This window comes from Glycine soja, chromosome 11 (assembly GCF_004193775.1).
Source record: "Glycine soja cultivar W05 chromosome 11, ASM419377v2, whole genome shotgun sequence".
NCBI classification, from domain to species: domain Eukaryota; kingdom Viridiplantae; phylum Streptophyta; class Magnoliopsida; order Fabales; family Fabaceae; genus Glycine; species Glycine soja.
In genome coordinates, this window is record NC_041012.1 from 33,334,840 (window position 1) to 33,406,928 (window position 72,089).

The 72,089-nt window shown below is 35.6% G+C and overlaps 1 protein-coding gene and 2 long non-coding RNA genes across 4 annotated transcripts; all 3 read left to right on the top strand.

Moving 5' to 3' along the window:
- The first annotated feature begins 9,382 nt into the window (after positions 1–9,382).
- On the top strand, positions 9,383–16,688 carry LOC114376049. 2 transcript variants are annotated; one of them, XR_003658885.1, is made up of 4 exons: positions 9,383–9,501; positions 11,751–11,901; positions 12,751–12,840; positions 16,384–16,688. It is a non-coding gene; the product is annotated as an uncharacterized LOC114376049 (long non-coding RNA). The 2 variants fall into 2 exon arrangements; XR_003658884.1 differs by having other exon boundaries at positions 11,766–11,901.
- Positions 16,689–16,962: 274 nt separating this feature from the next.
- Positions 16,963–17,990, top strand: LOC114373217. Its single transcript, XM_028330736.1, has 6 exons — positions 16,963–17,046; positions 17,197–17,409; positions 17,504–17,596; positions 17,668–17,769; positions 17,854–17,936; positions 17,975–17,990. Exons 1-6 carry the CDS (start codon positions 16,969–16,971, stop codon positions 17,988–17,990), a joined length of 585 nt encoding a protein of 194 aa, XP_028186537.1. The 5' UTR covers positions 16,963–16,968.
- Positions 17,991–18,004: 14 nt separating this feature from the next.
- Positions 18,005–18,826, top strand: LOC114374703. Its single transcript, XR_003658613.1, has 2 exons — positions 18,005–18,180; positions 18,628–18,826. It is a non-coding gene; the product is annotated as an uncharacterized LOC114374703 (long non-coding RNA).
- The last annotated feature ends 53,263 nt before the right edge of the window (positions 18,827–72,089 follow it).

Genomic DNA, 72,089 nt, shown 5'->3' on the forward strand with positions numbered 1-72,089 from the left:
CAATATTTACCTTGCTTTTAATCCATACAAATGTTTGGATACTGAATGTACATGGTCTGAGTGAAACAAATTCCCAGAGGATACGATACTCGGTCTTACCGTTTTATACTACTTGTGCGAATCGCTACACTTGCCGACCGTCCCAACAAGTTTTTGGCGCCGTTGCCGGGGAATTTCTTTCCACTTAGATAGTATAATTCAGTTTGGAAACATTTGTTCGTTATTCTTTGATTGATTTTGTGAATAGATAGTTAGAATTCAACTTTTTTCTCTTGACTTGGTTAACTGCTACTTTGTTTAGTTGCTTCTTGTATGCGAGGTAATTCTTTAGCAGGGGATTTAGCTCCACTGGATTTGGATATTGAAGGTACTTGCAGGAGAAACAATGTAGAAAGGAGGAGAAAAGCTTTATAAGAAAGGACAGCACAGCCAAGTTCCGAGGGAAATCGTTCATCCGAATCATCTTCAACATTTCTAGCAGACTTGAGGAAATTCGACGTTGGTGCATCTGAAGCACATATCATGGTAGACGAGCAACCACAAAGGGTTACTCTTTGAAGACTACTCCAGCTCTACCATACCGCAATTTTTCACAAGCATTGTGTGGCCGAAAGTCCAAGCTCACAATATCACATATCCACATTCCTTGATCCAGCTGATTCAAGGAAATCTGTTTCATGGTTTGCCCAATGAAGACCCTTATGCACACCTTGCGACATACATAGAAATCTACAATACAGTGAAAATTGTAGGGGTGCCGGAAGATGCAATGAGGCTCAGCTTGTTGTCATTCTTTTTGGCTGAAGAAGCAAAGAGGTGGCTGCATTCTTTCAAAGGGAACAACTTAAAGACATGGGAAGAAGTAGTAGAGAAATTTTTGAAGAAATACTTCCCTGAATCAAAGATAGCTGAAGGCAAGGCAGCAATTTCTTCATTCCATCAGTTTCCAGATGAATCCTTGAGTGAAGCACTTGAAAGATTCCATGGCTTGCTGCGGAAGACACCTACTCATGGATTCTCTGAGCCTATTCAGCTGAGTATTTTCATTGATGGTTTGAGACCGCAGTCCAAGCAATTGTTAGACACTTCTGTTGGGGGAAAAATTAAGTTGAAGACTCCTGAAGAAGTAATGGAGCTCATTGAAAATATGGCTACTAGTGATCATGCTATTTTGCGTGATAGAACTCATGTACCCACTAAGAGAATCCTATTAGAGCTTTCTTCATAAGGTGCATTGTTGGCACAGAACAAGCTGCTAGCTAAGCAGCTTAAATTGCTCACTAAGACACTTAGCAAGCTGCCAACACAGTTACAAGCGGCTTAGCCTTCCCATTCAGCAGTTATGCATGAATCTGGCTGTTGCATACTCATAGATGATGCGGTAAAAGAAGTAAATTACATGGGGAATCAACACAGACAAGGATTCCATTTAGGCGGTTTTTTTAGGTTACTAGCAATGAGGAAACTTCAATCAAAATCAAGGGCAAGGATGAAGGTCACAACCAAGGAATCAGTTCAATAAAGACCAAGGAGGACCATCCAACAGACCTTAGAATCAAGGGCCTAGCTTGTACGAGAGGACCACCAAGCTGGAAGAAACTTTGGCTCAATTCATGCAAGTTTCAATGTCTAACCATAAGAGCAATGATTCAGCTATCAAGAACTTGGAGATCCAAGTGGGACAGCTAGCTAAGCAAATAGCTGAGAATTTTTCTGGAGGTTTTGGAGCTAATACAGAGAAAAATCCCAAAGAAGAATGTAAGGTTGTCATGACTAGAAGCAAGAGGGAGATCATGATGGAGAATGAGAGTAGGACTAGTGAAGAGAAGGAGTTAGAAGCTAAGGGAGTAAAAGAAAATGAGGGAGATCAGATGAAGGAGAAAAAAATAAATGAAGAAGAGGAAGAAAAAAATGAAGAAAAGAGAGAGTGAGGAAGAGAAAAAGACTAAGAGTGAGTTGGCAAGAGAATAGAAGAAGGAGGATGTCCCATGTATAGGAAAGGAAGCACCATATCCCTTGGTGCCATCTAAAAAGGACAAGGAAAGACACTTTGCTCGTTTCCTTGATATCTTCAAGAAATTGGAGATCACTAGTCCATTCGGAGAAGCCTTGCAACAGATGCGACTCTACTCCAAGTTTCTCAAAGATTTGCTAACCAAGAAGGGTAAATATATCCATAGTGATAATATTGTGGTGGAGGGAAATTGTAGTGCTGTTATCCAGAGGATCCTTCCACCAAAATATAAAGATCCAGGGAGTGTACAATCCCTTGCTCAATTGGTGTTGTGTCAGTTGGGAAAACTCTTATTGATCTAGGGGCTAGCATTAATTTGATGCCTTTATCCATGTGCAGAAGGATTAGAGAGCTAGAAATCCTACCAACAAGAATGACATTGCAGCTAGTGGATCACTCAATCACAAGGCCATATGGTGTAGTAAAAGATGTGTTGGTCAAAGTGCGTCAATTCACTTTCCCTGCAGATTTTGTGATAATGCACATTGAAGAGGGTGCTGAAATCCCATTGATTTTAGGCCGTCCATTCATGTTGACAGCCAATTGTGTGGTTGATATGGGGAAACGTAATCTAGAAATGAGTGTAGATGACCAGAAGGTTGCCTTCAATTTGTTTGATGCAGTGAAGTACTCAAATGATTGAAATGTCTGTTCCAAGATGGATGAGATTGAGAATGAGATAGCTCAGATTGCAAGAGCTAAGGTTTCACAGGACCTTTAGAGGTAACATACGTCAAGCTAGCGACGTTAAAGAAGCGCTTACTGGGAGGCAACCCAGCTTTTTCTTTATTTTCTCCATCAATTTTCTGTTCATCATTGCATATAGTTAGGTTTTAACTTATTTGAGATTTCTATAATGAGATTTACGCACGTTTTGAATGATAGAGGGGTTGGCCAAAAGCTTTTCTGAAGCATTGGATGAGGAAAGAACTTAGAAAATTTTTCAGTCATCCACTCGCTCAGTGCATCCTATGTGCTAAGCGAGACATACCCCATGCGCTGAGCGAGTAGTATCTTTTTCTAAGCGCACCAACCCCCACCCATTGGCTGATGGGGTCTCGCTAAGCGAGACAGTTGCGCTAAGCCCAAAAAATCTCTTTGGAATTGCATTTAATGGAATAAGGGTAAGCAAGCTAGCTTGTTGAGTGTGACATATTCTCTCGCTAAGCACGTCTGTGCGCTAAGCGCAAAAGATTCTCTGCTTGGACCTCCATGTCAATTAGACTAAGCGGGTCATACCCGCTAAGCCCAAAACCTTCTCTAGAATGGCATAGCACTAAGTGAGACCATCTCGCTATGTGCGACCCCACTACTGTATCTTGAGGCATTTAATCCACTAAGCCAGCCATGTCCCGCTTAGCAGAAGTTACAGACCAATCAAAGCTACATAACTCGCTAAGCGCGCACCTATGCGCTGAGCTCAAAACCTTCTCGGGTTTTCTAATTTCTGAATTGGGCTAAGCGAGCCTGTCCCGCTAAGCGCATGAGTTTAAATCCTAAAAAATTCAAACATCACTGAGTGCTCGCTTAACGAGTGACGTGCGCTTAGCGAGTTAATCGAAACTGCCAAAAATAAAAAGTACTGCCTTAGGCAGTTACCATTTGCACAATCATATAACCTCTCTCTCACTCATTGGCAATTATTTGCATTTTGGACTGCACGTTTCTTGCTTCTCTACTTCTAGCCTCATATTCACTTCAAATTCTCTGTAATCCAAGTAAGTACTCTTTGCTTTCCTGTTATTTAAATTTTGAACCCTAGGGTAGAAGACAACTTTACTTTCTTTGTAATTTTGATTCTGTGTTACTGTTGCTTATTTGTTAGTAGTTGTTTGATTGTATGTTGTTAGGGCTTTAATTTAGCGTATAATGTAGGTTCATTGCAAGGGCTTTGCTTAGATTTCCTATGCCTGAAAGTGGCTAGGGAGTTGAGGCCTCGAAGCCCTAATTATTTCTGGAAATTTTGATGTACTCTTTAAGCGAGTGTGCTCGCTAAGTGAGTTCATGCATTTTGGATGAATTTCTGAGTTTTTTGATGAACACGCTAAGCGGGCCCTGTCCCGCTAAGCGAGTTCATCATTTCTGTTTGAATGTTTGCATCTTCGTATGAACTCGCTAAGCCATTGCACTATGGCTTAGCGAGCATTTAAATTTCAAGTTTTTAATTTTGGAATTCGTATGAACTCGCTAAGCCGGCTTGCCGCGCTTAGCGAGTTAGTTTAGTTAGGTCTAAGCATAGAGGCTTTTGGCATTCTAGTGGCGACTAAGCGAGCCATGCTCGCTATGCCACCATGCCTCTGAAGTTTGAATAAGCCTGGGCTAAGCGAGTCTGTCTCGCTAAGTCCAAGGCAATTTAGTTTTGGAGAATTTTGTTCATGCGCTAAGCGAGTCATGCTCGTTAAGCTCAATTTCTTCTCTATTTTTGAATAAGGCTTAGCGAGCCTGTTCGCTAAGCCATTTATGTTCCAGTAGTCTAGTCACGCTAAGCGCCCACTGGCGCTAAGCCTGTGTAGTGTGTCGCGCCAAGCGAGCCATGCTCGCTAATCGCAATTAGCTCTCTATTAGAGAATAAGGCTTAGGGAGCCATGCTCGCTTAGCCACTATGTTGTTTCATCTAAGCGAGGGTGTCTCGCTTAGCCAGAGTCTTCATTTTTCAGCAGTCGCACTAAGTGAATGATGTTATTTTCTGAAGGCACGCTAAGCGAGTCTGTCTCGCTAAGCGCCCAGTCCCTTTTTCTATTATCGGTCTTCAATAAAACTTGTCAAACTTTCTTCTTGTGATTCTTTTGATGCAGATGGCCTCCAGAAAGAGAAAAACATCTACCTCCAGACCTCAAGAACCATATGACACGACGAGATTCGTATCAGAGGTCGCCTGGGAGCGATATGAATAGAACGTGCACTCTAGAAAATCCTCCCAGAGAGAAATGTTGATTTGTACGTGACCCAATACAATGAGTTCTGCAAGGAGCTCGAGAGGCAGAGATGGCATAAGGCCTTGACTAGGCAGCTTGATAACTGCATAGATGTGGCCCTGGTCATGGAGTTTTATCCAAATTTGTATGATCTAGAGGATAAGTCCCCTCGACAGTGCAGAGTGAGGGGCAAACTGATTAAGTTTGATGCTGAGACGCTTAACACCTTTCTAGAGACCCCTGTGGTTTTGGAGCCAGGGGAGAGGTACTCAGCTTACTCCAGGTTCTGCCGCACGCTGAGGGAGCGCCCTAGAAGCTCCTGAGGAAGGATCTCACGACATTAGCTCAGACCTGGAGCGTCTTGTCTTATTCTAACCTCGCCCCCATCTCTCATACGTTCGATCTTAGCATGGACAGGGCTAGGTTAGTGTACGAGTTGGTGATGAAGATGGACATGGACTTGGGCTCCATCATCTCAGGCCAAATCTCACAGATGGCCCAGTCCAACTCCTCTCGGCTAGGATTCCTTGCACTTATTATAGCACTATGCATCGCCAGAGGAGTGGTCCTTGACTCACTTACTTTCGAGTCTTTAAGCCCTGCCATTAATTTGGCGTATATCCAGAAGAACTGCTAGAACCCGGATGATCCCACGATCACTTTTTTGAGGACCCATAAGACTAGGGATCAGGGACCTTCTGATGCCTCTACTTCTGCCCTTACTTCTACCTCAGCACTAGCACTAGCACCAGCTCCTCTCCAGCCCCTCCAGTAGCTACAGCGCCCTCCAGCCCCTTTGCTCAGAGCACAAACATTCTTGTGCCGATGCTGCAGAGCCTTCACCGCAGCTTATGCCTAGTGATGTATAGCATTCATGACCAGGCTCAGCATTGGTCCATCCTTAGCATAGAGGATTTCATGGTCTAGGGGGCCTGGCCAGGAGTCCAGCCTTTTCCTGCAAGGAGAGGTGAGGCTCCTACAACCCAAGAGCCGAAGGCGACACCGGAAGAAACTCCCGAGGTCATGCCTACCGCCACATCAATGGACGCCACTAAGGAGGGAGACGGTGCTGTAGACGCTGATTATGTTGCAGACATGACAGCAGCGTAGAGCACCTGGGATCCCTGGCCCTGGCCCACTCCAGCACAGGACGACACATCTTTGCCAGCCTAGGATGTCCCCTCATTACCTCAGGATGACCCGACACCAGCACAGGAGGATTGACGACAGGATTTTATTTATATTTCTGCTATTTAGATTTAGTTTCAGTTTTAGTTTTAGTTTATTTACTTAGCACATTTTACAGCTTTTTGGAACAGTTTATGGTTTTGAACTATGCACAGTGGTTTGGTTTTTGAAACATTTTTTGGTTTAAATCCTTGGTGTTTGTTGATTGGTTTGAATTTGATTGATTGCATGAATTGCGTTGCTATATCACATGCCTTGAATAAGTATGCTATAGTTAGAAGAGAAAGAACATGAATTAGGGGCATGAGTGAAAATGTTAGTTTGTTTGACAGGTAAATAGTGAAGGTAATCATTGGCTATAACCCGGTGAGATGTGTGAATCTAAAATATGAGAGAACGACTAGCATCAAATATCGATTTTTGCATGAATCTCTGAATACTGAATGAATGCATGATTTGGAAATGATGAAGGCCATGATTGATTGATTTAGCCACTTAGCCAAATAGCCTTACCCTGTTCATGAATGATGAAACCCTTGCACCCATATTGAGCTTGAATTTGATTGAATGAGTTGAACCCCAAGCCTAATTGAAATTATAATTTCTGTCTACCTTTCCTTACGTTGTAGGAGAGCATTACGGTTCAAGACAAGTCCCAAATTTGGGGGAGTGTATTGGGTGAGTTTGATTGGAGGAAGGAAAGCACAACACTACAAAAAAAAATATTAAATAATGGAAGTTATTTTGAGGAGGTTTTAGAAACCTCCTTAATTTATTAAAAACTACAATTTTTTGTACTTAATTTGCGGAGGTGTTATAACCTCTGCTAATTAAATATTATTTTTTCACTCTTTTCTCTTTAAAATAAAATAAAAATCATATTTTTCGCGGGCAAAAAAAAAATTCCCTCTAAAAAATTTACAAAATCCCAATATGTACTGGTTGTCCCCAACCTTCAATCCCTAATTCCACCCCTCACTTCCCCTCTCAACTCAGGTACATGATTCTCTCTTCACTCTTCTTCTTCTCCTTTCTCCACTCTTCAATTGTTTCGTTTTCTTCTTCGATTTTTCCTTTCGATAAGAGTATCTATTTTTTTTTCTTTTCCCTTTTCCGATTCCCTGAACAACCATCCTACGCTAGGGTTGCAACTATTCCTTGTTTTTTTTTTCTTTCTCGGTACCGCACATTTATACTCACATGTTCTGTTCTTTTCCCACCGGGTCTGTTGTTGCTGTCTCATTCTGTTCCTACGACTCAGATGCCGATCTTTGACACAAATGGGGTTGTGAGTTTTATGGGAAAGTTTCTACCTTGATTTTTGTTTTCTCTGTGGGGTTAAGGTAACCATGATGGGTATGATGAAAGTTAGCATCTTTGTGTTTTTAAACCTGATGATCACAATGGGTTGTTATGGTGTCACAAACCCGAATGATCTCAGAATTCTGAATGATTTCAGAAAAAGGTTGTTATGGTGTCACAAACCCTTGTGGCCCTCCTTCATGGTCTTATGTTTACTGTTCTGGAGGGAGAGTCACTCAGATTCAGACCAAGAATCTAGGTCTTGAAGGATCGCTGCATACTTTTTTCTAGGTTGGAGTTTTATCAAATATTAATGGCAAAATGTTTTTTTTCATTAATGCAGATTACAACTGCAATTCCACAATCTGTATGCACGGTTGTTTCCAGGGGAAATCAGTGTTACTTAATCACCTCCAGGTTAGGCTGAACATTTAATGCCTCCTTTTTCTGGACCTTTTTTTCAGTCCATCCTCCTTTTGCTAATTGAGTGCTAAAAATTAGATCATCTCGATACTCTCTTTTCCTAACTTCTTTTATTTGTATTGTGTTCAGTGTCACTGACGTTTTTCCTCAAGTCTGAACTTTGCTGGCGGTGCATGTATGATTTTAAGGCCACAGGACTACCTGATACAACAAAGTTCTATTGTAAGTATTCAAACTTCAATCTAGTCGTCCTAATAAAGCTTGGACAGAACTCAAATTACAAAATTTTGAGGGATAGAGTTAGGACCTAAGGCAATACACTAATAAGGGGTAGTGCTTTATGATTTGTATCACCTTGTAACCCATCACAATATACATAATCTATATTCTCTCATTTTTCTCCTTCAATACCTAAAATCCTATAATTTGATTAATTTCAACATTCCTAATTGCCTTTTAAATATGGGATTAATAGAAATATTGCTTTTTAAATTGTGGTTCATTGAAATATTGCTTTTTAAATCGGGGTTCATAGAAATTCTTCCAACGCAACAAAAAGAAAACCATTCAAAACATCTCTCATTCTCTTCCATTAAAAATTTGAGTGATAAACATACTCTAGAATTGCACACGGAGTTGGTAAGAATTTTGAAGCTAAATGAGGAAGTGGTGATGAATGTGAGAAATTTCTATACTTATGCAGAAAAAAAATCAGGAGCTGTTTCTTGTTCTTTGTATTGTGTGCAGGCTGTACATTGTCATTTGGTAGGAATAAAATTTTGATTCAACCAAAAAAAAGTCATCAAATTTAACTTGCCTTGTTTTTTGCTGCTCGTATTTCAATGTACTTTGCCCAGTGAGCAAACTTCAATGTATTATGTGTATGGAAACTGCAATGTAGCCTCCAATTCTTGATCTTCTATTTGATTCATAATTATGCAGTGATTGGAATCTAAAGAAGCTCTTGATCCTCTGTTTTGATTACAAAAAGATTGTATAATGTGTAGAGAGTAGTGTGATTGTGTGATACTCAAACTATAAATGTTCGACGGTTGTACATATTGGCTCATCAGCATGCATGTCCAAAAGGAAAGGATTTATACAAATGAAGTGATTTTTAGGGCATGGCTGGCATTGCATTATAACTATTTTTTGTATACCCAACAAAGCAATATGAAGGGTGTAAGCATATGAAACAAAATACTAAGCCAGTGTTTTATTACAAGCCCAAGTCCACTAATACAAGCACTAGTATATAACCAACCCTTAATAACTAAGGAAATAAACCAAGAAACAATTCCTTAGGTTGCTTCCTCATTTACATGACTAATTGATTTCACAGTATATTCTGAAGATATGCTAATATATTCTAACGTAATCTGAACTCTGAAGATATTCCTAATATTATGCTGTAATGGTTAACATAATACAATTTTTTTACCTCTTCTACACCACTTTCTATTTTCTTGGCATTCTAATTTTTGAGCTACATATATTATTGAAATTTATCACGTGGTTTCTTTTTGTGTTTAAGGAAAATCAAGGGCAAGAGATGCTGTATTAAATGCCACCCAGTCACCTTTACTGGATATTGGTATAGAGAGGGCTACTGGAATTGTTTGGGACATAACTGGTGGGACTGATCTGACCTTGTTTGAGGTGGCTACCTACCCTTTGGCACTTAAATATTTCTTTCCATTGTGCCCATAATTGTTTCCCTTCTCTTTATTATTATTATTATTGGCTTCCTTTTTTCCTCTGCTCCTTTATTATTTTGGACTTTCAAATCTCAAAATATGAATCACTAGATAATGTTAAGGGCATTGGATATTGAAGAACATGGATGCTGTCATGGTTGTAATTGTGGTTTGTTAGGTTCACCAATGTTGTGGCACTATTATTTATTAGGAAAAGATGTTGGATTTAATAGATGTAATATATCCAGACTTATAAAGACACTGATTGGGTCTGGTGGAACAGTATCCACCTTTTTGGGATCTATCAAAGGCACAACACTGATTCGCTTAGATACACTTTGCCTAATTGAAGGCTTCGTTTGTGAAAATTGAAATTGCTTAGATACACTGATTTGCTCAGATTAGTAGTGCCAGATCCAACTCTAAAATTGACTCAACACCTTACATTACACCCCCTTTATTGCTAGTAGAACAGATGTAAAAGCATTCAGCCTGGGCTTAGAACCATTGCATATAATAAAATATAACTGACTATTGATTTCATTAATAATGATTCACCTAATTTTGGAGTTAACTGAGCTGACATTTATAACCTTTTTAACAATTGATATAAAATCCTGACACTGAAATCAAAAGCTGCATAATTTGTTGATGTTACTTGTTTATCCTATTGCCTTTCTGGGATTATATTATGCATGAGATGGAAAATATCTTTGATGGTCAGATACTGGTATATCTAACTTTTTCTTTTGACAATGATCTAATTCAATTTAATTTTAAATTCCATCTTTTGTTTTATAGTTGGTAGCATTTGAATAATAAATTGTGCTAAAGAAACTCAATCGTGCATTATGTTTTTGCTTTTGAAAAAGAGTAATGCCCATCCATTAATTGTTATTATTATCCAATACAGATGCATATATATATGGCCGGGGCATAAAAATGTTAGGTTCATTTAAGCTTTATACATAAATGAATAATAAATTATGTTAGTTTGTTGCCAGAGAAATCTGATTTTCTTGAGTCTTCAATTAGATACATTAACAAGAACAGGTTCTAGTCAGTCATGAAGAAGTGATAATCACTGTTTATGTTATTAGTATTAGTCATTACCTTAGCTATCTAATTGTAACTTGGAATGAAGTTCTAGAATGTGTTTGGAGATTTTGGAGTTGTGTTCTGTTCAGAGCATGGAGTGACACATGTATGTATATATATATATATATATATATATATATATATATATATATATTCTTTTATCATTTTGGACTTTCAAATCTCAAAATATGAATCACTAGATAATGTTAAGGGCATTGGATATTGAAGAACATGGATGCTGTCATGGTTGTAATTGTGGTTTGTTAGGTTCACCAATGTTGTGGCACTATTATTTATTAGGAAAAGATGTTGGATTTAATAGATGTAATATATCCAGACTTATAAAGATTAGGTCTGGTGGAACAGTATCCACCTTTTGGGGATATATCAAAGGCACAACACTGATTTGCTTAGATACACTTTTGCCTAACTGAAGGCTTCGTTTGTGAAAATTGAAATTGCTTAGATACACTGATTTGCTCAGATTAGTAGTGCCAGATCCAACTCTAAAATTGACTCAACACCTTACATTACACCCCCTTTATTGCTAGTAGATCGACCCACTAGCCACTTCCAAACAAAACCACACTTCTGAACTTTAATTTGGAATTTTGGACCCATATCCACTAAAATCATGATTCATCTACTCCTAATAATGTACTGAAACAATTTTTTTGCATTACTTTTTTGTGTGTTTCTTTTCTTGCAATAATTTTTTCCTCCCTTCTCTCCACGAAGAAATATTCAAACTTTTGCATTCAAGGGGGAACTTTCGCTTTCTGGCCCTTGTAGAACCACGTAATTTCGTCTAGGGCACTTTATTTCTCACTTTCTTTTGTTTTTTCTTTATTATGTACGGTGGCAACAACTTTAACCATTTCGATTTCTAAAAAGTCAAAAAGAAAAAAAAATCATTTATCATCCCATCATTAAAAAAATACTATTAATAAAATTAAGATCCGATTACTTTCTTTTTCTCAATTTCTTCCACTCTTTGTTCATATATGGCATAGTATTTTGATTGCACCATGTACATATTTCATATTTATTTGCACATACACACACATAGACCTTAATATGTTACGTTGTTTATTGTTCTCTCATGAGCTACAGAACCAATGGGTGCAGGGAGGGTCTGAGCACAGTGAAGTGAGGAAGGAGTAAAATCACGAGGTTGATAAGGATAAAAGAGTATCCCACTAAGTTTCTGAGTTTCATCCCTCTTTTGTCGCCACATAGAACAACATCCACGTCCCAATTAATGGTATTTGTTTATTATAGACTTGATTCGTATTTGAACAAGGGGGGTTAGGAAGAACAGGGTTTTCTGATGGTTTTGGTTTTGGGGTGGGGCTGGCTTTTATGATTTTCTCATATCACCTGCACCTACATTACTCTTATTCTTGTCACTACCAATAACATTTAACATTGTATGTTCGTTTATGAGAGAGGGTGGGGAGTAGGGAGTTTTTTGGTGGGTGGAACGGGAATGATTTGGGTCAATTTTTCCGTCAACGTAGCCTTTTTTTTATTCTGTTTTATTTCATGGATTAGGTGCATTTTTTTTACAAGAGACAGTTCTATGAGTGTAGTAAATAAAATTAATCATTACGGGTGATAATATTTCTGTAAGTGTTATTGTATTTGAATATCCAAAATTCAAACCTATTATGGTTTGTTAGGTTCACCAATGTTGTGGCACTGTTATTTATTAGGAAAAGATGTTGGATTTAATAGATGTAATATATCCATACTTATAAAGACACTGATTGGGTCTGGTGGAACAGTATCCACCATTTTGGGATCTATCAAAGGCACAACACTGATTTTCTTAGATACACTTTGCTAAATTTTTGTGCATAGAGTAGATATATCATATATATATCCTATTTGAATATGTTAAGACAGATATATAAATAATTTGGCATTGATGCAAGCAATTTCGGCTTGGATTTGTAGCACACTTGCTCCAAAAAATAAGTGGTTAATTTGCCTTTTCTTTTTTTACTATTAAGGTCATATATATATATATATATATATATATATATATATATATATATAATACTAACTTGTCGTATATAATAATAACTTAATTTCCTTATTTTTTTTAAAGCTTGTAGCTGAAGTTCTTGAGAGGTGCTGAAATTGGTTAGGCAATAACAAAAAACACATTCCTCTGCTTTCATTTACTGGAAGTTCAAAGGTACTTCATCTCTCTCTTATTTTGATTAAACATTGTAATCTTTATTTTTATGTTTTTTCAACGTACATTACATTTTCATGATAGTATTTTTATGTTACGACCTCTACTAGTTAGCTAACAAGTGTAATTTATTATAATTTTTTGTAATTCATTTTTTTGTTGGTTCCATTGGTTTTTATTCTAAATACCTATTCTTATTTTATAACATATATGGTAGTAGCTGTAACATAAAAATTAGTATTGAATCTTAGGTTATGTTTCTTCCCCCACCAATTATTCTTTTTAGTTAGAATAATTATTATAGTTTTTCTTCTTAATTTATTTTATAATTTTGTGGGGGACTTACTTTTTTTTAATACATATTATACTATGTTATATTATCATAGTGTGATAAATTATTTTAATAAAATTGTTTAGGTATCTTTTGTAATGGATAAGTCATGGATTTCAAAGGCCAGAAACTCAATTGATTACTCCATTGGTTTGAGTAAATTCTTAGATTTTGCTTTTAAGAATGGAGCTGTAGGAGAAATGATTCGGTGTCCATGTCCAAAATGTGGATTTATGAAATGGCAAACTAGAGACATAGTTGAAGATCACTTGCTATATAAACCATTTCCTCAAAACTATGTTATATGGGATCTCCATGGTGAAAAGCAAGCATTAGAATCTTCTCAAGTGGAAGATGTTTTCCAAGATAGTGGCGTTCAACCTCAAAACCCAATGGAAATGATGATCAATGACACATTTGAACAATATAGGCAACATGACCCTAATGTAGGTGCATCACAACCATTAAATGAAGATGAAATAGTAAATGATGAACCAAGAGAAGATCATAATGGCTTTTATGAGCTTCTAAAGGACGGGAGCCAAACATTGTATGAAGGAAGCAAGTACACAAAACTAGAATTTATAATCAAATTATATCATATAAAAGTTTTGTGTGGATTAAGCGATAAGGCAATGACTATGATATTGGATTTGTTAAATGACGCATTTGAAAAAGCAAAGTTTCCTCCTTCTATTTATGAGGAAAAGAAAATTATTAACAAGCTTGGTCTTAATTATAAAAAGATAGATGCTTGTCCAAAACACTGCATGTTGTATTTGGGAGATGATGAAAAAAAGTTTGGATGCTTGTAAGCATTGTGGTACATCTAGATGGAAACCTAACAAGAAGAAGAAAATAGCTGCAAAGGTTTTACGTTACTTTCCATTGAAACCAAGATTGCAAAGATTGTTCACATGTCGTAAGACTGCAAAAGATATGAGATGGCATGTTTTGGAAGACAATAAAGATGGGTTGTTAAGGCATCCAAGAGATGGAGAGGCATGGAAGACATTTGATTTAATCCATCCTGAGTTTTCTTCAGATCCTCGAAATGTTCGTTTAGGCCTTGCTACTGATGGTTTTAATCCTGCTAGGACCTTGAGTTCTACCTATAGCATCTGGCCAGTTTTCTTAATTCCATATAATCTTCCACCTTGGATATGTATGAACCACACTTCCTTCATTCTATCAATGATCATTCCAGGCAAGCAATCTCCTAGAAATAACATAGATGTGTACCTAAAGCCCCTTGTAGAAGAGTTATGTGAGTTATGGAGTGGTGTGGACACCTATGACTCATCCTTAAATGAAAATTTTAGAATGCGAGCAGCTCTTATGTGGACAATTAGTGACTTTCCTGGCTTAGGCATCTTATCTGGTTGGAACATACACACAGGATTGGCTTGCCCAACTTGCAATTTAGATGCGGAACCTTGTCGCCTTCGAAATTGTAACAAGTGGTGTTTTATGGGGCATCATCGTTTTCTAAGTAGAAATCATAAATTTAGATTGAACCATGTTCACTTTGATGGAAGCATAGAAGAACGAAACCCACCATTAAAATTATCTGGATCTGAGATTTTTCGACAAGTGGAACATATTAATACTACATTTGGAACTGGAGCTATTCAAAATGGAACAAGAAAAAGATCTAGACAAGAAGTCACACAGTGGAATAAAAGAAGCATATTCTTTGAACTTCCATATTGGGAGTCTAACTTGTTACGACATAATCTAGATTTTACGCATATTGAAAAAAATGTATGCGACAATGTCATGTATACAATGCTCCATGAGAAGGATAAATCAAAAGACAACCTTAATGCTCGAAAAGACTTAAAAGAAATGGGCTTAAGGCCTGATCTTTGGCCAGATGATAATGGAAAGTATCACCTTGCTTTGTTTTCACTAACATGTGGTACCAAAAAGTTATTTTTGAAAACTTTGAAGACTATTACAGTACCAGATGGTTACTCAAGTAACATTTCCAGATGTATTGATGAGAAACTTAATAAAATATCTGGGTTAAAAAGTCACGATTGCCATATTATTATGGAACAATTGCTACTACTAGCAATTCGTAACTTGTTGCCAGACCATGTGACTTCTGTCTTAGTGGAGTTCTGTTCTTTTTTTAGAATACTTTGTGGTAAAACTTTAAATCTTCCAGAACTTCAGTTGCTCGAAGATCGCATTGTGGTTACACTATGCCACTTAGAAATGTTATTTCCTCCATCATTCTTCACAGTTATGGTTCATTTAACTGTTCATCTTATAGAGGAAGCAAAACTTGGAGGCCCAGTGCATTATCGATATATGTATCCAGTAGAGAGGTAAAGATTTAAATAATTTAAATTTATGATGTTATATTATAAATATCTTGCTTGTACACTCTTTAATTGTTAGTTATTTCTATAGGGAATTAGGTCACTTAAAATCCTTTGTGAGAAACAAGGCACAACCTGAAGGATCCATAGCTGAGGGGTATTTAGCTGAAGAGTCTCTTACCTTTTGTTCTCGATACATTGAAGATATCGAGACAAGGTTCAATAGACCTAAACGTGTTTGTGATAACCCAATTGATAATGAGACCTTTTTTGTGTCCTCTATCTTCCCACAGCTATCATTGAGATTAACTACTATGGTCGATTCTCTGTTATTCTTTTTAAATGTAAATGGGTTGATACTACACGAGATAGAGGGTATAAAAAGGATTGTTGGAATTTTAATTGTGTTAACTTTGATAGATTGATTCATATTGGTGATCGTGAAGAACATGAACCATACATTGAAGCATCTCAAGCACAAATGGTGTATTATGTAGATGATGTTGTCAATGAAGGATGGAGTGTTGTTGTACACATAAAGCCAAGAGATTTATATGACATGGGAGAAGAAGTAGAAGAAAATGCATATGAAAATGAGCCATACCAAGAGCAACAACTTGAACAATTTTCTAGGCTTGATGATCAATATGTACAATTGGCTACAAACCATCTAAATGATGATATAGTTGATTGAATTGTAACTCCTAAAATAGTAAGAAATTCACATTTGCCTAAATATGATATAGTTGATTGACTTATAAATGTTGTTATTATTTCATTTATTAATTATTTTAATCTTGTTTTAATTTTGATAGTATGTCATCTTAAATTTTATTATTCTTTATTTATTTTTCTCTTAATATTGTTGTCATGAATATGTAGTCATGCCAAAGGTGAAGCGTTTTAGAAATCCACAAAAATCAGCACCTCAACCACAATGTCCCTCACCATGTGATTCCACACAAGCTCCTGAAGTCCCAACTGGTAATGTCCCTCTTTCTCATGAATCAACATCTGAAGTTCCAGCAATGAATCCTGAAATTTCTTCCCCACCAAGTGATTCCACACAAGCTCCTGAAGTCCCAACTCGTAATGTCCCTCTTTCTCATGTATCAACATCTGAAGTTCCACAAGAAGATGAAACAACTAGACGTCATGTTGGGCGTGAGTCTACACACTGTTGGACTGTTGAGACAATAGGTATACAAGTATTGTATTTTATTTTTATTTTTGTAATTATCATCATATGAAGTATATTACATTTTCTTATTAAGAAATTCTTTTACTGTTAAAGACTTTGAAGAAACAATCAAGAAGATTAAGGTAAAAGTTAGGGGAGTCAATAGCTTACCTAGGGAGTTACGCATCATTGTGAATTTTGATGACCAAGGCCAAGCAATTGGTGAAGCACAAGCCTTGCTTGCAGGATTTCTTGGAACACTAGCAGCTGATTGAAAATTATTTCCTATGGATTATGATAGATGGTCTGGACCTTCAGGCGTACCTAAAGCTTATTTTGATGATTGCTTTGAAACAATTTTAAAGGTATGTCAATTAGTTATATATAACTTTTTATATCTACACCACTTAGAAACCTTATCTTTACTATTTTTCATATATATATATATATATATATATATATATATATATATATTATTTTGCATATGATATTTGATAAATTTGTCTTTTTTTTAGCCTCGATTTTATTTTAAGATTAATGAAGCTGGTGCAAAACGGTATTGCAAATTGAGTATGGGAAGAAAATGGGCTGCAAATAGGCAAAGCTTATGGAATGAATTCAACGATCCAACCAAAACAAGAGATGAAATCATAAAAAATGTGCCGATAGGCATAGATAAAGATCAATGGGCTTGTTTTGTTCATTATCGTCATAAACCATCCACATTGGTACAATTAGATTGTTTTAATTATTGAATTGTTTTTATAGCTAATTATATGATTACTATTACAAGTTGTAAACTTGAAATTGCTTTGCATATAGGAACTTTGTAGGAGAAATAAAGAAATTCGAAGCAAGCAAGTTATTCCACACACTGGTGGATCCAAAGCTAATCCTAGAAGAAGAAATGAGTTGGTAATGACACTAAATGTTAACTTTTACTAATTAAAAAAGTTCAATGTTTACTTACTCTTTATTTATCTTAGCTGTTAGAAACTGGGAAGCTACCAAGTCGTGGACAATTATATATTGAAACTCATAAAAGGAAAGATGGATCATTTGTAAATGAAGCAGCAAAGACTATAGCGGTATGTTTTTCTTTAGTAACATTGTTTTAAAGGATTGTGCTTAATCTTAAAACTTTTGTAATTCCTTTTATTACATGTTTGCAGGAACAAATTGAAGTAGGATTGACTCAAAGCATAGTTGATGAATCTGAAGTTTCTCTTCTTGATGTTGTTGGTAGAGTGTTAGGGTTAGAGCACTCTGGGAGAGTGCGATGCATGGGATTAGGAGCTGTTCCTTCTAATACATTTAGGAACACAAGACTTCGAGCTTCTAGTCTGAGCTCTTCTTCATCTGGTGTTGGCTTTCCATCTTCAAACCAATGGCAAGAGAAATACAACAATTTAGAATCAGCTTTTAAGGCCTACATGATAATGAAGGAAGGAAGGATCCCTGAAGAATTAGCTAGTTATTTCACTCCTGATCAAACACATGTAAGTAATTAATATGCATACATCATTATGTATATGTGAGGTATCCTAAAACTTGTTAGTATAATACACAATGTACTCTTAAAACTGTTTTACATATGTCTATAGTTTATTAATTTATTCACGCATATTAGTTAGAAAATATATTTTGTAATTGGTACGTGTGTTTATTAAGCTAATTAATTTACAGTTTTGTAGGTAGATTTTATAGTTAATCAACAATATTAAGGTAGAATTTTATTCATTTGGCTAGCTCTTAATACTCTTTATCTCAAGTTAGGTCTTTAAGTAAACATACATGACCAAGGTAATAACCATGCATAAGTTTAGAATATTAAAACAATTGTTTAGAATTGATTATTTTTATTGATGGTCATTATGATTTAGTATGTGTGATACACCCTTGTATATAGTATATGTGACTAAGTGTTTTTACTTTTCTTATTTCAGCTAAATGATGCTTCAAGTGTTCCTAATACACCTTTGGATGCAAGAGGATCTTCTGGTGCTAGCAACCCTTAGTTTGCTTATAATGTATTTTAGATTTAAAGTTTAGTACAATACTAATATTACTTTGTTATGGATTTTATGTCATACTTTGATTTACAATAGAAATTTGAATTATAAATCTTTGAACTATATGCTATTATTTTGGTTATTGAAATATAATTTTTACATCCTCAATATGAGTTTTTTTATTACATTTTTTTATCGATATCATAAGAAAATGAAAAATTATAATACATGTAGATTATGAAACTAAAATGAGTATAAAAATCATTATATACAAGAAAATAAGGAGAATTAGAAAATTAATTGTAAAACATCTATTGCTAGCATGATTTAAAAAAAAAGCCCTCCATAGTATAGTTTTAAAACCTCTTTTAATAAACCTCCGCATTTAGCATAGGTTTAAAACCTCCTACAAAAATCTTCCATATTTAGTGTAGGTATAAAAACTTCTTCCAATAAACCTCCACAGTTAGCGTAGGTTTAAAACCTCCTTTAAAAAACCTCCACAGTTAGCGTAGGTTTAAAACCTCCTTTAAAAAACCTCTGCAATTAGCGTAGGTTTAAAACCTCTACAAAAAATCCTCTGCAAAATGTTCTCGATACCAGAGGTTTTCAAAAACCGCCGCTAATTGCTTTTGGCGAATCTAACTGCGGAGGTTTTTGAAAACCTCCGTAATTTATTTTGCGGAGGGTAAAAACCTTCACTAAACGAAAAAATAACCTCCATTATTTAACAGATTTGTTGTAGTGCAACCACAGAAAATCATCTTAAGAAGTAGTAAACATAAACTGCTAAAATAAAAAAAAAATAAGAAGTGAAAAATTCAGAAATAATTGAAGTTCTGTGTGTTGTTGCTTGAGCTGAATGTTTTGTTGTGCTTGTGGCATGTCAATAAAAGCTGGGAGTTAAAAGAAAAAGGTGATCTAAGGATGAATGCTCTCCTAGAACCTAAGTTTTGCATCCTAGAAAAACCATGAATTGTTTGTAGCCTAGCCTCATTACAAGTCAAGAAAGTCCTTCAGATTCATTTTGTGCGTTTGTGATTGTATGGCATGAGATGAAATGCAAAAGTTGAGACTTGTGTTGGTTGTTGATTTGAAGAATTACCCTAAACACTTGTGCTTATGAGAGAAACAGTGGTCGTGAGGATTAAGCTTGATGAACCTTCCTTGATACCTTTTTTGCTTGCTAGCTTATTTCATTTGTGCTGCTTAATGAACATGTTTATATCTTTGAAATATTGCATATCTTGAGAAGGGTTGTTGGTTGAGGTATTGCTAATTATCTCTGTTCATGCAATTGAATAATTTGGAACAAACACACTTTTGGCTAACCACTGTGAATTCTGTCACTTGAGGACAAGTAAACTTGTTAGTTACTATTCATGAGTTAGTTTGATATTGAATATTTGTAAGGAATTAGCGCTTTACCTCCAATTTATGGTTCTATTTGTAGGAATTGTACATATTTTTCTTTGTAGTGTGATTTTATAGAGTAGATACTCCAATTTTGTGAATTAATGTTGAATCCAAATCAGTTTCAAGCCAAAGAAGAGAAGGTTCAAGTAGCTGATGCCTCACTCAGCGAGTGGCATCCGCTTAGCAAGGCATACAACTCACTTAGCGGATGGGGAAACCCTAGAAGAGGATAAGCCAGAGATGTGCTCGCTCAGCGTGTAGCCAGCCTGCCTAGCGAGGACGTTGTCACTTATCGCGCTCAACGCGCCTAGTCTCGCCAAGCCAAAATTCACTTACTCTTGCTTAGCTAGCCAGCTCGCCCAGTCGAGCAACATTGTTCGCCCTAGAGGAAGTAGAAGAAACACAAGGAGAGTAGCAAAGAGAGCTTAGTCCAGAAAAAAGAGAAATTTAGGGTTTAGAGGTTCTAGGAAACATCCTCAACCATCTTCTTCCATTTCTTTCACCAAAAATAGTTCCTTTCTTGCATTTTTGAGTTTTAGCTTGTAATGGAAGGCTAAGCCTCTTTGTTGGGGAGCTCTACTGAAAAATCTTGATGTAACACTCTCACTATCTATTTCATGTTGTTTTTACCTGTTCATTGCTTCTATCTATGCTTATTTTACATGCTTGTGGCTTGATCACCCATTTGTATGTGTAGTTAGGATTTTTAGCATTGGGAAATGCTTTAAACCCTTAGAACTTGGTAGAGCATACTAGAAGTCTTTATGTTTAGGAACGGAGTGCAATGATCTAGTCCATATTATGCTGTAGGATTAATGCAACTCTTTTAGACTAAGTTTGTTGAGGGATCAAGGACAAAGTTTAAAGAGAGTTAGGCTCATTCACTAGAGGGATCTTGGTTTGAGTAGTTTCTCAGCATAACAACACTAGGATAACGTTAAATAGAGAAAAATACTTATTAAACATCAAGAGAAATTCAGTAGAACGACCCAACGCTTTTAACTTGATAAGTCTCATTTTCATAGCTTTAGATATTTTGTTTATGTTCAAATAGGTTTTCTAGTATATAACTCAATATTTACCTTGCTTTTAATCCATACAAATGTTTGCATACTGAATGTACATGGTTTGAGAGAAACAAATTCCCTGAGGATACGATACTCGGTCTTACCATTTTATACTACTTGTGCGAATCAGTACACTTGCCGACCGTCCCAATATGGCCCAAGACCTAAAGATTCTGGGAAAGGTATGGGGAGACCTAGCAGATAAACAAGAATCTGATCCCACTTTGTTGGAAGTAGAAAGTTCGACCACTAATGATGTGTCCTTCCAAATGCAAATTTCATGTCGAAAGCTAGTAGGAAGAGGTTAAAATAGAAAAAGAAGGTATCCATCTCTCAGAAAGTCCACAACACCCGTAGCAGGGCATACTCCCTCTCTGTATCTTTTTTATATGAAGATTTTCTTTTTGGATTGTAAAAGGGAGTATTAGCTCTAATACCTTTCTTGTTCTTAGCTTTATGTTCTTATCCTATTTATAATTACTATGGGTATTGGCTTTAGTCCTCCCATATTTTAACTTTTTTTAAATAAATTAGGAGCTTGTGGTAGGGGATCTTTATCTCACTTGGTGTCAACCTAGTTGGAATCATATGTGATATTTTGATGCTTATAAGCCTCCAATTAGGAAATTTATTTTGTTTATTGAATTCTAGATACATTTGTTCGTGTATTCTTGTCATTCTTAGCCTATCTTTTGAATTTTGAGTCTAATTCATGCATGTTATTTAGTTCATAACATGTTCTAAATCAATTCCTAGAAGTAGTCTTGTTGTTGAAGTCTTTTTTTTGTTTTCTAAGTTTCCTACATGATGCCTTTGATGAAGTTGAGTTGTGGTGCTGAGTTATGGCTGGATTTGTGAATCAAAATAAGTCTTAAGCTCTCTTGAATTGTGTTATTCAAGATAATTGAGCATAATCAAACACAAATTGTAACTATCCAAACCTTAAGCAACATAAACACTACTCTTGATTTCTAGGTTGAAATCGCTGGTGCTGGCAGCTTGAACATACGAACTTGTATAAATTACTGGGAATTGGTCACTACGTTTTTTGAGCTGAAATTTTTAATGAAGTTTATAGACATCAGGACCAAAATTATGATGAAAGAACCAAGCGATTTGGATTAAAGGAAAAATAAGAAAAATCACACAAGTTGGCTGAAAAAATCAGTGTCCAGGAAAAAAAAAGTGAAAGGGAAGTGTGCTTGTTGTTTTGGTTCAAAATTTGTTCTATAATTGGTGCCTATTTTATACCAATCCTAGTTCTTAAATTTCAATTGAAAATTACTGTGAATACAAGTTCCAAAACTAGAGGTTTCTTGAGTCTTTTTTTTTTAGTTTTTTTTACTCTACTCTAGAGCCATTCTAAGTTTCTCTTTGAGTCCTAGCTTGCTTTTATGTGCTTTTCATTGCTTTAATTGTTGAATAATCCTTGAAAATTTTTCTTGTTAAAACTATATTGGTTTAGCTTTCATTTCATTTTTTTGGTCTTTGGTTATTGCTTGTCTCTTTGATTCCTTGTTTGTGAGTTGCCATATAGGGAATTGGAAAGGAGGATTCGTGCCATCCCTTGAAGAATTTGAGTCAAGAAGCAAGGGGAAAACCACCTTAAGAGCTATTGGACTAAGAAGCACTCCAAATTGAGTGAATCACCAAAGAGAGAACAACCACCAAAATTGAGGACCTTTTTGTAATTTTGTAATTGACAATTTACTTACTTTCATTGCTTTCAAATTTTGTAACAAAAAGGCCTTTCATTGGAAGTAAGTTGGGAGCCTCCAATAGGTCACCCTACTTCCATTTGTGTGTAATAATGTTAGGCAATTTTTCCTTAGGATTGTGAGTGTTTTGTTGAGAACCTTAAATGTGGTCATCCAAACACTCTTAGGATTCGTCTAGTTTACATTTCTTGCTTACTTTCATAGCTTATTTCCTTTACCTTTCATTGTCAAACCGCCTACATAGCTTACCTTTTACCAATTAGTTTTTACCTTATCTTTCACACCTCTTTTAGTGTTTATTTTGGCTAGTTTCAACCATAGTTTCTTTTACCTTTTGTTTTCAAACCCCCACCAACAAGAAAGAACCATAACTTAGGAACCAACATGAGTCTTCATTCTTCATCTAGTGTTAATGGTGAGGGTTCTACTCCTAAGGACCCCTTGTATAAGATATTAGATGAGTTTAGATCCCTTAAGTTGTGGAAAGAAAAACAAGAGAGAAAAGAAAAAGGTAAAAAAAGAGTGGAAGAAATAAGTCAAGATGAAAGAGACAAAATAAGAGAGAAAGAAAGAAGGAAAATACTAAAAGAGTTAAGAAAAGAAAAACATGTCTCCTATAGTAGTCATAACTCTTGCAAGAGCCTAAGTGAAGAACTTCATGACTTTTATGAAGGAAGGCATAGGTCACATCTTAGACCTTACTCCCATAGGAGAGAAAATGAAAGAAATCCTCAAGAGGCTAACATTAACCTCCCATACTTCCATGGGAAGGATAATGTAGAGGCTAACTCAGATTGGAAAATAAGGGTAGAGCAACAACTTAAAAGGAAGTCGACTTCAAAATCTTATGACTCTCACTCTTATCCAAAGAAAGACCAAGGTCAAGGCATCTTAGGGGTGACACCTTCTAAGCTCAAAGATGATAAGGGGAAGACAATAGAAAAGCAACCCCTTAAGGCTAGTATGCAAGAGAAGACTAGCTCCATGAAGTTCTTTAAATATCTTGGAAGAGGACACATTACTTCTCAATGCCCCACCAAGAAAACCATAATTATGAGGGGCCAAGACATTTATAGTAGCCAAGATGAGGCTACTACTTCACCTTCCTCTAGTGAAAGTGAAGAAGCAAAAGGGGAAGAATCTAGTGAAGAGATCTACCCCCCAGAAGAAGGACAACCTTTTATGGTTAAGGAGAAGTGTAAGGAGGTATGTGTCTCCGCCAAGAGGTTAGCTAAGAAGGAAAGACATTTTGAAATAAAGACAAATATTAAAGAAATTTACCCTCTTAGACAACCTCCACATTTTCTCCTTTGTAAAAAGACACTTGTTAGCATTGCCACACCTCTTAGGCTTGAGTTTATTCCTCAAGTAAAGGAGTTGTTGGATGAGGGTTTGGTTCGCAAGAGCTTAAATCCTTGTGCTTTGTTGGTGCCCAAAATAGGTATTATTAGGCACCAAATCCCTAAAATATGGACTCGTGCACCCAACATCTTCATGATTTGTGTACATAGGGACTCATTAGGTAGGTTTGTTCTTATTTTTAATTTCAATACAAACTTAGGTACTCATATGGGACACCTTAGGTTTCTCATTCTTTTTTGTAGGAATAATCAACATGAAAATACAGAAAAAGTATGTTTTATTACATTACTTTTCTTAATTTTTTAAATAGTGATCAAGGGGTTCCTTTGAACCCTAAGAGAATAAAGGTCATTCCTGAGTGGCCCACTCCACCAAGTATAAGAAAAATTTGGGGCTTCCATGACTTAACAAACTTTTACAAAAGGTTTGTCAGGATCCACTTCTATCCCCTTCTGACTCACGATGAAGCCAAGTAGCTTTCCTGACTTGACCTTGAAAGTGCACTTGGCTGGGTTCAATCTTAGTTGGTACTTACACAGTCGTTCAAACAACTTTCGCAAGTTGACGAGGTGTTCCTCCTCAGTCCTAGATTTGGCTATCATATTATCCACATAGACTTCAATCTCCTTATGCATCATATCATGGAATAATGCCACCATAGCCCTTTGATAGGTTGCCCTGGCATTCTTGAGCCCAAAGGACATCACCTTATAATAGAATGTTCCCCACAAGGTGACAAATGTAGTCTTCTCCATGTCCTTTTGCACCATCTTTATTTGATTGTAACCTGAGAACCCGTCCATGAAAGAAAACAAAGCGAAATTGGCTGTGTTATCTACAAGGACATCTATGTGTGGCAACGGAAAGTTATCCTTTGGATTGGCTCGGTTTAGGTCTCGATAGTCCAGACACATTCATACCTTCCCATTCTTTTTAGGAACTGGCACGATGTTCGCCACCCATTCAAGATATCGAGCCACTGCTAGGAAGCCAGCGTCGAACTTCTTTTTCACTTCTTCTTTGATTTTTAAGGACATCTCGGGCTTCATCCTCCGCAGCTTTTGCTTGACCGAGGAACACTTGGGATTTAGAGGTAACCGATGTTGCACAATGTCGGGGTTCAAACCGGGCATATCTTGGTATGACCAAGCAAAGACATCTTGGTAGTTTCATAGCAAAACCACCAACTCATCTCGGACCAGTGTGGTCATGCCCATACTGACCTTTACCTTTTTCTTTTCCTCGCCAACACCCAAGTTTACGATTTCCGTCTCTTCATGGTGTGGCTTTATTTCTCAGTTTTCCTAAGCGACTATCCTTTCTAGCTCTGGGGAAAACTAAGGTTACAAATGGATGAGGATGTCTCCTCCACCCCTAGAACCCTAAAATCACTCCTAAAACCTAAACTCTCTTGAAGGTTAGAGCTTTGCTCTGTTTTTTGTCTCTTTGGGTGTGTCTCTTCATTTCCTCTCGTGTCATCTCTCAATTTTATGCCAACTTCAGTGTTTTAAAGGCTCTTAGATGTTTCAGATTCTGAAGGCTCGCTTAGCGCCATTTTCTTGCCAAGTGCGAGTTAGTGAATTTTGGCTTAGCGAGTTGGGCGCGTTAAGCGCGAGAAGGGACAAACGACTCGCTGAGCGAGCTGACGACACGCTAAGCGCAGACATCTAAGATAGATCCTCTTTTAGGGTTTCCCCACGCGCTAAGCAGGCTGAGTGCCTCACTTAGCGGATGTCACTCGCTAAGCGCATATGCCTCGCTTAGCGAGACACCAACTGCTAGACCTTCTCTTCATTTGGCCTGAAACTGAAGGTGATTCACATTAATTCACAAAAATGGGAGTATCTTTTGAGCAAAATCAAACTAACCATGAAAATATGTACAAATCCTACAAAAAGAACCATAAATTGAGGGAAAGATGCTAATTTCATATAACTATTCAATACAAAAGTTAGTCGTAAATGACGACTAACATTGGCCCAGATCTTCTGCTGTTTGTGTTGGTAGGGGAGACATAGTCAAACTTCCCCCTTTTTAGGCCTACCTCTATCCTTTCACTCGCGAATACTAGATCCACAAAGCTAGAGGGCATGTAGCCTACCAACTTCTCGTAGTAGAACACTGGTAGAGTGTCTACTATCATGGTGATCATTTCTTTTTCCACCATAGGAGGTGCCACTTGAGCCACCGAATCCCTCCATCTTTGGGCGTACTCCTTGAACGATTCGTGTTCCCGTTTGCTCATGTTCTATAGTTGGGTCCTATCGGGAGCCATGTCAGTGTTATATTGATATTGCCTTATGAAGGCAGTAATCAAGTCTTTCCACGAGCGGACGCGAGATGCTTCCAAGTTGGTGTACCAAATGACTACGACTCCAGCCAAGCTATCTTGGAAGAAGTGCATGAGCAATTTCTCATCCCTCGAGTACGCCCCCATCTTCCGACAATACATCTTCGAATGATTTTTTGGGCAAGTCGTCCCCTTGTACCTGTCAAAATAAGGTACCTTGAATTTGGGAAGGATGACGATATCCGGTACCAAGCATAAGTAGGTCATATCGGCAAAGGGATAATCGCCAAACCATTCAACCACTCCCAATCTTCCTTCCACTGCCGGAGGTGGCCCCTTACGGAGAAGAGTAGTGGTTGCATCGGGCGGGGTTGAAAGACTCCTATGATATTAGGCTAAGGCAAGGCATTATGTGCCTATCCCTTAGTGGTGAAAAGGGGGTATGAGTTGACGTCCCCTTGGGCATGCTCCCGAGGCTCTTTGCGGGCGCCCGCTACAGGCTGGGGAGGCTACCCTTCGAAGGTAAAGGGAACAGCATAGTCCGCATTCTTGTTCACGGTAGGTGGTGTGAAATTCGAGGGAAGGCCATAGGGGTAAGCATGTTTGTTATACCTCCGACGTGGGCTGTTGGTATTCCTCAATATGTCTCCTCCTCATCCCACCATATCCGGGGCGAGTTGATGTGCTAGATTTGCTGTAGACGAAAGAGCCGGATCCACCTCAGTGGCGATGCTAGCGGCGATAGCCATGGCTGTGTTACTTTCTATTAATCTTATCATGCTTAACATGGTTTCCATCATGGAAGCCATTTGATCTTTTAGAGTCAACATGTCGGCCTTCATTTGTTCCTGCACTTCCTCTACTTCACCCATGGCTCTAGATTTAGAACGGGTTCGATAGGGGTGCTTTGTGGTGCGCTTAGTTATGGTGTTACTCCCTAAAGGAACAAAATGCGGTGAGTACTGCGACAAAGAATTTAAACATGAATGCATACTAAAGATAAGTTGCCAAAGCATTGGATTCACACAGAGTTTTTAAGTAAACACATAGGATTAAATCAACCTCATTTTATTAAGTGAACCAAAAGGGTTTATCTAGCCAAAGTCAAAGTGACAATACAATTGCCTTAGCGGCTCCTAATTATATGGGCCATCAGATCAATCATGTGTTGACAATAATTGAGGAGCCCATGGATTTCCTCGGGGGTCGAGTACACATCCAACATTGCCTTGGCCTTGGCTAGCAGTCGGGGAAGATCTTGACTCCCATTCAAAGTAAAGGCGAATTTGTCCATCCACATCATTGCTTATTTGTGCAATGAATCGATCACCTTTTCCCTTGCTTCCCTTTCAACTTGCAAGACTGATACCTTGGCATACTCGTCCTCTAGCTTTTTCTTATGAGTTGCTGCTAGGTCTAGCTTTTCTCTGTTCTCGTCGATGATGGCCTACATATTCCCTTCGGTCTTGCTCAACTGCTGGGACAAGCTTCTTTTTGACCTATGGCAAGCTTTTAACTCGTCTTTCAAAATCATGCCTTCGACCCATGACTGATCCCTTTCGGCTCTTCATAGCTTAAGCTTGTTGTTGCTTCCCCATAAAGCTCCTTGGAACTTGTTCCGACCGTGTTCTTCCTTTCGGGTCCTCTTGGTTTCTCATTCCAAAACTTTGGTGGTGGCCATATTGACGTCTCTTAGTTCATCATACTCTTTTCGGACTTTGATGGTCGTTGACTTGAACTTCTCTTTGACTGCTCGGGGTCTTTCAAGCTTCGCCTTTAGGGCTTGTACCTCCTCACTTTCTTCAGGAGCTTCAGCCTCTTCCTTTCTTGCAGCCTTTACCTTTGGGAGCCAATCCAACCCTTGTGTCTGGACTCTCAGCCACTTATGATAGCCGCCGATGACCCCATTACTGCTTCCCCTAAGCTCTTTATCGTTCCTTTGCACTGTATTCCATGCCTTGCTAAACATTGCGAAACCTTACAGATCGCGGAGTAATTGGCTTTAAGCAGCTCAACGTGACCGGCAAAAATCCGCATGTCGACAACAATTGTCCCCGGACGAAATTAGGGTATGACACCACCATGGAGCTTGGCCTCATATACGACACATCAAATGGAAATTTATCCAATGTCGTTTTGGGCATGACGTTGAGAGAACACCCATTGCCAATGAGTACCTTGGCCACTATGTGGTCCATGCACTTGACGGATACGTGCAAAGCCTTGTTGTGTCCCCTGCCCTCAACTGGCATCTCCTCACTAGCAAATTCAGGTAATTGTTTGTGGTGATGTTATTGACTATTCCCCTGAAACCCTCCACCAATATGTCTTGCGCCACATGGGCCTCATTCATGATTTTTACCAACAATGTTCGATAAGGATCAAAATGCATGAGCAGTCCTAATAGAGAGATCTTGGCTGGCGTCTTGTTCAATTGCTCAATTACCTTGAATTCACTATGCTGAATGATTCTTAGAAATTCGGTTGCCTCCTCAACCGATATCTCTCTCTTGCTAAGGTCATCCCCTTCCTCTGCCAACTTTCCGATAGGGGCCTCGTTATCGGCGGTCAGGCTCGTCTTCTCCCTCTCGCCTATATTTGCCTTTGCCTTCCCCTTGTCTTTCGACCTTGCCGATAGTTTAGGAGGAGCGAAAATACGTCCACTACGAGTCATGCCACTCGTACTAGAAATATTCATTATCTTAGCAGCCGGCAGACTAGTCCCAACATGCATGACGGACGCGTCCTACCTTCTGTCAGATCCCTGCATGTCATACCTCCAAGGTACTGCCTTGTCACTCTTATAAGGGAAGGGTGTTGGCATCTTTGCTGCAGAGGGCTGGAAACCTCGAGGTATCTGAGTGGTAATATCTCTCATGAAATGAATTAGCAAAGGCTTAGGATTACTTGGGCTTCAGTCACTCGACTGCATAAATACCTCCCCTTCCTCTTTGTTTGCATTGTGGATTTCAATTTGACCCATACTTATGAGTCCCTACAGCAACTCCTTAGCTATTGGTCACCTTTCTACATCATGCAACGCCCCTGGATGCATCAAGCACGAACCTGCCTTATTATCGTCACATTCAATCTCCACTAGGTGTGCTTAGGTGTCATGAGGCATGTAAAGCTTGAAGGGCATGCACAAAGTGTGACTATGTGATATGACAATGGGGTGTAGCAAGAAAATGCTCACCTCCCCCTCTAAAATTAAATTGGATTGGGCTTCTCCCAATTCAGTTAAATTTATTTCCCAACACACACATCAAATATTCACTTAATGCATGTGAAATTACAAAACTACCCCTAATACAAAAACTAGTCTAGGTGCCCTAAAATACAAGGGCTAAAAAATCCTACATTTTTAGGATACCCTACCTACATTATGAAGCCCTAAATACAAGGCCTAAAAATAATGAAACCTTAATCTAATATGTACAAAGATAAGCGGGCTCATACTTAGCCCATGGGCCCAAAATCTACCCTAAGGCTCATGAGAACCCAATGGCCTTCTCTTGCATCTCTGGCCCAATCTTCTTGGAGTCTTCTATCCAATGCCCTTGGGGGTAGGATTGCATCACTTCCCAAACTGTCTAAACGAAAAATTCAAGATTCAATACAATGATTAATGCAAATTGTCCGCAAGAATCATTCTATTCAATCTCAAATGGGAATCTAAGGTTCACTCATGATAAAAAAAAAAAACTTGTATATAAAGCATTGGTCATTAATCATAGACAACAATGTAGAAAAGCATTGGTAACAAAAATGAGCATCAAAAGTTTATGAAAAACTTCCTTACCTGTGATGATGATCAGTATAATGTCCAACAACAAATGTCGTGATCACAATGCAAACAAGAACACAAATAGTGCCTACAAATTAAATATTTGAATGCTAAGTGAGATATAAGACAAACTTGGATATTAAGTAAGACTTTACATGAAATGAACAATGACCCATGACTTTATATTTGAATGCTTCCATGTAACTACATTCAAGATTTTATATTATATATGTTAATGAAATAGATTAAAAACAAAACACAACCACACATAGAAAGAGATATAACAAATGAATAATACTTCAACTCATACGGGTATATCTGTATTTGGTCTCTTGGCTAGGCATCTCCTTCCATTAGTGTTTTTGCAGGAAGTGGGAAGTCAACAGTTATCAGCTTAATTGAAAGATTCTACGATCCACAGCCTGGTGAAGTTCTTATTCATGGAACTAATGTGAAACAGTTTCAGCTTAGATGGATCAAAGGAAAAAATTGTCCTTGTCAGCCAGGAGCCAGTGTTGTTTGCATCTAGCATTAAGGATAATATTGCTTAAAGACATAACAAAATAGACCAAGCATGTACACACAACCGAAGATAAATAAAAGTGTACTTAAAGGGCTTTAGGTTCCTTACACATATTTGAGTCTAGTAGTGGAATCAATACCAATTTCTGACCAAGAACCAATGAATTAGTTTCCAAAACAAATTCATCTTATTAGAGACCCATAAAGCAGTCAACAAGAAGAAAAACAAGTGATCAAACCACTACTACAAAACAAGTCTCAGCCTAGCAAAAAAAATTCATCTTATTTGAGACCCATAAAGCAATCAACAAGAGGAAAAGCAAGTGATTGAGTGTATAAACAAAGGAAAAATAAGGAAAATATGGGATCTGTTATCCTATTGTTAGTATCCGAATATGAATTTTCTTTTTCTCTTTTCTTATTTTTTTCTTTTGATGACTTCTATGATTAGGCATTAACAAAAATTCTTAGGATCACTTCACAAACAAAAATATGCATAAAAATCAATCATTGGAACTATCTTAACTTGTAGACCAAAATACTGAAATTATGTTGGATTAAAAGAAGGAGTTGATAAAAGAATCCTAACTAAACAGGGAAACAAGAGCATAAGAAAACAAATGAAATGGCACTCAAACCAAATAATGATGAACTTATCATCCAAAAACACGCATAAAGGGAGAGAGGGGTGAGGAAGTGAGATTCTCGTATGACAATCTGCCTCTACACCAAAACAAACCAAGTAGGCAAGTATCATAATTTACATATCAATAGCATAGAACTGACATAATAGTCTCCAGTAAAAAATTTTAACCATTTAGAGTAACAATGGTATGTGAAAGAGATAGAACGACCAATATTAATATAAATTGCAATAATAGGCATGAACTCTTAAATTTTACAAGTCCAAGCAGCACTTAAATATGGGGGACTAAATTAATAATCATCAAGCAAAAAAGAAAAAAGAAATGAGAAAAAAGAGTGTGAGGGAGAATAATACAAAAAAGGCAACTAACTCATCAAGTGCAATCAAATAAAACAACACGACGCAAGGAAGTTGCAGCAAAAGCTAATAAAACCAAATTAAAAAAATGGATAAGACAATGATGAGTCTGCATTAACCTCCATCTCATCCACTGATAAAAGGATTTGGAAAAGGAAACTATACATACATATACATACACCTTTCATTACCCACCCACACCATCATCACCCTGTAAAGTAACTATTGGTTACCCACAATTAAATTTCCCCCTCTGCCTTTACCAAGTACCAAACTATCTTCAATTCAATCCCCTTGTCTTGCTGGCCTTTATGGGTCATCTTCTCGTGTGACCAAACCACTACTACAAAACAAGTCTCAGCCTAGCAAAAGTGTCACTACTAGAAAATAAGATTTTTACATCGGTTATTTAAGACTTTCAACATCGGTTATTAACCAAAGTTGAAAGAATATTGTTAACATCAGTTTTTCAAAACCGATGTTAACTGTCACTAACAACATTGATTTTTTTAAAAACCGGTTTTTTAAAAAATCGATGTTGTTTTAGAACTTTTTTTTAATATGCTGTTTGTTTTTTCAATAAATCCAAAATTAACCTGGAAATTTTAAAACCAGACCACACAACATATAATTTTCATTCTGTTTTGAAACAGCTTTTACCAGAAATTCCATGAGAATTTTACTAATTACTATGAATTAAAAGCATATTTAATGTTGAGACATGAATTGTAAAAAATGTAAAGTAAGTAAATATAAATTACAATTACAAAATTGCCTAAACATCCTAAGTTTCATTTTTAACTTTCAAATAGTACTTTACCCACTGGATGTGAAGCGCCTTCAATCTCTCTGGTTCCAATGGTCTAGCATCAGTGAAATACTGCATGATATAATAAAACATAAGTTAATAATATAATAGCAATCATAAAAAAAATGAAATTTGGTGAATTAAAAATTACCATTTCCCAATTATTCTTGAAATTTCCTAAGATTATAGTTGACATCCCGTGCATGACGTAATACTCACACTCAGTGCTTCCTTTTTGTCTATTACACTAAATACATTATGAAATTTAGATATTCAACTTTAAGTACAAATTAGTCTACACAGTACTAAAATATAAGTAGAAGCATATTGTTTAAATGACTTACTTTAACAACAATCCACCTAACAGTAAGCTTGGATTTACTTTGTTGAGTATCATCAAGTCTTTTCAAAGCACTGTTGAATATAAACATTGATGCTTATTGTACAGCTAAAATTTTGATATTCCTGACTAATGCTAATGCAAATGTATTGAAAAACAACATTGACCTGTTAATTATGCCTTTGAGGTAGTTGTCTGGCCTATTATGCAACAAACAAAATCAGATGACAACATTTTCATTAGGCAAAATGACAACCATTTGCCAATGTGCACTATAGTGGAGACCAATATAGGTTATTATACTATTTTACATTATTTAAATTCATTTGTTCAGTTTAAGTTACCCATTCAGGTAAGCTCCTAGGTACACATCTCGTTGAACTTTGCATCCAGTTCTTAATGTAACTTTCTGATTCAAATTGTGATTGGCCAGATCTCTGGATAGATTGTGGCTTGAGGAATTCATACACATTGGCATTCCCCGCTTGCATACTTGTCTCAGTTATATGCCTATTGTTGTTAACATAAAGTGAATTATGTATGAAGGCAAAACGATAAGTTAGGTAATTAACAATAATGAAAATTGACTTACAGAATCCACAACTGTATAATAGAGATGCTGAGAAAAAAATGTCTATTTGTCATTTTATCCAATTTATTAACCTTAATAAAGAATATATACCCACTTTCATAATTCCTATTTGAAGCCAAGTTAATATCACGTGCTAGAATCCAAATCAACATGTCCAAGCTAAAAAAAAAAATGCATTAGTTTGCTTTGTTACACTATTTCTTTTTTTTTTTTTGGAAAAGCATGTCCAAACAATTAACTACATTAATTGAATAATATAATATGACTTAAATGAAAAGATATATGAAAACTTTTTCCTGGTATATATTTTCTACTATTTTCTAATGGCCTTGTAGCCTAATTAATCCCAATTTGTTACAAAATAATTAATTAAGGGATCAATTTATATTTTTAAGGGATTATTTTACATTTTTTAACAAATAGGGACCAAATTGTAACCTACAATAAAGTTAAGGAACTATGTGACTAATTTAATAATTTTTATTGTTTTATTTTAATTTCTAATATTGTTGTTTTAATTAATCTCTACAAATTCAAAATGTAAATTTTTTTAATAGATTCTTTCTATAATATTGATTTTTTTGCTTCATTTTAATTCTCTATTATTTAGACCATCAAATTTATATTTTAATCTTTGTTATTCATGTAGAATCCCGACGTTAGGGATTAACATAAAAAAAATACATATCAAAACAGAAAAAAAGCAATTATATGTTATATAAATAAATAAAAGTAAACCAAGCACTATTTACGAAGAAAAAATGTATCAAAAAGAGATCGAAGAAAAATGCCTTAATGAGCCGCATACTCTGGCTAGCTTGTGGCGCTTTAATTCCTACTCTAAAAGAACTTCTATGCTCTTCTACTAATTATATATGATCCAACTAAAAATAAAAATGTCTTAATATAATGTAGTTTGAGAGTTAAATTCAATAACAATTAACAAGAAAGTAAATTCAATAACTTTTTTTTGGTCAACACAAATTCAACAACTTAACATGATTTGATGTAAAAAAAACACTTAACATGATTATTCTAAGCCCTAAATGGGGTGTCAAAGCTTCAAAAATCACAGTGATAAAGTCCAAAGTTTGAACAGTAGGCCAGAGCCCAAAGGTCGTGATTACAAAAGAGATGGTTTTCCAAACCAGGGACATAATTGTACTTGCGCCTGTAAGATATTTTCTTTGAACAAACAAAAGTCAGATATTTAAGAAGCTAGCCATTGAAATATCAACGCCTCCCTTCCCATTCTAAAATAATCAGACCATGTTATTAATAGTATAAAAACAAACAAACAAATCTTTAATTTAATTTTCGTCATCGTCCAATTCTTATTCTTATTCATTATCTATCCTTTTCATTTAATTTTTTAGATAGATTGGTGTATGTACAAAATACGCGAGTTAGACATTCCTTAAAAAAAATAAAAAATAAAAGAGCAATGGACTTGTCTGATAATAATTTAATACATATTCTATTAATAAATGCAAATGAATAAGAACAAACCCACTAAAATCAGAACTTATTTAAGGAATTCACAACTAAAATGGACTTAAAAGTAAAGTTAATCGAAAAACAATAACCTAAAAGAGAAAAAGGCATGCTTAGAACACAAATGTAGAGATTCAAATAACTTACTCTGAGCATCGAATTTCAGAACTATGCGACTATGCTAAGTGCGAAGAGAGAGGTGTTATTCGCGTTCACGATCACAGTTTCAGAAAGCAGTGTTCTTCAGGGTTCAGCGAATGAGTGAAGGGTATTTCTCCTATTTCATTTTATGTGTTTTTCTTTCCCTAGTTCTCACCACTAAAATGATGTCGTTTTGGTGTCTGATTTTTTGCTTATGAGGATGGGCCGTTACAGGCGTTACTCAATGAATTGTGCATTTGTGCTATTTTCCTTTCTTTTTCTTGTCTTTTTTTTTAAAACATAAAAAATAGTAATACTTTTAGTTTCTTTACTTTAAATTACACATTGACGATATTAAACTTCCATATCGTGAAACATTTATCTATTTTTAAAACTTTATAGATTTGGTCCTATTGATAATTGTTTTTACCTAAAACTATTAAATAAATATGTTTTCTTATACAAACATTTTGGTTTTTCTTTATAGATTTAAAATATAAAATAACATTAAATGTTTATCAATTTAAAATTTAGTTGGATGAAACATTAATGACCAATATCTACTCTTACATACATAGGAGTTTAGAAAGAAATGCAAAATAACACTTAATTTTTTTATTATTAAAAGTTAAAATCTAATGTTAAGATATAATTTTAATGTTTTTATAGTTATTTGAAAATCATATTTTAAAATATATTTCATTATAAAAATGAAAAAAAAACTAAAATCATAATTCAACATACTATTTCAGTTTTTAGAAGAAAAAAAATATTTTAAGCAAATAAAAAGCAAAATCGTATTTAGATATGTGATTTCTTTATTATGAAATTGTATACCATAGTATAACTTAATTACTTTTGTAATTTAAAAAAATACCGTTTATGATCATTTTATTTTAAATTTATCCATTTCCCTAATTAATCTGAAGTCTGAACAATGTCACCGCATGGTTAGAATGATTTTGGCTCATTAGGAATTTACTAAAGCATAGCTTATCCTTTTTTCATTTTCATATAATAAATAAATATAAAATATGAAAGGAGGCTACACTTAGAGGGGTTAGTTAGCATATGTTTTAAAAAATGTTTTTATGGAAAATTTATTTATTTATCATTGAAATAAATTATTTAAATAAATAAAATATTATAACTAAGTTACAAATTTTATATTTTTCAATAAAATAAAAAATTTAATAAATAATCTTAATAATTATTTATGCATATTAAAATTAAAATCAAAACATATTTACATCAATAAAAAATATAGTTTTTTTAAAATAATAAATTATATATATATATATATATATATTCTACAATTAGTTACATCCATACGTAAAAGTAGTCGTAGGTATAAGTTTGTAGAGATTTTAAAATATAATGATGATTTAATATTTATTTATTGAATGGTGACAAATATCTCATATAATATACTTTTTAAATCTTTATTAGACATTTTGATAATAAATAATATATACATTGTTTGTATAAATGTTTTTGTATGATAATTTTTTATAATAATTAAATAAAATATATTAATAATAAATTTTAATTGTTTGACGATATAATTGTTTTTACCAACATTCTATAAAAATTCTATAAAAGTTAAACTCTACTATTAAAAATAGTTTTTTTTTTTAATTTTCAAATGAACTAGTATGGAATAATTAATATAAATGTGTGTTATATTTAAATGATAATCATGAAATAATAAAATAAAAATTACAGAATTTATTTTAAAATTTTAGTTTAATTTTTAAATGCTTATCTTTTGAATTTGTTATTGTTTATTAATTATTATATATTTTTTAATTAAAATATAATTAATAACTCAATATATGATTTTTAAAAAATATATAAATAATTGAAAAAAGAGTTTATATTAACATCAGTTATTTTAAAACCGATGTTATAAGTGCTTAACGACATCGATTTTAATATAATCGATGTTAAAATCGCACGAAATCGAGCTTTTAACATCGGTTATTTGAAAACCGATGTCGTTAAGCACTTACAACATCGGTTTTGAAATATCCAATGTTAAAATCTCCCTAAATTGAGCTGTTAACATCGTTTATTTGAAAACGAATGTTGTAAGTGTTGAACGACATCGGTTTTCAAATAACTGATGTTAATAGGACAATGTTAAAACTTATTTTTTTAGTAGTGTGTCAACTAGTCCCAAACTAGCTCCTAGCACAAGTAGAAGAACTACCTCACTAGTCATTACCTGTATCAACCATCATTTCCTCCTATAGTCCTCACCTTCTCTCTCACACTATTCAAACATCACCATAGTTTAGCACTTGAGTTATTATATCAACTACGAATGTCCACAAATTGAGAAGGAAAAAAATAGCAAAAGATGGAAGTTGTTAAGTTGGTGTCTCGTGATCCAAGTGAGAGACCAGACACAACTTAACTGTTGTTAAGCTATTAAGTTGGTACTGGCAACTTGCCTCCTATAATACATATGACCCCGCACCTGAAAATCCATTTTTTTGTATACACTTTAGCAGCCACATAAATAGCAGTTTCTAAATGATACTAACACACAACAATTACCTCACATTGGTTTAAATGTTTGTGTTTACCTAATTATATCTAAAGCACTTAAAAAAAGAAAACAACAAGGAAGAAGAAGTGAACCGAAACTCCCCAATTACATATTACATATACATAACATGTGCTTATGCTTGACCAACGTGTGGATAAAATAAAAACAAGAAGCTAAAACTCAACCATGCGAGGTGAGCCAAACTCAGCCATGGTATTGAATACAAAAAGATGCAGAGTTGCGAAAAATAAGGTTACAGCAAAATACTTGGGTACAGTGGTGAGGAGTCACAGTTGCTACAAAGAGAGATAGAGTCACGAAGACGAAGCTTAGGCGAGAAAAATAGGGCTCACGTTCTAATATTTTTAAATGTAGCTTCGATATTGGTTTTCAATACAAAACTGATGTTAACCAAGCGATGTAAACGTTAACATCACTTTTATGGAAAAAACTGATGTTAACTTATCAAACGTTAACATCAGTTTTGCAGAAAATCGATGTTAACAAACTGACGTTAACATCGGTTTTTTATAATAAAAAAAACAATGTTAACGAAGTCATGTTAACATTAGTTTTTCAAAAACCAATGTTAATGTAAGTTTGTTAAGATCGGTTTTCTACAAAACCGATGTCAACTAATGCACATTATTTACAATTATGTCATCGCGTTTATGTTAACATTAGTTTTAATTTATCAAAAATCGATGTTAACCTGACGATGTTAAATCTATATTTTCTATTAGTGTTAGCCAAAATTAACTCAAATTTAGCAATTATCAACTCCCCCAAATTAAAACCTTTGCATGTCCTCAAGCAAAAGACAAGTTTTGAATGTACGAACACATGAGATAACTACGAATCCTTTCAAACCTTTCAATGACTGATCCTGAGTTTGCATTTGTCTTGCTCTTGTGATGGAAGTATGAAAGAACACACATGGAGATGAAAAAGGTTAGCAAGTAAAAAATTCATCAAGACAGAATTACCACACTTCATTCCTCAAAAGGCTAGTGTTTCTCTTAGCGCACAAGTATCTTGGCTAAGAATATTTTTAAATTCAATAATTGAACTAATGTTCCCAACTTTGCACTTCTTCTTAGTTAAGGTAATCATACATGTTCAACAAGTGGCCTCAATAACTTAAGAGGGGGTGAATTAAGTCTTAAAATTTTCCAACTAACAAGTTTTAAACCCTTTTTTTAAATGTAGAAGAAGAAGCATCAATCAATTTAACAATATTCTTTAAATGTGCAAGACAAAACAAGTTGCAATAAAATAAACGAGATAAGAGAAGAGAGAATTGCAAACTCGATTTATACTGGTTCGGCCACTCCTGTGCCTATGTCCAGTCCTCAAGTAACCCACTTGTGATTTTCCACTATCCTTGTAAATCCTTTATAATCTTTGAACACACCTTGGGATCTCTCACCCTTGTGTTCAAGTTTCTCAGACGCCAAGAGACAAACAATCTCTTTATTACAACTGAGTTTTCAAAAGATGAACATATTGATTTCTTTCTTTTAGAGAAGATGATACAATTTGAAGTTCCTAGAAGAATTCTCAATAATTTGAAAGAGTTTGGCCAAATGATGCTTAGAGAGATTTTTGAAAGTGAAGTTCTCTGAGAAATCTCTCCTTTTCGAAGTTAAGACACATACACACACACACACACACACACACACACATATAGGCCCATTGTGTCTGTCACTAGTGCTTAACGACATCGATTTTCAAATAACTGATGTTAACAGCTCGATTTAATGCAGTTTTAACATCAGTTATTTTAAAACTGATGTTGTAAGTGCTTAACGATATTGGTTGTCAAATAACCAATGTTAACAACTCGATTTAGTGCGATTTTAACATCGGGTATTTTAAAACCGATATCGTCTAAGCACTTACAACATCGGTTTTCAAATAACCGATGTTAATATAAACTCTTTTTCTTTAATTATTTATATATTTTTTAAAAAAATCATATATTGAGTTATTAATTATATTTTAATTAAAAAATATAATAATTAATAAACAATAACAAATTCAAAACGTAAGCATTTAAAAATTAAACTAAATTTTTAAAATAAATTCTATAATTTTAATTCTATTATTTCATGATTATCATTAAAATATAGCACACATTTATATTAATTATTGGATATTAGTTCATTTGAAAATAAAAAGAAATTGTTTTTCATAGTAGAGTTTAACTTTTATAGAATTTTTATAGAATGTTGGTAAAAACAATTATATCGTCAAACAATTAAAATTTATTATTAATATATTTTATTTAATTATTATAAAAATAAAAAATTTAACATACAAAAACATTTATACATACAATGTATATATTATTTATTATCAAAATGTCTAATAAATATTCAAAAAGTATATTTTATGAGATATTTGTCACCATTCAGTAAATAAATATTAAATCTCTACTTTTATTTATGGATATAATTAATTATAGATTATATATATATATATATAATTTATTATTTTTAAAAATTTTATTTTTTATTGCTGTAAATTTGTTTTGATTTTAATTTTAATATGCATAAATAATTATTAAGATTATTTATTAAATTTTTTATTTTATAGAAAAATATAAAATTTGTAACTTAGTTATAATATTTTATTTATTTATATAATTTATAGACAGAGTGAATATCAATCTAAGTGGGTGAAAGAGTATTTTTTTTTATTTTTCAATTGTCATCCAACAATTGAAATAAAAAAAATTGTGGAATAATTAGATATATAAATAAATAGCTTAAAAGTAAAAGCATTCAATTTTTTCCGATTAATGAAATAAAAAGTGGATCTATAGTGATTTTTAAAATGTTTAACTATTATGTAGGTTCTTAAAATTTTATCAAATTTTTAGTTACGTCTTTCAATTTTTTTAATTGAATTTCTTGTATTTTTTATTTGAATATATAACGTTGTATATATTTTTTATTAGGTGTATGCATTACGGACCTAATTAAAAAACAAAAACAAATTCAAATTCTTGAACTTAATTGGAAATATATTATGTTCTAGAAAATATTAAAAAATTGTAGAATGATTTAGGATCCTGGAAGTTAACTTAACCTACGATAAAATAAAATAACAATTTAAATATTTTGTGCAAGTGAGTTTATTGATATGTATCAATCATTCAATTGTGCTATGGATTTTTTAAATAAGAAATTGTGCAAAATAAAATAGTTTGTTGAGGAGAAAACACACGGGCCAGGAAAGCAGCAGAGGCAAGTGTAAGTTATGGGCCTAGCCCAATCCTTGTGTGTGTGATATATGAAGATGAATATAAGCGCCAGACAAATTAGGGTTTTGTGTTTTTGCGACACTTGGGAGGAGGCACTATCGCGGAAGTCTTGGAAGGAGGCACTAGCATTGGCAACAATAGCAAGTCCATCGAGATTAGAAATTTCGTCGACGAGAAGAAGGTGCTCAACACTGTTGTTTTTGGTTTTCAATTTTTTTTATTTAGTTTCTGTGTCATGTGCTATTAGGAATAAATTGTGGTGTTAGGTTAAGTGATTTATTTAGTTATTACTTTTATGATTAGGTGAGGAAAGTTGAAATGCTTGATGGCATTTTAGTTGTTAGATCTGAAAAGGTGAAAGATTAATTAATTTTGGATGGAAACAACATTGAACTTGTTTCTAGTTCATGCGCTCTTATTAACCAGGTACCTTTTTTCTCTATGCACATGTTCCCTTTTAATATTTTCTCAATTTTTCTATTGTTTTAGGCTTTAACTAATTGTTTGTTTGTTTGTTTGCTACAAAAATGCCATGTTAAGAACAAGGGTATCCGAAAGTTTCTCGATGGTATTTATGTCAGCAAGAAGGGAACAATATTGGAAGAGTAGAGGATGAAAACATTTGTGTTGATTTTTAGTTTGGAGACCCTTTTTTTTAACTTGTTGAGATAGGATTTTACAATTCGTGTTGTCAAACTTTTCCTTTTGGGATTTTTTTTAATTTTTTATTTCTATATATGCTTTGGTGTTGAATATTCTCTGGAATTAGTAATCTTTCATGCATTTCTATCTCTTCTTGACTTCTTTGACAATTGGTATTCTACTTATGTGATGCCTTGTGATGAGTAGTTTTTAACTCAGTTGGTAATTGATTGAATTAATAAGTGATCAAAATAGTGTAGGCAATGATTAATTGTAGGACTTGATTCAATGTGGTTAGTATGCAGTCACAATTGAAAATTCAATTGTATATTGTGAGCTTGAGATGATAAACTCGGTCTTTCATGTACATTTTTTTTAATTTCCGCGCTAGATGATGTATACGAGTTAACATCGGTTTTTTAAAAAACCGATGTTGATATGTAGATTTATAACTTTCATTTTTCATAATTCTTATTATATAGCATCGGCTATTTAAATAACCGATGTTGTATTTATTAGTTAACATCAGTTTTGATAAATCGATGTTAACGATATTACTTTCAACATCGGTTAATAACTGATCACTACTACAAAAAGCGGATTTAACATCGGTGGCTTAACATCGGTTGTTAAAAAAACCGATGTTAACGTAAGCGCAGTGGCATAATTGTAAATACCGTGTATCAGCTAATATCGGTTTTGTGAAAAACCGATGTTAACGAAGTGCATTAACATCGGTTATTGGAAAAACCGATGTTAACACTGATTAGTTAACATCGGTTTCCAAATAACTGATGTTAACATAAGTTTATTAACATCGGGTTTTGAGAAAACCGATGTTAACGTTTGATAAGTTAACATCGGTCTTTTTAAAAAAACCGATGTTGAACTTATATTTTAAAAAATATCGTGAGCCCTATGAAGCTCGCGCTGTCTTCTTCTACATCTAAGCTTTCGCGCTCTCTTCTACTTTTTCTAATCTCCGTCTACCTTGAAGGTCTCTATTCTACATATGAGGATCGTGTTCGTCGCACTCGAGCATCGTCACAAGTCTCTGCTTCTTCTCCTTCGCCACCATACCTAGGTATGTTTCGTCTCCTTCGCGCTGTCTTCTCCTTCTCGTTGTCTTCTTCGCCATCTAAACTTTCTTGCTCTCTTTGTTGTCCATTTACCTTGAAGCTGTCTGTTCTCCATCTGAGAATCGTTTTGTCTAAGCTCGAGCATCGTTTTCGTCGCACTCAAGCATTGTGACAACTCTGTGCTTCTTCTCCTTCGCTACCATACCTAGGTATGTTTCGTCTCCTTCGCGTTGTCTTCTCCTTCTCGCTGTCTTCTTCTCCATCTAAGCTTTCTTGCTCTCTTTGTTGTCCATTTACCTTGAAGCTATCTGTTCTCCATCTAAGAATCGTTTTGTCTAAGCTCGTGCATCGTGTTCGTCGCACTTGAGCATCGTGACAACTCTGTGCTTCTTCTCCTTCACCACCTTACCTAGGTATGTTTCGTCTAATCCTGTATAAATATTTGATTGTATTCATGTATCGCACACTTAGTGAAGTAAACATGGCTAGGGTATCTCATATTTAACTCGAGCATCATGACAACTCTGTGCTTCTTCTCCTTAATGAAGTTTCCCTTACCCTTACTGTGTTCTTGTAACACTTAAGTGGATCTGTTAATGCCAACTATAATTTAAGAACTTTTAGTATTTTACTCTTGTAGTGTGTCAAAGAATATGTTGTTATTCTTAATACAAAAGTGCTTTCCCACTCCTGTGTTTGTCTAACAAGGAAAAAGCTGAAGGCAACCATTTGAAGAGCACTAGGATGAAACCATGAAAACAAGTCTATAACAAATGAAGTGTAGGGGTAAAGATTTTTCCTGAAAAATATAAATTCCACTTTAGCCAAAGACACCACAGAACTTCATATGAAACACAGTACATAACATCATAATAAGGGAACAACATTTGATATTAGAGGATGAGGGTTAAATTAAGCAGATTGTAGGAGATGTAGAGGTAGAGGAAGAGCATTTGGTATCAGAGGATGAGAATGAACTAAGTGATGTTGATCTTGGGAATGATGAATGAGAGAAATAGTTAAATTATGTATTTGGATCTAAGCATAGGAATTGGTGCATAGGAATTTGCATTTTGCCCCCTTATTGGTGTCCTTTTGAGGGGTTGAAGACTTGAACTTTGTGTAGCTAGTCACTGTTTTGTGTCATTTTCATTGACGACTTGAATCTAGGATTATTTTGAAGTTCATTTGTGATATATATCAGCTTATGTTTCAGTTTATGTAATGATTTATTCTCTTGTTTGACTTAATAATGCTAATATCTTTATGTAAAAATATATTTTGTTATTCTTATTTATTGATCATGTATGTTATGATTCATAATAAGATCCAATTCATGATTCAGAAAATAGGTCTTTTGTTTCACAAATTGAATCTGAATATATATTAGTATAAAATAAATCTAATATATTCATCCTTTGTTTTTATAAACAGTATATAACTCTTAATTCGGAAGTAAAAAAATTTGGTCTCCCTTTCCTTTTTGTCCAAAACATCACTCCCAAAAATACCCTTGAAGTTTTTACTATGAAGCTAAAATATATGACTGGGGAGAAGGCTAAAAAGTTTACTGGCCTTTTGATTTTGGAGATGTTTTTTATTCAGTTCTGAAGGGAGCATACTTGTAGTATGCCTATATGGTTAAATCTCAAGTTTATCCGACTGATTATTTTTATTTCATGAAATTTAAAATATTGTGGGAGTCACTTCCAGACTTAGTAATTATTCACTCGAAGAAATTAAAGAGTGGACGCATCAATTATCTTCATAGGGAATGCAATGATTTGAAAACTTGAATCTATTTTTATCATCATTTTTTGTTACTGCTAAAAATATTTTTTTACTTGACTAAAACCCAAGTTTATTTTTGAAGTGTAGAAAATTAGTATACACAGTTTTAGCACCACTTGTGTTCCATACAACTCCTAGTCAATAGTTTGAATTAGTTATTTGACTGTGAGCTGTTTCTTAGGATTGGATTGACTTCAAATGTGAAAAGAATAGTACTTAGGTTCATATTGAATTTTGATCCATGCGCAACCATATAATAGACCACAGAGAGGAAGATGTAGGGAAAGACCCAGCACCTTGCAATGTAGCCTAGTTATGTAGAGAATATGTCATGTCCTGAACTTTTTTCATTTTCATTTTGTTTATGTCTTCATGGGTATTAAAAGTTGAGATGATTCCTGAATCTTCTTAGGCAGAGACCAGACCATAGAGGATTTTTTTCTTTGAGGAAAATTACCCAAGGTATTGAATAGAAGGAAGCAATAAATCAACGATACACTATAAATACATGTAAAAAAGATTATTGTAGACATTAATGCTCACAAGTTTAGATACAAAATACAATTTAAAATGTCTAGTAATTAGTTTATTTCCCCCCTCCTCAAAGTATAAGTATAGATAGAAAACAAAGTTCACTGATTAAGACTTAAAATTATTTCTTAAACTGATTAACGAGAAAGTTGGCTTTTGGTTTATAACCATGAGATGCAAATTAAAAGTCAATGAGAAATATATGCATCATTTTTTAAAATTGTCTTCATGGTCCTATGGTTTTTTCTCTTCTATCCTGAAACTAAAAAATTGTGTACTATACAGGCTGATCAGTCAGGAACTATAGTTGAAATTGTTGCGGAAGACGCCAAATCTGTAAGCATTGACACTGTGAGTATCTTCTAGGCCCTCCTGATTAATAACTCAATTGTTAAATTGACTTGCTCTGCTTTTTAGGTTTGACTTCTTTTGTTTCCTTGCAGCCCCTATTTGTGATTCAACCATAGAGGTCAAAGTATTCCATTGGATGGATGAAGATCTAAAGTTGGTAGTTGAAGTGTGAGGCTCATCAACATATTTCAGTTTTCTTCCTAAATCTGCTCTTTTTTTTCTCACATTCAGTTTATTGCTTACGATTTGGAATAGTGACAAGTAAAGACAAATCACAACTCACGGTCATCCAATTCCAAGAATAAAGGTTTGTTCCTTTCTTTATAGCTTATTATATTGGCTACTTCTTTTGTTCATTTATTTAAGATTTGATACTTCCTATGGCATTATGAACTTGTGTGAACTTATGTAGATGAAACTGTAATTTTGATACTACAAGTAGCTAAGAAAGTTGTATTAAGTTTTTTGTTTGAAATATTTGTTTGTAGCATAGATTATATATTGTAGTGATGAAAATAATGTACAAACATATATAATTATTGTAAATATTAATGAACATACGTAGTAAGCAGTGACTATGCCATCAGAGTTGCCAGCAATGAGCTTCAGCTGCATATCAATCCTCCCAAATAGGTATTCTTTCTTTGATTTGAAGCCAAAGGCAGAGACTTTGGCTAGGGAAAGTGATAGAAGCTGGCCACCATTGAATATCTTAGCACGGTCACCACCCCATGTTAGATCAAAGTCTTGGTAGAAGCTAGCAGCACAGGTAGCAACCATAGTGCTAACCACTATCCCAACTAGCATAAGCACATAGAACCCATTGTTGTGAGCAGAACTAGGAGCCATTTTGTAAATCCAACAAACTAGTATGCTTTTCCCCCTTTAATTTTACTAGTGTAGGAGTATTATTATAATGATTTAATATTATACACACCAAAAATGGATCAAAATATAATTAAAATAAATGATATTCATAGGTTGTAGGGAAAGAAAGGTAGAGTCTGGAACCAATTTTATGAACCAATGGCAGCAAGCTGATGGAGGAAGCAGTGTTTTTAGTATGGTCCTGGTTCAGACAGTTGGAGAAAGGTTTCACAGTGCATTATAATTACTGGTCTTGCAATCTACCAGCAGCTTTTTGCAATTAGGATAGATGGGTTGTTTTGACTATTGTAACTGTGCACCTAGCTTAGATCCTAATTGTGGACAAAATATCACATCTGTCTATTTTTTGTACTTTTAGTACCTCTGGTACTTTCCCCATATATATATAAATATTACTTTTGCTGATAAAAAAAATATAAGAAATTTCGAATGATTTTCTGATTTTTACTTACCTTGAGTCATTTAAGTTCATTTCTCCTTGTCAAAGCACAATTTTTATTATGAAAGTCAAAGCACGATTTACTAGCTTGTAATGATGAGTTGAACTCTCCCCCACTAAGAACATACATGAATTCTAAATCAAAGTGACTAGTTACTAATACATTTCATGATATCTTTTTGTATGATTCTGATAACTACTTTTAACAAAGCTTCAAGGCACTTGTAAATAGAAACTGATTGTTGCATTCTCTTGGCAAATAGTTAAGGCTTAAATGAAGCAGCTATGTATCATACATTTTAAGCAAGAGAACTGATGACACACACACAGACACACACACACACACACTCATCATACAAACACACACACACACACACACAAGTTTGATAACAAATTTGTTCAATTATACATGCAGAAATTTCTTCAATTCTGACTTATTAGCTGTGACAAGGTAGCTGGCCTCTTCATAAGGTACGCATCTAACTTTAACTTAAATTCTACTATAGTGGTGATGACCTACTAATATTAGTGAAAAAAATTTTGCCAAGTGTACCTTAGTTAATTTTTTCATAGTTGTAAAAAATGAATAGTTTTTAACTTGAGTTATTCGTATTTTAAGTTTTCAAATATGCTTGCATGATTGTATTTGTATGAGGATTATATTCTTTTTTATATAAATTTTGGCAAGCTGAACAGTAGTTAGTACAATGTTGGTATTTTAGGGGCGGTGTAGTTATTTAAGGGTACTTGTTAGTGTTTTAGGGGAATAACAATGCCAAGTCTAGTCTTTATCAAACACCTAAATAGAAACTGAAGACCTTCTTCAAGATGTTGAGTAAGAGACTCGACTTTCTCCAATTGGTTTTGCAACTTATTCATTTTTGAAATAGGCAAACATCAAGCCGAAGACAACAGGGTAGAGCACTATCTATGGCCTATCCTACATCAACCCCAACACAGATAATGTTAGAATGTTGAAGTCATTTTTGCCCATCATAAGCCTCATTTGTAATCTTCCATAAATTGCAGCAGGCACAATGGCACACTTAATTAAAATCCACAGCTGCTTACCTTAATTAAAATCCGCACTTACCACTGTTTGTCTGGGAATTCCAAAAGATCATACACATGAAGACATTCTAAATTAGTGTTACCTAGGAGCTTCCATATTCGATATTATCCCAGTTTCCGAAGCTGTTTGTTCCATGCCTTCTCTGTGATTGTTCAACATGATGAGAATCTGCAAGGCTTGTTGTTTCATGACCACAGTCGAATTTAATCTCCATTATCCTTCTAATGGATTCCGCCATGTCTAACCGCTACTGAGGGTTGCTTTCAGTGCAAGCAGCACTAATATGGAGGAGTTGCTCCATCTCAGCAAGCCAATTCCTAGAGCCTGCAATCTTAGGATCAAGCACTTCTGATTCCCTTACCTCAGAGATTGCAGTTTCCACCCATTACACCACATCAGCCCCACCCTTTCCATTGCTGACATACTGAGAAGGGAACCTCCCTATCAGTATCTCAATTATGACAACACCAAGACAGTAAATAGCGCAACTGCGTTAAACCTGGCCTTGTTGTGTTGCCTCTGGTGCCTTGCAAGCGAATAGTGTTTGTGCAATGGTTGAAGGGTTAACCATATGGCTGACCCCGTAATCTACAAGCATTGGTTCATTGTCTGGTCCAAGGAGAACATTGCTGGACTTGAGATACTTGTGTGGAAGATCTGAGGAAGCAAGTACTGTGTAAAGATAATGCATTCCTTGTGCGATTCCTCGTACACTCTTCAAATGAGCAGGCCAATGTAGGTCAACATGAGATGCTCCCCTATCACCTGCAAAAAAAAATAGAGAAATTCTATGATGCTTTCGGAAATGTAAGAGTTTTAGTACTGTCATAATGAGTTTTAATATAGAGAAATTCTATGATGCTCCCCTATCACCATAGTAAATCGGTTCTTGTGTTTGACAAGAGCTTATTTAACAAATGTCAATTAAGTCGCGTATGTAATTGAAGCATCTTACCATATTTCAAAAGGACAAAACTTAGATACAGTTCTTTGAGTATTTTGTGTTCTTTTATCAAAATTAAAGTTATTTTCGTAATAAGTGACCTATGTTGATTTTTAATACAAACCTTTATTATGCTGACTCCATATACACACACCCACATGACACACACATACACACACACACAAGTCGTAATCACACACAAACACCTTCATTACATACACACACACACACACCCTGATGCGACACACACACACAGAGAAACCCTAATCACAAACACACACACATACCCTCATCACAGACACACACACTTACCCTCATGAAAAATACACACAAACACACCCCCTGATGAGATACACACACACCCCCTGATGAGACACACAGACACACAGACAAACCCTAATGACACAGACACACACACACACACACACCCTCATGACAGACACACACCGACGAACCCAGAGACACACACACACAAAAACCCTAATGAGACACACACACACAAAAAAACCCTAATCACAAACACACACACACCCTCATTACACACACACAGACACAGACACAAACCCTAATCAAACACACACACACACACAAAAACCCTAATGACACACACACACACACACCCTCATGACACACACACACACACACACACACACACACACTTAGTCAACCTCACTTCTGACCTAGTCAACCTCCCTTAGCTTTGTTGTATGTCATGAATGTAATATGCTATAGAAACAACTGTTGATGTCGATATTTGTCTGTAATCAAAATTTAGATTTTGTGTGTTCTTGTATGTCATCAATGTTATTTGCTATATAAACAAATGTTGTTCATGCTGAGTGAACCTTAGATTCCCGTTTGAGACTGAATGCAATGATTCTTGCGGAGAGTTTGCATTAGTCATTGTATTTAGTCTTGAATTGTCCGTTTGGACAATTTGGGGAGACTGATATTTTTATGTTAGATTCATTCGTTAAGGTTATTATTATTTTGATTAATTTGATGAAATTTCGGTTCAATGCATTTCAAGTTGTTCTCTGGGTGCATACTTGATTATCGGGAAATTCATTTCATCGATGTCATGTCGTGTACTTGGAGACCAATGCGAAATGCTGCCGAAATTTTGTCCAATTTTTCAAAATAATGCTAACCCTGACGTTTGAAGCTAACATAAAAGATAGTCTTCCTAAATGAGATAGGGCCACACCTAAAAATAAAAAAGTGAGATTTTCATGCATGGAATTACTTAGATGGATCGAAGTTGGATGAATGAAAGTCGCATGAGCCCAGAATATGAGGATGGCGTCGAGCAGTTCTTGCAATTTGCTTTAGAAAGAGGTCGACCGAATGAAGAAGGAAAATATTATTGTCCTTGCATCAACTGTTTGAATGGAAGACGACAACTACTGGACGATATACGAGACCATCTATTGTGTGATGGGATTAAGAAGAATTACACGACGTGGATATGGCATGGTGAAGTGACAGACATGTAGAGTGGGTCCCAATCTGAACTGTTTGATGTAGAAATGGGAGATCGCTTGGAGGACATGATTTGTGACCTTGGACAAGAGTCTTTCCAGCAAGCACATGCCCCTGTCTATGAAGGATTGCAGAGTGATTCAAAGAAGCCTTTGTATATAGGGTGCAAGAATTCCTTAACTTTGTTGTCTGCGGTGCTAAGTCTAGTTAATGTGAAGGGCAGGTATGGGTGGAGTGACAAAAGTTTTACCTCACTGCTTGAGGTAGTGCACAATCTGCTTCCAGATGACAACACGTTGCCTATAACCTATTATAAGGCAAAAAAGATACTGTGTCCCATGGGTATGGAATATCAGAAGATTCATGCTTGCCCCAATGATTGCATACTATACAAGCATGAATTCCAAGAAATGTCCAAATGCCCCATCTGTGGGACTTCATGGTACAAAGTGAAGGATGAAGAGGAAAGCAGTTATGATGAAAACTCAAAGAAGGGCCCGCCAGCGAAGGTTTTGTGGTATCTTCCAATCATTCCAAGGTTTAAGCGTCTTTTTGCTAATGAGGATGACACAAAAGACCTTACATGGCATGCAAATGGAAGGATTTCTGATGGACTGGTCCGTCATCCAGCTGATTGCTCACAATGGAAGAAAATTGATGGTTTGTATCCGGATTTCGGGAAAGCGCCAAGAAATCTTAGACTTGGATTCGCCAGTGATGGAATGAATCCATATGGCACCTTAAGCACTCAACACAGTTCATGGCCAGTTCTGCTAGTAATTTACAATTTGCCTCCTTGGTTGTGCATGAAGCGAAAATACATGATGTTGTCTATGATGATATCAGGCCCAAGACAGCCAGGAAATGACATTGATCTTTATTTAAGTCAGTTGGTTGAAGACCTGAAAAAGTTGTGGGACGAGGGGGTTGTAGTATTTGATGGATTTCACAAGGAGATGTTTGAAATGCGTGCAATGCTTTTTTGTACCATTAATGACTTTCCAACATATGGGAATCTCAGCGGTTACAGTGTTAAGGGTCATCATGCATGCCCCATCTGTGAAGAAAACACAAGCTACATACAACTAAAACATGGAAGAAAAATAGTCTATGGTAGGCATTGCCGTTTTCTAACACCCACTCATAGTTACAGACGACTGAAAAAAGCTTTTAATGGAAGTCAAGAGCATGATATTGCACCCATACCGTTGACTGGTGAGCAGGTATACCAGCGGGTTCAACACCTGAATACTGTACTTGGAAAGACCCAAAAGAAGGATAAAAGTAAGAGTTGCATATGGAAGAGGAGGTTCATTTTCTTTGATCTTTCGTACTGGTCTGATCTAGACGTTAGACATTGTATTGATGTTATGCATGTGGAGAAAAATGTATGTGACAGTGTGATTGAGACGCTTCTTAACATTCAAGGCAAGACGAAGGATGTCTTGAATACCCATCAAGATCTAGCTGATATGGGGATACGATCACAGTTGCATCCAAGGTCTGATGGGAAGAAAATTTACTTGCCCCCAGCTTGCCATACTTTGTCCAAAAAGGAGAAGATAAGTTTTTGTCAGTGTCTTCGTCGGGTGAAGGTTCCACAAGGATACTTTTCAAATATTAAGAGCCTTGTGCAGTTGAAGGAGCTTAAGCTTGTAGGGTTAAAGTCTCACGATTGTCACGTGCTCATGCAACAATTGTTAGCCATGGCTATACGAGACATCTTGCCAAACAAAGTCAGGTTAGCCATAACTCGCCTGTGCTTTTTCTTCCATGCTATATGTAGCAAAGTCATTGATCCTGTGAAGTTTGATGAGCTGGAAAATGAGGCCGCAATTATACTGTGCCAGTTGGAGATGCATTTTCCCCTGCTTTCTTTGACATCATGATTCACTTGATTGTGCATCTGGTCAGAGAAATCAAATGTTGTGGTCCTGTTTATCTACGGTGGATGTACCCGGTTGAGCGATACATGAAGATCTTAAAAGGGTATACAAAAAATCTATATCATCCAAAAGCATCTATTGTTGAGAGGTACATTGCAGAAAAATCCATTGAATTTTGTTCAAAATACATTGAGAAAGCTAAACCTGTTGGCCTTCTTGAGTCTTGGCATGATGATAGGGTGGGTGGTAAGGGTTCAAGAGGACTGCATGTGATGACTCTAAGTCTGGAAGATTTGTTACAAGCTCACTTGTATGTCTTGAACAACAGTAATGAAGTTTTGTCCTACATACTTAAGCATGAAGCTTTAGTCAAACAGAATAATCCAAAAATGTCAAAGAATTTGGTGTTGAAAAAACATAACAAGACTTTTTGTGATTGGTTTAAAGATACAATCTTTTCAGATGACAATGTTTCAGAAACATTAAGAAAGCTAGCAAATGGGCCTAAAAGAAATGTTATAACTTGGAAAGGATACGACATAAACAAGTATTCATTTTACACAAAAGCACAAGATGACAAAAGTACAATGCAGAACAGCGGGGAACACTTCGCAAGTGTGAATGACGCCAATCCCTGTGTAGCGTCCATCCCTTACTTTGGGTTCATTGATGAAATTTGGGAGCTTAACTATGTGAAATTTAATGTATGTATTTTTAAATGTAAATGGGTTGACAGCAACACGGGTGTGTGCACCAATGATATAGGATTTACGTTGGTAGACCTAAAGAAACTTGGTTACCACGATGACCCTTTCATCATGACAGAACAAGCTAGACAAGTATTTTACGTGCAAGACCCTTGTGATGAAAGGTGGTGCATGGTTCTCCAAGGCAAAACAATTGGTGTCAATGTAGAAGATGATGATTCATACATGGACACCTATGTTAGTCCTTTGACCCCACAAATCACTCCTAACATTGTCGGAGAAGAAGAAACTGATGATGTTCATGCTAATCGTAATGATCATGATGAAGGAGAATTGATTAACATCGTCTAATGTGATTTTCTATTTATATATTTGATTTTGCTACATTCATTTACATAATTCATACAGTTGTTTTTCGTAATGTTTACTAAATTGAGTGTACTCAAACCAATCATATATAATTGCTTATTATATCATTGGTTTACTAATTGCATTAATGAAAACATGCATATATTTGATGAAAGCTTTGAAAATGTAACTTATGACATTTCATCTTTTTGTATTCAGTGGATCTCATCAATTGTTTTTTGAAGAGAGAGAGCTCACGAAAGCAAGTAAGTGACCGCTACACTTTTTTCTTATTGTTTAAAATTATATCTTAACCTGTTGAAAAATTTATTTATAACTTTGTCTTGTTATTTATGGATGGTTTACTGAAGAGGGAGTGAAATCAAGCATAATTCATCAGTCTTATAATAAAATATGAAAAATTTAGTCATATCTGTATCCTGCAAGTTTCCCAATTTTCCTTTAATCTATATTCTAATGGGCTGGGATAGTCAAAGTATTGAGTGTATTTAACATGCATTGAATTTGGTGTCTGGTAGATGTAGAAAACGATGTTTATAATACCCCTCCCGCCCTCAGTAAAAAACTTGAGGCATCGGTTTTCACAGATCTAGATGGCATCCTTAGGACTTCATACAACTCATGTTTGTCGCCAGTTTCATCATCCACCACCCTTACCTTCTCTGGATTCTCACGTTTATTATTGTTAAACCCATATTTATGCTCTCCTCCCTTCATGTCTTGTTTTATTACAACTTTAGCTGAATCTCCTATCTTCTCTTGGCTTCTTGGCAAACACTCCTCGCATTTGTTCCTTTGCCACAACAATGCTCTTGTCCTTCATGGTCATCAAGAATCATGCAGTCGCCGGCATCAACATTATTATTTTTCTCACTTATCTTGACCATAGTTGAATCTCCTGTCTTATTCTCCAATGACACACTTTGATGGCCTCTATCTCTTTTCTTCATATGTTCTAGTGCTTCAGCTTCAGAATACATAGAGCAATCTGAAGTTTCCCAGTGATCACCAAAGGCTTCTACATCAGCATTGACACTCTCCACCCTCTTTGGTTTATGCTTCTGTGCTGCATAAATCTCATATTTATTAGAGGTTGCAGCAGCACAGAAGCATAAAGCAAAGAGGGTGGAGAGTGTCAATGTGGATGCAGAAGCCTTTGGTCATCATTGGGAAATTTCAGATTGTTCTATGCATTCTGAAGCTGAACCACTAGAACATATGAAGAAAAGAGATAGAGGCCATCAAATTGTGTCATTGGAGAATAAGACAGGAGATTCAACTATGGTCAAGATAAGTGAGAAAAATAATAATGTTGATGCCGGCGACTGCATGATTCTTAATGACCATGAAGGACAAGAGCATTGTTGTGGCAAAGGAACAAATGCGAGGAGTGTTTCTTTTTTGCCAAGAAGCCAAGAGAAGATAGGAGATTCGGCTAAAGTTGTGATAAAACAAGACATGAAGGGAGGAGAGCATAAATATGGGTTTAACTACAATAAACGTGACAAGCCAGAGAAGGTAAGGGTGGTGGATGCTGAAACTGGCGACAAACATGAGTTGTATGAAGTCCTAAGGATGCCATCTAAATGTGTATGAAGTCGGAGGTTTTGGTTTTTGTATAGGCAAACAATATTTGTTGTTTCCAGAATAAAAAGCCATAACTTTATGGTCAACTGGTAGCAACCCTATCATTGCACTAAGGCTCATCCTACATTCATTTGCACTAAGGCTATATATTCAATCAAATGGTTTAAAATTAACTGAAAAGCCTAAATATTCATGCAGTCAATTAATTGGTGTATGGTGATTATGCTTAAGCAACATCTATATATATATATATATATGTCTGACTATTTTTGGGTACATATCCATGTTTTCATCTTACAGTGAACTCACGATTTCTGGAAAATTATGTAAGAATCTGTAAAATTTTATTGAGGCAGTTATATCTTTTTCTTAAAAAATCTATAAAAACATTTTTTAAACATGTTTTATGAGAAAAAAATGTGACAAATTAATTATATGATTAAATTTATAAGATCATTTTATTATTAATGTGTAATGTTTAATAACCAATTTGATACTTAGTTATATTTTTTAAAGACTGATTTGACATTAAATTGTAAAATTTAGAAACTAATTTATTTCTCAGACTAATTTATCATTTTTCAGGTATTCAAAAATTAAATTAAAACTTTTTACATCTTTCAAAAATTAATTTATTTCTCAGACACTTTATTTACCCTATAAAATTACTATCATAACTTCATTGTAACTTTGAAACTATAAAAAATTTTGTAACAAAAAAAAAGAAATTATAAAAAACTTTATTTAAAAATTGGTGAAAGTATAAACTATAGAGTCCTTCCTGCACATTAATTTAAACAAGAGATCGTATTGAATTTTAATTAAATGTTGAGATGTGGCAAACTATGAATTGAATCCTCCTTGAACTTGTAGGACACAATATGGACCTACCTCTGTAGACATGCATTTAATGGTTATTGTTGTTGATTTTGTTTAAGAGGCTTCATGCTCCGAGCCCATTTTATATAATTCCTATTTATACCTTCAGTTCTAACATTCTTATTATATCATTATTAATTGAAGTCTTTGGCAGAGAAATTGTATGTTTCTTATGTCAACTTAGTTCTCGAGATGTTAATGTTGGAATAAAGCTAATATAGTCTTTTCAGTTTTGATCAAACGCAAATACTAACATAATAACATGCTGATAGCTTTTACCAAAACGAAAAAAAAATCATACCAAGAGATTTAGGCCTTAATATCTTTGTAAGAAAACACAGATGATAGAGATGGGCATAAAAATACTGCAATGGAATGCACCACTGTCTGTATCTTACTCTTCCATGGCAATAGAACCAGCCCAAATGGTGTCAGACAAATCCTCCACCTCACAATGAACAGAGTCACCAACAAATATGCCTTTCCCAGGAGCTCCATTTTGATTTTGAAGTGTGAAAAACAAAATCTGAACTGGCTGTCCTTGGAGGACATTAATTGGCTTAGAACAGATTAGTTGGCTGAATGAACAAAAAAGTGCCACCACAAGCTATGATAGCAGCAAGTGAACCCCAAAACAGATTTCAGAATAACTTAGAACAAAGGTTAGTGGAAAAGATGACAACATCAATTTGTAAGAAAAAAGATAGTTATGTCAAGTCTGAATGCAAATTTATAATGCATCTCTTTTGTTTATTAATTTTATGTACACCCTGTTGTTTTCTTTTAAAAAAATAAGATTTAGCCTAAAATTCTTTATTAGTGTCTAATGAAATTGACAACTATAAATCAAAGAAATAAATGTCTCATATCATAGCATAAATTGGGGGAAACACTTCCAATTCCTATCAAATAAATATATTTGATATGCTAATAGAAACCCACTTAAAGGATCATCAAATATGTTTGAACCGTAAACATATTCACCTAAATTACAACTGTTCAAAAGTTTTTAAGAGCCACGAAAGTTTTGTGATATATTTTTTTTTGGTTTTTAACCTCAACAACTGAGGCACTGCCACTACTACAGTCTTTGTTCTTGTAGCCTTGTTTGTACCTCTCTCTCTCTCTCTCTCTCTCCCTCTCTCTGTGTGTCTCTCTCTCTCTCTGTCTGCCACACATCACACCCAACAGTCAAAGCATTGCAGCAACTCTGCACCACTGCTCCTGCTTCAACTCTGCACCACCCAACATTTCAATTGTCTAGAAATTTCACTCCCACTAACTTTTGGAATTTGAATTTAGGATAAACCCTTTTATGATAATATAATTCTTCTACAACTTCAGAGCAGCTATTGCTTCTAGTTTAAAATCAACTAGTAGACCCAATACATGCCTAACCTCTGCTAGAGTTAATCTCCAGGTCATAGGTCCAGAGTTTTCACCCCAAAAATCTAGAATCTGAGAAACCTTATCTAAATTTAGAATTTTTGCCATTTGAGTCAGACGGGCAAAGATGTCTAAATCCTGTTTTCTCACTAGCCCAGCTAAATCCACCTGAAAATTTGGTAACTCCTTTATCAAGAGGTGTGAAACAGTCATGTATATTGATCCAACTATTGTTTTCTTCCACCAATATATTTTTCCTTTGGCCTGTTCTAATATCAAACTTAACGATCTTTATATTAGTGTGGTGCCGGTTCAAAATCTGAGCAGTAAGAATGTTTCCATGCATCCAATTGACTCTTGCCAAATATTCCTCCTCATTGTTTTGTTGTTCTGTGCCCCCTCAGAGAAGATCCATCCAAGTAATGGAGCTTCCAGCTACTGAAACAACCCCAAGGTGCACTTTAACATTTCAAGCTCCTGCAAAAGGATAAGGGTGGTCTTCCTATGCCTCTAAACCAATATCCAGTTTTTCTATCCATCTCCTCTTGAAATCTGAAAATTACATGTTATTGGCAAAGATAAAAACCATTCTAGGGCCAGCACATAACATATTAAGCTTTTTAGAAGAGTTAGTTCTTGTTATTGTCCAGTGACGGAAATTTTAACAATTGCTAAGGATGAAATCATAAAAAATGACATAATTTCATAACCTATCTATTATGCAACTCACCCAGTCAGAAGTAGAAGGAAGGACTAATTCATACAAGGAATGCAAAGCACCATATTTAGTCTAATAATGTATATAAAAGTATCTAATTTTAAAGTAAATCTCACCTGAGCTATATATTCTGCAAGCCCATGAGTCTGCAACACATAAACCCAGTGTCAAATTTTCTCAGATTGAAATAATGTAAGAGTCAAACAAAACATTTCAACTACTGGAAAACAAACTAAAAGCATTATGCAATCATTTGAATGACAAGTCTACAAGTTCTTCTCCTAAGGCCTATTGGATCATGAAGAGTAATTTGACTCTTTTGAAGTTCCGGTTTTCAAATATCTTAATCCAATCAAGCTTTATGTCATAAATAACAAAATAAAAACCTTAGAGTCCTACTAGAGATTGACCCTAGAAGAGAATCGACACTGCACTAAACTACCATTATCTAGGCCATTGGCAGCAAGGACAGAAGGACCAAGCTGAACCAAATTCAGCAGTGAGATGCCTCATAATTGTAATGAAACACATATGACAAAGTTTAAAATAAATTCAATTAAACACATTTTGAGTTTATAGGAAATTTAGTGCATGTTTGTGGGTAGTTTCTGTTCAGTTCGAACATGATGATGGGTGGAGACTTGCAAGCTTTAGTTGGGTGAGTGTTTTAGTTGCCTGATCATGATGGACTTCTATGGTTTTGTAACTAGTGGTACGTGATCATTTGTAAATATTTTACGCTTAAGTAAGATATAAGTAAAATTACACTGGTGTATGTGGTTCAATTAGTAAAATTATGCTTTCTAGCGTATGTGAGTGCATCATATCCCGCACTGTGCGTAAGGAATTTTTTCACCATCAACGGTTGATTTGATGCAATCAACGTTATGTTAGCACACCAGATTATAGGACCGCAACTCCTTGGGTCGTGTAATCCTTTGAGGCCGCGAAGCCAAGCGCATGTAACATACTCTCAATCTCAAATAAAACATAATTTCGTTCCTCAACACTGTTGAGAGGATCATGTACGACCCCAATTGTTCCTTTGACAACTCCACGACATCCACCACCATGAATGTCGTGCCGGTATTGGAGTCGTCTTGCCCAAGCTCTAGAGTCATCATGTGATATCCCACTGAGCCAAGAGCCAGAGCTCGAGGATCAATACCATTCTTGAATCCAAATCTCAATCGGTTTCTTGGTTTAGGTTACTACAGATCTTCGTGGTAGTGGCAAGGGCCTTATTCTTCGTGTCTCCAATCTGTAAAAGAATAATAATTCAGATTGGAAATGATTATTATTTTAGAAAAATCGTTTGACTCACTTTAAGAACATAAAAAACAAATAAATTGAATACAACCGAAAACATAAAGGATTAAAGATTTATTTTAGTCTTATTTGTTCAACCTTTTTTTATATTATGTACGAAATACTTATACTCGTTTAAGATATTTTAAATGACTTCAAAACTAAGTTTTGAATTTTTTTTACATGTTTAACATCAGTTTTTTTTTTTTACTTTTGTTATCTTAATTTATAATAGTGTACCTAAGTTTAATATTTATTTTATAGTTTTCAAATACAATGAACTATTGATGTCGATATTTGTCTGTAATCCAAATTTACATTTTCATGATGTATATAGGATCATGGCTTCTCCACCTGCCTCGCCTCCTCCTCCTCCTCCTCCTCCTCCTCCCCATTCCGATGCATCAGCTTCACCGTCTGCCATGAAGAGGACACGCAAAGCCTCACGTCTAAGATCCTTGTCTGCTAGACCAGTTGGTGCTGAGAGACCAGCGGTCCCCACAGGAAGAAATTAAGAACTTATTTGGGGATTGTGGCGCGTGATAAGGTGGACATCACGTACGAGAACTGGAAGGAGGTCCCTACTGCTCAGAAGGACTTGATTTGGGAGGATATTCAGGTATTTTTATTTTCTTATTTGATGTTGTTTAATTAATAGCCAAAAAATACATTATTGTAACAAATAAACCTTATTTGATGTTGTCAGGCGGAATTTGAAATCTTAGAGGCTTCTGACAGTAGGACGAAAAGGAAGTTACTTCAGACTGTGGGCGAGAGATGGAGGCAGTTTAAATCAGACCTCACGAGGAAATGGGCCCTTGCACCCGATAACGACAGTGTGGATGACACTGTTTGTGACAAATACGACATAAGCAAGGAAAAATGGGCCCAGTTTTGCCAGACTCGCAGAGACCCTTCTTGGGAGGTATGTTCCTTGCCATTTAAGTTTTTCTTCAAAAAACATTAACTTGTTATACTTCATTCTACCAATTTGAAAGATTAATGTTTTATTTTTGCAGGATGTGCGCAAAAAGGCACAGGCCATCCAGAAACAGAACACTGCCCCCCACGTTTTGTCTCGTGGGGGTTATGAATATTTGGAGCAAAAGCTCCTGGCTGAGAAGACGAAGAAGAAGCTGGAGGAAGCTGTACAGTCAGGAAGCGTTGATGGCATCATCGACCCTCCATCCCCGATCAGACGCCACGTGAAGTGGAAGATGGCCCGCACGAAGAAAACAGGGGAGATGACGACTGAGGCTGCAAAGGAAATTGCTGAGAAGATCGTAAGTCATTTTCAACTAACCATTAGAATTATATTTCAATATTTTGTGAATGCCATGTACAACTGTGTGTTTTTTATGCAGGATTCCTTTGAGGAGCAGGCGACACAGGGATCCTTCGTCCCCCATGGACGTCAGGATGTTCTCACCGCTACTATTGGACGTCCAGAGCACCCTGGACGTGTCCGTGCTGCTGGAGTCGGTGTCACCATCAGGCACTACTTTGGTTCGGCTCCACGGACGTCCCGCACCTCTTCCTCCCTGCCTCCTGAGGAATTGTAGCAGTTGACCCAGCAAATCAAGGACCAACTAGAGGAGTCCATCACAGAAAAAGTGACGAGGCAGCTCATGGCATCGTTCAGCCAGATGCAGTCCCAGATTCAGTCCCATATGCAATATCAGGGACTTGCACTGCCTCCAGAGCCTCTGGTTGGTCCCTCAGATTCTCGAGTAAGCACAAAGGGGAGTTGTGTTGATCCCTCTGGAAACGATCCAGAGGCGGGTGACTTAGATAGGTGCGGCTTGTACATCGCAGCAGATCCTGCCCGCATGGTTGCCCTGGGGAGAGTTTATGAGGGATCCACTGTTGTTCATAACACTCAATTGTTGCCTGGCCAAGTAAAGGTGAGTGTGGAGGAGGTTACAGATGCAGATGCTCCAGTTCCTGTACCCACTGATGAGGTTTTCTTAGTGGGGCAGGCACTTCACACCTTCCTTGCTTGGCCGACACATCTGGTCAAGTCTTTATCACAGCAGGTACTTTACTCTTACTATATGTTTCTTCTTTTTAAATTAATTCATTTAGCGTGCCTCAAATTAGGCCATTTAACTTTGTTTTATGAACAGGTAGATGTGTCTCCGGCAAAACCACCTCCAAAGCCCGATCCGGAGGTCGATGATTTGCTTTATCTGATGACATTGACCATCCCAGAGCTTTTCTTGAGGCCTTACCAGGTTACATGGGATGCCACTGCGTTCGGGGTCTTTAATCCTGATTTCCCGCTCTACATAAAGCACGAAGACCTCTCCGAAATCGCACACGGTGGTCAATGTCTCAGCATATCAGTGTTACAGTTGTGGATTTTGTAAGTCATTTTATATTACTTTTAATTACCCAAGTTATTGCTTTCAATTCATAAATATTTAACTTTGACTTAACATAAGCAGGCATCTCAATGAAACAAGTATGCGAGAGGGGAATTCTGATATCTATGCATTCCTTGAGCCACAGTCCATTCAGAGGTCTGGGCAATCGCAATTTGAGTCTGAAAGTTACATAAAGACTTGGATGCAGAGTTCAAAACGCGATGTCTATCTTGGAGCCTACCTAAATGGGTAAGTCACACAAAATAACTGAATTTAATTAATGTTTACTAATATACTAACCCATATTCGTCTCCACTGCAGCGGACACTGGCAGATGGTGGTCATCCTTCCCAAGGAACACCTAGTTGTCTGGTTTTGTTCATTGCATAGTAGGCCAGACAACTACCTTAAGGGGTTCATTAACAAGTTAGTGTTCTTTTCAATACAATTGCATTGAAATACCTCAACAACACCAGTTTTTAATTGTAACTCATCTGGAACAGTGCTTTAAAAGGTCTCGATGATGCTCCACAGCCTAAATCAAAGGCTCCTGCTAGGTGGATTGTCGTCAAGGTACGTCATTTACATAAAACTTCCACTTATATATATTTCTTATGTGTCTGTACACTAATTGTTTAATTAATATCCAAATTTCATTATGTATTTAGTGTAATAGACAAAAAGGAAGTACTGAGTGCGGCTACTATGTCATGCACTGGATGTCTACCATCATTTTAGGAACTTTTAGGAATAACTGGGAAGCGGTACGTTTATTTCAAACAAATCCGATTTTTTAATAATTTGTATTACATTGTTAACTTATTATCATTTATTTCATCATGCAGTATTTTAACGATCCTAGACCATTGGAGCCAGAGAGATTAAAGGCATTCCGGATCCAGTGGGCACAGTATTATCTCCGAGTTAGAGATCAGACTTAGGGTATAGGGACATTAAGTTTAACTCAGTTTACTTTGGTTTAACATTTTTGACATTTCCTATGTAATTTGAACATTGAATTCATTCGTTGATGGTTGTTTATGATGAATCAATTATTAAATGTTTATTGTGTGATTAAAACTGCTTGAAAGTAGAATAAAATGTTTATTTGTTGTGAATTGAGTCTGAAATTGCATTGTACAGGTACAATTTTGGGTTTATTGTAAAAACAGAAAGTTTATATAAAAAAATAACTTGAAAACAACATCGGTTATTAACAAAAACCGATGTCAACATTCACCTTAACATCGGTTATTTATAAATAACCGATGTTAATGGACATAGGTTAACATCGGCTATTTATAAATAACCGATGTTAAACTATATGCAGTAACATCGGTTATTTATAAATAATCGATGTTAACCTATGTACGTTAACATCGGTTGTTTATAAATAACCGATGTTAAACTGTATGCAGTAACATCGGTTATTTATAAATAACCGATGTTAACCTATGTATGTTAACATCGATTATTTATAAATAACCGATGTTATACACAAATTACTATAGCAAAATAGGTGCATGAATGATGAACGTTGACATCGGTTTCCTCTAAAACCGATGTTAATAATATAACATATTAACATCGGTTTTCTGGAAAACCGATGTTAATATGTTACAATAACATCGATTTTCTGTTAAAACCGATGTTAATGTAACAAATTAACATCGGTTTTTACAAAAAACCGATGTCAACGTCCCTCACGCATATACTTATTTTGTTGTACTTCTTTGTTTATAACATCGATTATTTATAAAACCGATGTTATCATTTTTATGTTAACATCGGTTTTTGAAAACCGATGTTAACAACAATACATTCAACATCGGTTTTATAACCAATGTAGAATGCCCTAAATAACCGATGTTGAAAGTGTATTTTCTAATAGTAGATGTTGAAAGTCTTAAATAACTAATGTAAAAACCTTATTTTCTAGTAGTGTGTTCAAAAACAGTTTGAAGAGATGTGTCTTTTCAAAAAGTTTTTTTGAAACTTTTTCACTGGTAATTGATTACATGATTCTAGTAATCGATTACAAAATTATATTTTTGAAGGGTTGTGACTTTTCAATAATTTTTTAAAATCTCTTCGCTGGTATTCAATTACATTATTCTTGTAATCGATTACACAAATCAAAATTCAAATAATTTTGTGTAGTTAGTTCATTAGTTCAAAATTTCAAAAAGTCATTTTCACAAACTCTCTGGTAATCGATTACATGAACTTGGTAATCAATTACCAACTCAGAAAAATTGATGTTAACGATATTACTTTCAACATCGGTTAATAACCGATGTTGAAAGTCTTAAATAACCAATGTAAAAACCTTATTTTCTAGTTCAAAAACAGTTTGAAGAGATGTGTCTCTTCAAAAAGTTTTTTTTTGAAACTTTTTCACTGGTAATCGATTACACAATTATATTTTAGAAGGGTTGTGACTTTTCAATAAATTTTTTAAATCTCTTCCCTGGTATTCAATTACATTACTCTTGTAATCGATTACACAGATCAAAATTCAAATAATTTTGTGTCGTTAGTTCATTAGTTCAAAATTTCAAAAAGTCATTTTCACAAACTCTCTAGTAATCGATTACATGAACTTGGTAATCGATTACCAACTCAGAAAGAAATTTTTGAATTGAACTGATTTTATCTTTTAAAAAAAAAATTGATAAAAAAATATTTTGAGGTCAAACTATAGTAATCAAATTGATATTCTTTTAACAAATTTACTAAGTTCTTATCTTAGATTTTCTTGATCTTGTTCTTTGACTTGATTCAATCCATGCTTCAACAAGTAAACTTTTGGCATCATCAAAACATGCATAATATACATTCACAATACATACATGTTGTGGATCACTAAGGGATTTTTAGGCTTGTAACGTGGCTAGGCTAAAAAGGAACTCATGGTTTTTCTTTGGATTCAAAGTTAGGTTCTAAGAGAGCACCTACTTCATATTTTTCTGATAATCCATGGCTTTATATTTCACAACCTCAACTTTAGCGTCTTCCATTCTTAACAGCACACAAAATTTCTTTAGTACATAGTTGCTATCAGCTTTTTATTTGAAGCATACTTTTTTTTCTTTTTTCTTTTTTGAAGTAATAGTTGGCTTAAACTGGTACTGTAACAACTTATTTACATTTAAGTGTGTGCTCTTATTGATATTCTTGAAACAAAAATTTTCAGCCAAAAATCGACAATCCTCCTCCCCCAAATTAAGGGTAAATTTATCTTGACCCGTGCTCTACTACAACCTAAGATCAGACGGTCATTAATTTTATTCGGCTCAGGTTTCAAAAACAATTTATTACATTAGGCTCAACGGGGTGCAAGGGATTCATTCTAGTAACAGGTTGGCTTTTGGCTTAGTGGCTAAAAAAATCAAAACAAGGCCTTGATCATTTCCACCTTATGTATATACTCAAACAATCTCATAATCATGCAAAATCAGGAAGTTAAGGACAATCGTTCTCTCATATTTATAAGGTCACACATCTCACCGGACATTATGAAGTGTTTGGCTTACCATACCATGATTTTCGTTCAGACGTGCTAACCTTTTCACTCTTATGCTTTCGATTCATACTTCATCACTCACAATAATGCATGCTCACACAAGAATCAGAATTTTCACAATCATCTCATCAGTACATAGTATATCTCATTCATCAATTCATCCAAAACAAGTCGTAGCCAATTATTGATTTTCTATGTCTCTATTATGCAATTTTTATTAAATGACTGAAATTAAACTACTAGAATTAAACTATTGAAATTAACTGCACGAAATCAAAATAAAGAAAAGAAATAACACAAATATCCTAAAAAAACAATGCAATTAACTAAAAGAGAGATAGGGTAAGAAATCCTGGGTTGCCTCCCAGAAGAGCTTCTTTAACATCATTAGCTTGATGAGTACAATGCCTTCAAGGTGGCATGAAGGTCACATAGAAGACATCTTCCTTGCATTTTTGCCTCTTAGCTAGAGACTCCATGAAACTAATGTATTTCGGAAATGTCTTCCAGTATCTAGGAAGTGATCCTAGGTCATCTCCCAATGAGCAATCGTCAACCAAACATTCATAATAGATAGTGATAAAACAATAACGAATTCGGGGGGGCTGTTTGTTTTTGTAATTTAAACAGCAAGCAAATTTTAATTAGAAAATAACAGAATTAAAGCATGTTGTTTCCCCTTGATTCACAAGAAAGTCTCTTATCCTAGGTTACGAGGATTTATCCTTAACCATTTCAACCACTTAATCCAACCCTAAATTAAATTACTAAGCGAAAATTAACATAAGGTTGTCATTATGTGATTAAGCAACACATACACCAATTAATCATGAACGAAACTGATCATTAAGCAAGAATGTAAATTAAGAGCAGAGACAATTAATCAAGCACTAAGCATGCATGAATTAGTAGCAACAAATACAGAGCAATTGGTGAAGAGGAAAAACTGATCAGAATTCAATAGTAATAACAAAACCTCAAAGAAAGTTGTGCTTGATCCTCAAGAGAAAACAACGCTGGAGACTTAGCCTTCCATTAATTAGCAGAAAACGAAATTGCAATTGGAAGCTGAAACAAAATTACAGATTGAAGCAGAAACGAAATTGCAGAAAACGAATTTTATTCTTCGTGAATAGTGCGCATGAACAGTACAAACTGGAATTGCAAAACCCTAAAATTATTCTCCTCTTCGAAAAACTTTCTCCAAAAAACTAAAACCTTGGTGTTGTTATATAGGTCCTCAGCCCCAAAGCTTACAAATCTATTTTAAGTCCAAGCCCATAAACGAAATAAAATAAAATCTGGATAAGATAAGATAAGATTGATGAAATAAAATCTGGATAAAATAAAATCTGGATAAGATAAGATTTGATAAAATAAAACTGTCTGCTCTCTTCAAGTCCAAGCCCAATTCCGGATTCAAGCCCAATTGCTTATAGTTCTCCTGAAATTAAATTAAAAACACAAAATTAGTCAAGTAGGCCCAAATAATAAAATTGCATAATTAATTTGACAATTAAGGCTAATCAGTAATTAAAATGGTGACAAAAAGGGTTAAGAAATAGGAGAAAATAATAACACATCATTCTCCATGTCTTTCTTCCTTGACAATCAGTTGATGAGAAGGGATATTGACTTGGAGAATACTTTCTTGTTGAATTTCTACTTGTGAACACTTCTCCAATTGTTCTTGTGTTCTCTCCTCACTTTTTTCTTCATTTTTTCTCTTGAATCATGCTCTTCTACAAGACTTTCCTCATGAGCTTCAACCTCTACAATGTTTTCTTCCCTTGTGACCAAAAATTTAGTCACTTCTTTTTCTAGCTTACCAAATTGAATTTTTAGATTTTTAATTGTGTGTTGAGTAGATTCATATGACTCCTTGAGTTGCATCAACAAATTATCAAGCTTAGAAATTCTTTCTTCTTCATATTGATTGTAGGGTTGTAACTCTTGCTCCCACTGACAATTTTCCATGGAGTAACTCTTGCAACCCTGAATCTCCAAATTTTGAATTGAGTTTTGATTGGCTTTAGAGCTAGCTTGGTATGTCATGAATTGCATAAACACATTCTCTAGATTAGAAAGTCTTTTTTCTTCATATTGATCATAAGGGTGTAACTCTTGTCCCCACCAAGAATTTTCCATGGAGTAGAGATGACAATTATTATTAAAATTCTCTCCTCCACAAAAATTACAATTTATCGGTGGTGGGTGACTGACCCCTGATCATGTGCTTTCAAGATACTCAGTCCACCTCTTTAAAAGATCTTCCATCTTTAAAATATCTTCCATGGATCAAGTTCTTCTGAGGTTCCACCCTACAAGCATAGACTCACAAGAAAAAGATACTTTTTTTAAAAAATAATATAAGAGTGAATAAAGAAAAATTGAAAAATAGTTTTTTTTAAAACAAATAAAAAGTTAAAAGATAAAACTGATTGCTTTAAAATTAGAATATGCAAACAACCAAGTACGAAAAATAGAGTCCCTAGCAATGGCACCAAAAACATGTTAACTCGTTGGCAAGTGTACCAATTTGTTACAAGTAGTAAAGTACTCGAAAGTCCGAGTGTCGAATACATAGAGACTTTGTCTGTACTTAGTAGATTGATGCAAACCCAATTTACAAGCAAGAGATAAGAAATTTAAATTTAAAATTTAAAGAAAGTAAGAGCGAAAAAGGATAAGAAATTTAAAATAAAAGATTAGGAGATAAGATAAAAAAAATAAAGAGATAAGAGATTAAAGTAAAAGATAAGAAATGTAGAAGATAAAATAGATAAGATAAGAAAAGTAAAAGATAAAGATAATGATAAAAAGATGAATTCGGGATGTGATAATGTTGGGACCTATCATGCCTTATTTGTCTAATATGTATTATTTTAGATTTTTCTTATCAATTAGGTGAATTTTTTCTACCCACATCTATTAGAATACTTGCCCCTGGTGTCTCACAATGACAAGCCTATCTTACCTATCTATCTCCCAAATATCTTTGCAAAGATTCAATAGATAAAATGCATGAAGTTCTAATTCTAGATATTTGTTTTGATGCATGAGCATAATGCAATCACTCTATGTCTAGCAATGATTTTATTAAGATATCCCTTCCTTTGAGTTCTATTAGAAATTATCCTCTTTCGAGCGACTAATCCCAAAACTAATGCATATAAGACCTTCCTTGTATTTCTAGTAAGGATTACCTTCTTTTGAATGCATAACCCCTAAAGATGATGCAATGATGAATGATACATGAAATTAAAATAAGAAAGGATAATAGGAAAGAAAACACTTGTTTGCATTGATAGATATGAAACATACAATACATCTTTTTACTTTTTAGGCCTACCAGGCCCTAACTAAGGGGGTTTAGCCTCTCATTGTCATGAGAGACTTTATAATTTAGGGGCTGATGTGGATAAAAGAAGAGGGATGGATAGAGGAGGAGAAGGAGATAATGGACATAGATAGAGGGTTTCTCCTATTAGATATACTCAGACTTAGGATGTATTCATTAGAGAGCTCTAAGTCTCTGGGGTGGTGTCTTTTCCTCCTGCTTCCTTCTTCTTTTATAGGCCTAAAATAGCTTATTTTCATGCTGACTTTGTGCTAAGCGCAGACTTTCGCACTAAGAGCACCTTTGGGCTTCCTCATGGGTCTTCTTCGTAGTAAGCCTGAGTTTTCCCGCTTAGGGGGATGCGCACTAAGCCTGGATTACACGCTAAGCAAACTGTGGCGTCCCTAAATTAATGACTGGTTTAATAGAAATAATTTAAATAACAAAAACCATGGTAAATTTATTTTTTTTTCTTTTTCTTTTTCATTTCTTTCTCTTTTCACCATAACTAGGTTTAGAAGGAAAATCCTCACTATAAAGTCCTGAATGGCCAGTTCACAACTCTATTCGGAGTTATTTCTTTCTTACCGCTCATAGTTCTCTAAATTATTTTGTTGTTTCAAAAGGAAGAATGCACCAGCCATTACTTTAGGTCGTCACATGAAAATAAAAGAATAAAATACGGTCGATAAACTCTTTTACAAATAAAGTTGCTAATGCTTTCTTTTCAAATAACAAGATCGATTATAAATGCATGTATCATTTAAAGCTGTCCAAAATATGGGAGTTTTACAAAATACAGTGTCATCCAGAGCAGAGGTGTCCATAGTGGTGGCTTCAGCCACATGTATACAATCGTCAAATTCCTATACATCAGGTCTACCCATACAAAACAAAAGAGTAAACCTAACAGTCAGTCCTAGATACACCCACCCTCAAAAAGTATACAAAACTAATCCAAAAAGCTGTCCACTAGGATGAAGAGCCTCCGCTGATCGCCATCTCCCTCGGGCCACTATCCTCCGTAGAGTCTGCCTCAGATGCCGACATGACTTCCTCGGGAGAATCCACCTCAAGATGTGGATCCTCATCACCCTCTAGAAAGTCAAGGGCATCCACAGCAGGCTCAGGAGGTAGCTCCTCCAAGTCCTCCTCAGGGTCTTCCTCGGATGACGTTACCTCGATCACTTGAACGGGCTCCACTAGACGATATGGCGTAGGCGTGGGTAGTATCCACTCCACAGTGCGCTGAAGCGTCCGTGCAGGTTCATCTGGATGCACCAAAGAAGTAGCCGTGAACCGAATGGTGCCCCGAAATCGGCACCTTGTGTTGCCTTCGAGGGTCTCCCAAGCTCCCTCTAGGCACTCCATCTCTATTCGATCACGGATTAGCTGCGCCGCCATCACGATCTACAAGAAATAAGAGAAAGGGGTAGACTCTTTCACAAGAATCTAACTGCGCTACACACAATTTGTCTCATAACCACTACATGCAAGTAAAAGGGGTATTTTAAGGCTTTCCATCTCTGGTAATCGATTACACAGCCTTGGTAATCGATTACCAGAGGCTAAACTTGAATTACACAGCCTCAGGACATGAAATATGCAATAATACACTATGTAATCGATTACACATGCCTGGTAATCGATTACCAGTGATCCATCCCTCTGTGTAATCGATTACACAGGCTGGTAATCGATTACCAGAGGCTCCCTTAGTTTCCTGACTTCGTTTTCAAGCCTGGTAATCGATTACATCCCCTGGTAATCGATTACCAGAGACCATCTTAGCCCCCTGTCTTCATTTTTAAGCCTTGTAATCGATTACCCACCCTTGGTAATCAACTACCAGAGGCCACAATCCACATATTACACAAAATTCACAGCTGGCCAGCCACCACAAGCCTCCTTACTTTGTGGTCTTGTTTTCCTTTTATCTGTTGACTGCCAGGAGCTCGCCTGCTTAGGTACATCACAGGTTCTCACTGACCGACTATGCCCGGGTTGGGTCGGGATTGGTCAAGCTTGGTTTTGGGCAATAGCACCCCACCTGACGTCCCCAAGGTCTCCTGACCCCCGCGACATATCTCCAGGTACCACTCTATGGTCAACAATAAAAGCAGGAAGTTTCACCCTTCAACACTTCCTTATCTCAAGCTTGTAGGATTGTGGGGTACCCATCACATGTGGTACTAGGTGGCGGTCGGGCGATGGTGCACAACAAGCTTTCCACATCCACAATGCGCGCATAAACCCACCATCCTCTGTTGCCCACCTCCAACTGAGCTCACGTACTCCCACGTAGCCCATATCCTCGTTTCTCTCAACACCGGGTCCCCATCAATCCTCTCAAGCTTCCACAACATCCAAGCAAAACAACATTCAAACAGCACAAGCTATCACAGCCAAGCAAAACAGAGCAAAGGCAGAAAACTCTGCTCAACACACCAACCAAAATCACAGCTTTTCTCGCTTAAAGACCCCAGTAACAATTCCTTCGATCCAATTCGTTAACCGTTGGATCGACTCCAAAATTTTACTGTAAGTCTATAGTGCATAAGCCTACATTTTGACCGTTGGGATCTACTAGCAAACATCCAGAACTCATTCTGCACTAGACTTTCCACAGCCAACCACACACAAGCATTTTTCTGCACTTGTGCAAAATTCTGCTGCACAATTTCACAGCAAAAATTCTGCATAAGTGCAGATTTCGAAAATCACACTTCCTCTCATCCAATCTTGCCCAAATCAATTCCTACAAGTCCCAAATCATGTATCAATTATGTCTAAACCGAATTCAAGCTTTAAAGCACAGCAACACAGAATCTAGGTGTCCAACACCCCTCCATTCAATGGCTTTTCTAGGTTTGAAAGGTGAAATTTAGAATGAGGTAAATTTGAAGCAAACTCTCACCTCACACCAGTCCATAACATCCATCTAAACTTGCTCAAACTGAATTTACACCTAAAATTCCACCGAATCAACATTTGACTCTTCAACACCCAATTTTGCCCTAGAAATGGCTCTTTGTTCACTTTGGTCATTTGTTTTTCCCTCTAGCACAGCCTAACCTTTCTCACATGTCCTAAATGACATTTCAAGCTAGGATTAACTCATTTTAACCTCCATTTACCACAGAGTTCAGACTTAGCCTTCCAACCCTCAAAATCTCACTCTTTTTCCACTCATAACACCACATTCTCACTTCCTAACCCTAGGTTAACTCTACCCTTCATCTCTAACAGTTTCCATAGGCAATTTCAGCATATAAACATCATCACAAAACCCTAAAACAGAATGGGTATGTCTAACTCATCCAAACATGGCAATTTCAACAAGTTCCTTCACAAATAATCATTACACAGCAGAAAACTAACAAAACCACCCATCATATCTCCCAAAACCCCATACCCACGAAATTTAAGAGAGAAAGAAGTCCACCCAAACCTGAATTTTCGAAGTCCCACTCGTAGCCACGCACTTCACGATCCCGAAAATGCCCTCCTTTCGCGATTTGGAGCAGAAATGGGCACCAAAGGTTGAAGCTTTGTTGGGCAACAATGGTGGATGGGAGAAAGAAGAAGAAGGTTGCGTGAGAGAGAGGGAGAGCTGTCTGAAATTTTGTGGGGCTGAGTGAAGAGAGAGGGAGAGTTGCTTTTAGGTTTTTAAATAAAAGGGTTTTCTCTTTTTCTATTATTTTATTTGAGCAATGCCACATGTCTCCATTTGAGTGGAGCAAG

Excerpts from the sequence above, each read along its gene's own strand:
- LOC114373217 (XM_028330736.1), top strand. The coding sequence starts at position 16,969 with ATGGATTATGATAGATGGTCTGGACCTTCAGGCGTACCTAAAGCTTAT. Across the intron at positions 17,410-17,503 it reads GTCATAAACCATCCACATTG|GAACTTTGTAGGAGAAATAA; the intron begins GTACAATTAGAT and ends CTTTGCATATAG. Across the intron at positions 17,597-17,667 it reads CTAGAAGAAGAAATGAGTTG|CTGTTAGAAACTGGGAAGCT; the intron begins GTAATGACACTA and ends TATTTATCTTAG.